This window comes from Cavia porcellus, unplaced genomic scaffold (assembly GCF_034190915.1).
Source record: "Cavia porcellus strain 051 isolate PalLab524CR breed Dunkin Hartley unplaced genomic scaffold, mCavPor4.1 scaffold_12, whole genome shotgun sequence".
Taxonomy (NCBI): Eukaryota; Metazoa; Chordata; class Mammalia; order Rodentia; family Caviidae; genus Cavia; species Cavia porcellus.
This window is the reverse complement of record NW_026947495.1, coordinates 14,757,689-14,829,777: the sequence shown is the minus strand read 5'-3', so window position 1 is coordinate 14,829,777 and position 72,089 is coordinate 14,757,689. Positions and strand designations below refer to the sequence as shown.

The 72,089-nt window shown below is 39.2% G+C and overlaps 1 protein-coding gene across 1 annotated transcript; it reads right to left on the bottom strand.

Annotated features, from left to right (window-relative positions):
• Positions 1–29,227: 29,227 nt before the first annotated feature.
• LOC134478189 (uncharacterized) lies at positions 29,228–34,012 on the bottom strand. The gene is given in 5 exon segments (XM_063258720.1): positions 29,228–29,318; positions 29,374–29,570; positions 29,669–30,157; positions 30,893–33,074; positions 33,183–34,012. Coding segments are annotated over 5 exon segments (3,336 nt in total). The 5' UTR covers positions 33,560–34,012.
• Positions 34,013–72,089: the final 38,077 nt, after the last annotated feature.

The window sequence follows — 72,089 nt, the reverse complement described above, 5'->3', positions numbered from 1 at the left end:
AGCTTTAAAGGAATTGAAATTAGAAATAATCTCCCAGGTAAAAGAAGGAATGATAAAAGTAATGAAAGAGGTGCTGAACACATCTAAAGAAGACACAGGTAAAAAATTAGAGGAACAAAACAAAAAGATAGAATCCCTGGATGAACAATATAAGAAACAAACAGAATACATGAAGCAGATTCAAAGAGTTATACAGGAAATAAAAAATTCCATTGAAAGTTGTCAAAACTACCTCAATGAAAGTGAAAATGGAATTTCAGACCTCGAAGATAAGATTGCAGCTAGTGAACAGGAAAGGAAAGATCTTTTAAAAATAACAAGGAATCTGGAAATAACAATTCAACAGCAACAAGATGATTAAAAGAGAAACAACATAAGACTGATAGGTATAAATAAAGAAGAAGGGGATGACACAAATGATATCAAGAGGCTATTTACAGAAGTAATAGCTGAAAATTTCCCAAACATGAGAATGGAAACTGACATTCAGATTAGTGAAGCATACAGAACTCCAAATAGCCATAACCAAAGTAAAACTACACCCAGACATATAATAATCAACATCCCAGAAAGAAAACATAAGAATAGAATATTAAAAGCTGTTAGAGAAAAAGACAGATCACCAATAAAGGAAGACCTATCAGAATCACAGCAGACTTCTCAACACAAACAATGAAGTCAAGAAGAGCATGGAGCAAAGTATTTCAGATCCTAAAGGAAAACAACTTCCAGCCTAGACTGTAAAACTGTACCCTGCAAAACTGTCCTTCAAAATGGATGAAGAAACAAATACATCCATGACAAAGAACAGCTGAAGAACTTCATGATCACCAAGCCAACCCTGCAAAGAATACGGGAAGACAGTCTAAATAGACATAGGAAAAAAACCACTAAGCAAGGCAGAAAATTAAACAGAATAAAAAGATAAAGATGCAACAGCAGAAAGATAATTTGTCAACAATAAGCCAATATATAACAGTTATAACCATTAATGTAAATGGTCTCAATTCACCAATTAAAAGAAACAGACAGGCAGAATGGATCAAGAAACAAAATCTAATCATCTGCTGTCTACAAAAACCCATCTAACCCAGAAGGAAACTCATAGACTGAAAGTCAAAGGGTGGAAAACAATACTTCATGCAATAGAAACCCCCCAAAAAGTGGGAGTAGCTAGTTTATTTGCAGAAAATATGAACTAAAAACCAAGAATGATCCAAAGAGATAAAGAAGGGCACTATATACTAGTTAGGGGAAAACTTCCAGAGGAAGAGATAACTATCTTAATTATATATGCACCAATTCCAGAACATCCAGTTCTATAAAACAAGTATTAACAGAAATGAAAAACCAAATTATCAGTAACACAATTATAACAGGAGACCTTAACACACACTTGACACCAAGGGACAGATCAACCAGACATAAAATCAGGAAAGAAATAACAGAACTGAATCACACCTGTGACCAAATGGACTTGATAGACATATACAGAGTGTTTCATCCAACAACACCAGAACATACATTCTTAGCAGTACATGGGGCATTCTCTAAAATAGACCATTTACTAGCCCACAGAACATATTTAAGTAAATGCAAAAGAGTTGAAATTATCACATGCATGTTATTGGATCATAATACCATGGAACTAGAAATTAATGATAAAACAAGCTACAAATCCCCACAAACACTTGGACATTGAATAATACACATCTGAGCAATAAGTGAGTCACTGGGGAAATTAAAGAAGAAACCAAACAATACCTACAAGCAAACAAAATTACGAATAGAACTTACCAGAATCTGTGGAATGCAATGGAAGCTGTCCTCAGAGAAAAATTTATTGCACTGAGTTCCCATATCAGGAAAACAGAATGAACACAAACAATCTCATGCTGTACCTCAAATATCTAGAAAAGAAGAGCAAGTCAAGTCCAAAGCCAAAAGAAGAGGGGAAATTATAAAAATCAAAGCAGAAATTAATGCAATAGACACTAAGAAAACAATTAAAAAAATCAATGAATCAAAGGTTGGTTCTTTGAAAGAGTAAATAAAATTGATAAGCCCCTGGCCAATCTTATTTTAAAAGGAAAGAAAAACTCAGATTCATGCAATAAGGAATGAAAGAAATAGGTGAAATCACTACAGACTCTGTGGAGTGGAAATACAGAAAGATCAATACCTATTTCAAAAACCTCTACTCTCATAGGTTCAACAACACAGAAGAAATGAACAGATTCCTAGGAACATATGAAGTATCAAAGCTGGGTCAAGAAGTTGTAAAACTGCTGAATGACCCAATTTCTATTAATGAAATTGAAAACGTTAAGTAAGTCCTTATCTACAAAGAAGAGCCCAGGCCCAGACAGATTCACTGTGGAACTGTACAAGAAATATAAAGAACACTTAATGCTGACATTCCTCAAACTCTTCAATCACATTGAAAAGGAAGGAATTCTTCCTAAGAGTTATTCCTGGAAGCAGATATTACTCTAATACCAAACCTGAGGAAGACCCAACTAAAAAAGAGAACTACAGGCCAATCTCCTAATCAACATAGATGCAAAAATCTAAATAAAATATTGGCAAACAGGATACAGCAAATCATCAAGAAGATTAAACACCATGACCAAGTAGGATTCTCCCAGGAATGCAGAGATGGTTCAACATATGTAAATCAATAAGTGTAATTCACCATATCAATAAAGCCAAAAGTAACAATCACATGATCATTTCTATAGATGCAGAAAAGGATTTTGATAAGGTCTAACACTCCTTCATGATAAGAACCTGACAGAAAATTGGAAGACATGTTCTTTATCTCAATATGATGAAGGCCATCTGTGACAAATCAATAGCCAGCATCATATTAAATGGACAAAAATGGAAGGTCTTTACCTTAAAATCAGCACAAGACAAAGATGTCCCTTATCACTGCTCATATTCAACATAGTACTGGAAATACTAGCCAAAGCAATTAGACAAGAGAAAGAAATAAAAGGGGTAAAGATAGGAAAAGAGGAAGTTTAATTATCATTATTTGCAGATGGCATAATATTCTACATAGAAGACACCCAAAACTCCACTGAAAGACTTTAGATATAATAAATAAATTCAGCAATGTAGCTGGTTACAAAGTCAATATTAAAAAATTAATAGCATTCCCCACTAACAACAAAATCACTGAGAGAGAAATAAGAGAAGCCACACCCTTCACACTACCATCCAAAATATGAAACACTTAGGAATTAATATCATGTAAGGGGCTGAGGATTTAGCTCAGCAACATAAATGGCTTCCTTGTAAGCACACAGTTGTGAGATCGATCCCTGGTACTGGTTAAAAAAAAAAAGATCTATATAGGGAAAATTATAATACCCTGAAAAAAGAAATCAAAGAGGATCTCAGAAAATGGAAAGTCATCTCTTGTTCATGGATAGGAAGAATAAATATTGTGAAAATGCCCATTCTCACAAAACCGTTATACAGATTCAATGCAATTCCAATGAAAATACATCAACATACCTCATAGATGTAGAGAAATCACTCCTAAAATTCATCTGGAACCAGAAGAGACTAGAATAGCAAAGGCAGTTCTAAGTAGCAAAGGCAAGGCAGGAGGCATCACAATCCTTGACTTGAAGTTATACTACAAAGCTACTATAATAAAATCAACATGGTACTGGAATAAAAACAGAGCCAAAGATCAATGGAATAGATTAGAAGATACAACCACAACTACAAACACACTCAACCACCTTATCTTTGATAAAAGGGGGCAAACATGTTCACTGGAAGAATGACAGTCTCTTTAATAAATGTGCTGGAAAAATAGCTCTCCATATGCTGAAACCTAAAACTAGACCCATGCCTATCATCATGTACTAAACTAAAATCTAAATGGATCAAATACCTGAATATTAAAAAAGAAACACTAAATCTGTTGGAAGACAAATTAGGTAAAAATCTTGAAGACATAAGGGTAGGCAGAGAATGAACAGGACTCAAACCGCATGGGAAATACTTCCCAGAATCAATAACTGGGATCATGTCTCATTAAAAAGTTTCTGAATGCAAAATAAATCTCCAGAATAGTGAGAAGTTGTCCTACAAACTTGGAAAAAATCTTAGTGAACTGTCCCTCAGACAAAAGACCTCTGTCTAGAACATACAAAGAATTTTAAAATATCAGACACCCCTGAAATTCAAAGACTCAATCCAAAAATGAGCATCTGAGATGAATACACACTTCTCAGATGAAGAAAAACAAATGGCAAATAAATACATGAAAAAATGTTCATCATCATTAGTCATTAGAGAAATGCAAATTAATATAACACTGAGCTCCCATCTCACTCCTGAAAGAATGGCCAGGATCAAGTAAACAACAAATTCTAGAGAGGCTGTGGGGAATGAGGAATGCTCCTGCACTGTTGCTGGGAGTGTTGACTGGTACAACCACTGTGGAGGTCAGTCTGGAAATTTCTCAAAAAGTTGGGACTGGATGTTCCATTCGACCCAACTATTCCGCTTCTAGACATATTCTCAGGACAACTGAAAACATCATACCTTGGAGATATATGTGTACCCATATTAGCAGCACAATTTATAATAGCTGGATCTTGGAAACAATCTAAGTGTCCATCAATTGAGGAATGTGTAAAAAAGTTGTAATATTTTTATACAATGGAGTACTACTCAGCTATGAAGAGTGATCACATTGAGATATTTATAAATAAATGGACACAACTTGAGGCCATACTCATACGTGAAAGAAATCAAACTGAAATGTATGAATACCATATAGTCTCCCTAGTGTAAGAATTGGTAAGGGCACATAAAATTTTATAGTAATTATGATTCCCCATTACATTGCTTTGAAGCCTTATAATGTTTTCATTCATTAGTTGGAATGGTTTTATTCTGTTTTGTTTGATTTTATTATCTGTGATGGTATGAACAACTCTTTTGAAGAAAACAAGACATTATGATAGCCATTGCTGATTTAATATCATCTTGCTTTGAAGTCCTACCATGCTTTTGTTCTTCTGTTTCCATTGGTTCTAGCATGTTGTATGTTATTAGATTTTATTATGTGTAATAGTATAAATAGATTTTTTATGGAAAAATAGCAGCCATTGTTCATTTTTGGTTATTTGGTTCTGAATGCCCTGTAATACTTTCATTCTCTTGAAAGGTTTCATACTATTTTGTTATGTATGATATTATTGTGTGTGAAGGTATGCTCAACTATTTCAAAGAAAGAGACTTTATGGTAGCTACTGTTAATATCAAATTCTCTTGTGGTGAAGTACTATGCTGCTTACATTGTTCTAATCTACTTTATTCTCTCTTCTTTTGTCTTAATCTCTTTAAAATAAAAAAATTAAAAAGAGAAAAAATCAATAGTTGATAAATTTCATATTGGTAATTTAGAAATAGTTGTTCAAGTTATAAAATTAAAGCTTACAAAGTAGATATTCAAATAGTGAGACTGCAAACAGTTGTGTTCAATGATCCAATAAAAACTTAGTAATATGGTTATCCATCTTACACACTTAAACATGTAAAACAGAAGAAACCTAGAATAGCAAAGGCAATTCTGAGTAACAAAGGCAAGGCTGGAGGCATCTCACTTCCTGACTTGAAACTATACTACAAAGCCACAAGGATAAAAATCTGAATGGTACTGGCAAAGAAATAGACCTGAGGATCAATGGAACAGATATTTGACAAAGAGGCTAAACATGTTCACTGGAAGGATAGCCTCTTTAATAAATGGTGTTGGAAAAATTGGCTCTCCACATGCTGAAGACAGAAACTAGACCCATGCCTTTCACCATGCACAAAACTAAAGTCTAAATGGATCAAAGACCTAAATATTAGAAGAGAAACATTCAATCTAGTATAAGACAAGATAGGTAGAAGTCTTGGAGACATAGGTGTAGGCAGAGAATTCATGAACAAAATGCAAACTGCATGGGAAACACTTCAAAGAATCAACAACTGGTATCTCATATTATTGAAAAAATTTTGCACTTTAAAAGAAATCACCAACAGAGTGAAAATAAAATCCACCAAATGGGAAAGAATTATAGGCCAGCAACCCCTCAGACAAAGAACTTATATACTTGTTAGTCTTTTGAGCCAACCATATTCTTTAAGTATGAGTCTGTTAACCAGTGATGATATAATTGTAACATAGTGTGAAGGTGGATTAACAACAGGCCTGTCATATATTCCTTGCTTTTGGATAAGAGCTCTGGAATACCTGAATAGGAAAAAAGAAGGCAATCTTCTTAAATCTCATGTGTGTCTGCTAATAATAGACTTCCTGAAAAACCACTAAAGGTAACTGATAGTAATTCATGAGAGCTAACAGAAGATGCCTTATTCATGGAAAGCCTTTTAGCAGGATGCGCCTGGACACTGTAGGATTGCTTCATAGTAAATCTTTTAGTCTGTTCAAGCTGCTACCATAGAAATTACCATACATGGGGTGGCTTAAAAGAGGAAGATCAGGAGAAGGAAAAAGAAGAAAGGGAGGAGAAGAAAGGAGAACAGAGTGAGATTAGTATTCTTTTAAAGACAGATATGAGAAATTGCTTCCTCTCACCTTTATTCCAGGTGAAGATGCTACCAAAATTAAACTTTTTTCAATCCAGAAAACAGGTTTTACCAAAGACCAAAGCTGTTTGCACCTTGATCTTGCATTTCCCAACCTCCAGAACTGTGAGAAATTCAACCGTTTCTGGACTCTCTGTCTCTCTCTCTCTGTGTCTCTCTTTCTCTCTCCCTCCTTCTTTCTTCAGAAGCACATACAAATAGAAAGGCAACATGAAGACACACAGATAGGTAGCCATCTACAATACAGAAATGAGGGCACTCACCAGGAAATGTGTTGGTTAGAATCTTAATCTTTTGGATTTCAAGGCTCCCGAAGTATGAAAAATAAATTTATATTATTTTAGCCTCTGCCTATTGTATTTCATTATAAGAGTCTGAGTTGATAAGACACATCTTAAAAATCAGAATACTTCCACTTAACCCAGTAAAATCTATGGGAGCTGAACTTGGTTCCACTGTTACATGTGTGTGCTAATCTTATCATCAAACCGGAAGCAGACATCTTAAGTTGTCAGGTTGTAGATTTTTCTAGTATCTCCTTCCCCCAACTCTCCACCCATTTGGGCACGTCCCAAGCACTTAGGTTGTAAGAACTTACTGCCTAAGGAATGTATTAGATATGGGGAAAATCTGTGGGCTGTCTCTGTGGGTAGCTGCTTCAAAAAGCTTTGCTGGAGAAAGACTTGTTTTGAGTGGATAATTACTATTATCATCCTCCTTCCCAGTCTTTCCTTTATAGCCTGTGCAACGGGAAAGGGATAGGGAAAATAAAACCAATGATGAACACGCCTTATTTCCTTAAGATGTTGGGAATTTAATTGGAAAGACTTTCCTGGGCCTACAATCCACACAGTATGTTGGAAGCAGCCTGGTGGTGTTTCACAAAATAGCCTTTCTGACTTGCAGAGAGAAGAGGAGGTGAAGAGTTATTTTGTACTTTTAAAGCTCCAAAGAGCAAAGATTGGGGAGTTTTGGCAAATGATATCCCCAACCTCTCTCTCATAGCCAGTGGTCTCAGAATTCTCTCCTGGGACTCTGAAGTTATAAACGACTTGCTTTTGAATGTCTTTTGTCAGTTGACATCAGCTCTTGTTTCTATCAATCATAAAGTTGCATATAATCTATTCTCCAAATGTGGACCCTTTTTATTGTGAAATAGGGCATCATTATGTTGAATAACAGCAAAACAGAGGGCTATCAAGAGCAAGGTGGGGTATCTGGGTGCTCTGTCAGTGATCTCTTACATTCAGTACCTATCTGTCCACTTCCAATAAGTGAATCTGGAGAGAAGAAAATCTTTCATGCAGGTCTCCCAGGGACTCCATCTGTCCACACAGATGTTTATTGAAGACCAAATGAGGATACCATGATGAACAAGATACTTGTGTCTGATCTAATGGGGGTGGGGGATTGGAAGGATAAGCAGTGACCATGCAAGGTGTTAAGTACTTTCACAAATTTAGTGCAGCTGAAAAGATTAGGTTCATCCCTAGAAAGCAGGTGCCATCAGTTCTATTTTGTAGTCAAGATTCAGCTGGTTTATCAATTTGCCAGTTATACTGAAAGTCATAAGATTTGTATTTGATTTATTTTTATTTTTTTGCTATTCCAGTGGTTCTCAAAATGTAAGCCAGAACCATGACTTCATTCATTTTCTATTTCTTTTTTTTTTTTTTTTTTTAGTACCAGGGATTGAATTCACGACTGCACACTTGCAAGACAGGTGCTTATGCTGCTGAGCTAAATCCCCAGCCCCCATTTTCTATTTATTTAAGAGAATTCCTAAGGCTGGGTCATTTATGAACAGCCAGCATCCAGTAGGGGTCTTGTTGCTGCTCAGACAAGATGTAAGGTATTGTAGAAGTGGAGCAAGCAAGCTCAGGTCATTCTTTCTCTTCTTACAAAACCCTCATAAGGGCTCCACCATCACAAACTCATCCCGCTCTATGACTTTCCAAAAGTCCTACCTCTGAATACTGTCAACATATGAACTTGGAGATTCAGTTTCTAACAAATGAAGATTCAGGTGACACGTTCTAACCATAGCAGACCAACAATATGAACCTCCTCTGGGAAACTGTTGGAAATGCAAATTCCCAGTACCACCTGAACCCTAAGAACTACTGAATCAAAAACTCTGGTGTGGGCCAACGAGCTATGTTTTAATGAGACCCAAGTGATTCTTGTATAGTGCGAATATTTTACCAGAATCATGGCACTAGACCAACAGCCAGTTTCTTGCCTGTAAATGGGGGCCATCGTCTCACATGAGACTGTGGTTAGGGATACACCAGTGGAAAGCAGCTAGATCAGTGCCTGGCTTATAGGAGGAGAAAGGAATGGTGTTATTTTCTTCTTTTGAGGCTCCTTGACAATATGGAATGCTGTATTCTTTAGCTAGCACAGTGAGTGAAGGTGAAAGAGTTAGGAGAGCTCTTGTACAGGACAAGGGTGAAACTTCCAGATGATAGAGCACCACACAGCCATGAGCTGTTCCAGGCTCTGAGCTGTCCTTTTATTGTCTCCGGCTTCCTCCTTGTCTGTGGGGGATTAAAAGGATCACTGTTACTGATGAGACAATTGTTTGGCATAATGAGCCTGAAGTTTGCTGCACTCAGCAATGAGCTGCTCCTTGTAATTGGCTCATAAGAATGACAAGCTGTAGAAAACAGTAGTTAAGGCTGTTCCAATTCACATGTGCCATTAGCCGGTGTTCATTAAAGATACAAATGAAGATAAAGTGTAAATAAAGATTTCTGCTCTCTGTAATTAGAACTGTACATCTCACTGTCTGCTCTTAGAGTTCAACTGAAAAACCTCCATGTTCTCAAGGTTTCCTCCTCTGCCTATGTTCTGCACCTTTAGCAATGGACTTTCTCAGGGTTTGTTGCGTCCACTAAGTTTTTTTACTTTATTTATTTATTTATTTTTGTCTTTTTTGTTTTTATCGGTACCAGGGATCAAACTCACGACTGCCTGCTTGCAAGGCAGGCGCTTATGCCATTGAGCTAAACCCCCAGCCCCGCTTCCACGAAGTTACACTCCGGTTGAGGATATGACTTGCAGGAAGTCTGTGGTGGGCAGTCCTGCCTGCAGGCCTGTGAGGTGGGCCTTCAGCACAGGGCTGGGCATGGCTGCTGTAGCAAGTCCTCATTTATGATGGCTCTTGGGCACTGTTGTAGTCAGAGTTTGCAAGGAGAACAAGATAATACTGGACACATAATTTATAGTATTACTTATAATGGTTACCCAAAGAGTCAAATACAAAGAAAGCACAGAAAATCTGTCCACACACTAAAGCTCTAGAGAATCTAGATGAGTACCTAGATTCCATAGCAATGTGCTGCATGAATTCGGCTGAAGACCTAGAGCCCATGACAATGCCTCCTACTAGTCCAACTGGAGGCCTAGAGCTCACAACAATGACTCATGAAAGTCTTCCCTTCTGTGCTGGCAAAGCCCCAAGGTCAGTGGTAGAAGCTGGGAAGTCTGTGCCAGAAGGATGAAGGATCTGTGCCAGCAGCTTTCTGCATTGAAGGGTTCTGCATTGAAGTCAGGAAACAAAGCTCAAAATAAGAACCAGGCTCCCCTGAAAAGTACCACAACCATCTTCAGTGACAATGAGGTCCTGAGATCCTCTAACAGAATAACTGAGTTCGTAACAGGAAGGTAGCATGACAAGCGTCCCCAGGAGATTGAATAGCACACTATCTTTCCCTCTGGAGCCAGGAAGCAATGCTCAAAGTAAATAGCAGAGCTCCCCAAAGGGAACCGCAGTCAGCAACATGGTCCTGAGAGCTTCTGATGATTAGAAAAGCTCATTGTCAGAGGAAAGAAGCTCAACAAGCTCCTCCAGGAGAATCATGGCAATAGGAGAACCTGTGGTAACAGGAGAACCAACAACATCAAGAAGAACCAACAACACTACTCTTGCTCTCCAGTTATCCTGTTTATGTTAGCAACAATCCTCAGGTGGGCCATCCACACTCAGCACCTCAGTGATTCAGTTCAGCTGGTGGTACAAGTTGATCACCAGTTATCAGTTCACCACAGGCACACACTTGGAGCCTGAGTGCAGGCTGAGACTCAAGCAGCTCACATGACAGGGTTCTTTCAACTTCTGCCCCCCACGCCGCCATCTCAGAGAGGTAAAGGTAAATGCCTCAGAGAACTGAAGCTTTTTAAAAATTGTGGCTCACATAAAATCAACAAACATCTGTCCAGTGAGTGCTTCATGCCAATTTTGACTAGGGGTATTATTATTTTATTTTAGCAGTTTTCCAGCCAAGTGGTGTCACTGAGGCCAGCCCTATACATAGGCAACTCAGCACCCTAGCTATGTGGCAGATTTTTTTATTTTAAAAAGGGAAAAATTAAACATAACAAAACAGAACAAAATATATCATAAGAAAACAATTTAAGAAATACAGATTTCAAAGCAAGACTATCAGAGATCTTCATTGTCTATCATATTGTCTTTTGTTTTCTCCCAAATAGTTGTCTGTATCTTCAAACACAGTGAATTCATACCAAATGAAATAGTATTAAACTGATCAGAACAGGATGATGAAGGCATTTTAGGTCTTCAAGACCAGATAATAGGGAAGTCAACAAGGGCTGCCATAATATCTCTCATTCTCTTCAAAATAGCTGTCCATACCTTTACATATGTTGAAATTAAACAAAAGAGAACAGACTAATATCACTCTGGACAGATAATAATAGTATTGCTAGATTTTATGTCATGATGCTACAGAATTAGCACTGGATATCTTAGTGTTTCTTTTTCTTCAAAGTATCTGTTCATTACATCATGCATTATATAATCAATTCTTGTAAACCGTTTAGAAGTTCTATGCATGCATGAGTCTCTACATGTATACCTATCCTTTTTGTATAAGAGGGAAAAACAAATCAAAACAAGACAATAAAAAAATTCATAGAAAAGCATGAAATGAAAAAGACATATAAAACCACAATGCTAGGTGATCTACAGTGGTTACTATGATGTCTCTTGTCATTTTCAACAGAATTGTCTATATCATCAGACATAGCATAATTGAACATAGCAGTACATTGCACTATTAAAGATTATTAAACATTGGAGACATTATAGGACTTAAAAAGCAGTTAATAAACTGGAATGGGTATCCTATTAAATCTTGTCATCTTCAAAGTAGTTGCCTCTACTCTCAGACCTGTTACTATTAAGCGTACCAGATTCAAATAAAATCAGTCAAGACAAAACAGTGATCTAACAAACAAGATTCAAATAAGATCAGTCATAGTAAGACAGTGTAAGTAATACAGGGCTTCAGTTTAAGTTAATAGGAAATTAAGGATGGTTACTATTTTGGGGACAGCTGTCTGTGCCCTCAAATATAGTACAAGTAGACAGACTGGAGCAGAATAAAATTAAACTAAACAGTGATAAAAATAATGTGGATTTTAAATCCTGATACACTACTAACAATATCCTCTGCCTTCTTTTTTTTAGATAATTCCTCCCCTTTCACTTTCACAGGGTGCTTTGTACATTTTAGGTCCCACTAACTCCTTTAGCTTTTAGATTAGAAGGAAAACCTGCTATCTACTTAAGTGGTTCTGAACCTTTTTACTCCTAAGCTTGATCTTGAGCTGTATTCCTTTATCTACTAAAGCCTCAAAGTTTTCCTTTCTTATAGCTGAGTAGTTCTCCACTGCACAAAAGTGTCCTGACTTTTCAACCTATTTAAAGCTGCTGGATGAGCTACCCCTATTTCTCTCTGATTCCTTGTCACATAGAGCATTGTTTTTTTCATCTTTGACTTTTGGTTCATTAACCCTCTTTCAGGTAGATTATATTTCCCACTCAGAGCATCTCAATCTACTCTCTGATTTACTCTTCCTGTGTTTCTTTTTGTTAGTGTATCAAGGCCATCTGTGTTAGAGATTATAGCCAATCTTCTCTGCCTCATCTCTGCTATGCTATTTTTCTGCCATTGGTTGTCTACTTTTCTCCTTCATTCCACTGTCTGTCCCATTCACTGAGGCCTCTCTGCCACTGTTGCTGGAATCCTGGTATTTTTTTCTCTCTCTAGAATGTCTTTCAGTACTTTTGGTAGGGTTGGGTTGGTAGTAATGAACTCCCCCAGTTCCTGTTTGTCATGGAAACATCTTATTTCTCCATTAATTTTGAGAGACAGTTTTTCAGGGTGCATCAATCTGGGTTGGAGGGTATTTTCTTTCAGGGCTTGGAATACTTTGCTCCAAGCTCTTCTTGATTTGATGGTTTGTGTTGAGAAGTCTGTCATGATTTTGATGGACTTTCCTTTTTAGGTGATCTGTTTCTTTTCTCTGACTGCTTTTAATATTCTGTTCTTGTGGTGAATTTCTGGGATCTTGATTATTATATGTCTGGATGTAGATCTGTTTTGGTTGTAGCTGGCTGGAATTCTGTTTGCTTCACATATCTGAATATCATTTCTTTTCCTATGGTTGGGAAGTTTTCCTTAGTTATTTCTGTGAATAGCATTTGTATTTTATTTGTGTTTATCCCTGTTCCTTGCTCACATTTTTTATTCTTAAGTTATAGATCCTCTTGTCATCGTCTAGCCTTTGTTTTGTTACTTCCTGGTTTCTTGTTATTTTTAATAGGTCTTTCCTTTCATGATCACACATTGAAGTCTATTTTCAAGTTTTGAAAGTCTAACTTTAGTTTCTGTCAAGCATTTTTGCCAGCTTTCAATGGAGTTTCAAATTTCCTGGTAATCTCTTTGAATCTGTCTCATGTATTCTAGATTTTGTTTATATTTTTCATTACAGTTTTTGCTCCTTTTTCTGGGTTCCCCCATTGTTCCATCTGTGTCTTCTTGAGAGGTGCATTTCTTTTATTAATCTTCTTATATCTTGCTTCACTTGAATTTGAATTTCAGTTTTAAGTTCGTCTATGATATCACGAAGGTATTTCTTTATGTTGGCTGATGCCATGTCCTATATTACATGTTTGCTGCCCTCAATTTCTTCAGTATCTACCTCTCCTGGACATATTTTCCCTGGGTCAGCAGCTGGAGGCTTTTTATTGTTTCTTTCTCTTGTTATGTTTTTGATTTCTTTCAGACAGATGTATGGTGGATGTCTCAGGTCCTTTTGGTACTGCTTATAGTTTTTCTGAAGCATGCTGGCTAGAGGATTGCTGCTCTCTCCAGTTTGCTGTTCATCTGTGAGGTGCACACAAGGGCAATGTGGACTAGCCCCTCTCCTCCATGCCAGTTAACCAGCGAGTGCCTTTACCACATTAGTCTGTGCTGTGCAGGCATCACAGGTTTGGGACAGTTTTGTCCCTTGCTATTGGGTCCTGACCAGGGCTGTGACCCAGCCCAAACAGATCCTGCCAGTTCACTTTGGGCCAGGAGCAGCACACTGATGTAACTGTGGGTTCCAGGTTCAAGCCCATCCTGCCCAATTCCAATATGTCATCCAGCTGGTCAACTCCCCCCTGCAGGCCCAAATTCCAAGCACTCACCATGGGTCAGTGCAGCTCTCCATGTAAGTTCTGCTCTCCATTGTGGTGCATCCTCCTGCCAAGGGCCTTAGGTTCACCAACCCCAATTTTGATGTGACCGCAACTTCAGAGTGGCCACAAGTTGTCCAACTCCAAGATGTCCAGCACAGCATGGACCAGCTCTGGTGAGAGTGCATCTATCTCCAGCCTTCCATTCACTTTCTTTCTTTTTTTTCTTTTTCTTTTTCTTTTGCAGTTTCTTCCTGGATCATGAGAATCTCTCTCCTTTTGTCTGAGCTTCTCCATGGTGTTAAATTCTAGCATCTGAGTTGTTTCTCTCAGAGAGGCTCTCTACCCTGCTACTTATCAATCTGCCATCTTGGAACTGTCTCTTATGTGGTACGATTTAAAGTCCTAAGAAAGTCATCTCTCTTATCAGGAAATTGACTCCAAATGATAAAACTAAAAAAATAATGAAGCCTGCAATAAAATTCCATTATTGGCACAGTAAATGTCTGATATCCTAGTTTTGTTCTCTACCTAAAGATGTAGGTTTTATCTTCTATTCAAATTTGGGGGTGCAGAATCATTGAGCCAGTATCATTTGGATATATGTTTCAAATTTTGTATATGACTAGTAACTGCAGCCTAGTTGATCCCCAGGTGAGGACTTCTAAGGAATCACTAGAGGGTGAAGTGAGTTTCTTTCTGGGCTGTGTTCTTGCTGTGGGCACAGTACTTGGGGCTGGGTATTCTAAGAATAAGCAGGTCAGCTTTTGGATCCTTTCTTTCTTTCTTCTAATGTGATGTTAGGAGTGGCACTCAGGGTGCTGCTTATGCTAGGGGAGTGATTTTCCACAAGATCACACTCCAATCCCTATCCGTACCTCCTCCATGAATTTTTAACAATATGAGTATTCTACATACATGCTTATGAACTACCAGTCTGTTAATTCTTTGCATGTAAAATAAGATTTTTACCCCTTCCCCACTAATTCCTATTGAAATACATGCACAGCACTCTAGAAGAAGAAACAGATTTGTAGATGGGAAATTGATAAAGGTGATGGTAAAGATTCACAGAAAGTATGAGGAAGTGCTAATCGGTGTGCTGTGCAGCACATGCTTTGCTCTGGATACTGTCCCAACTTCTTTACATGTATTAATCCTCATAGCACAGTGGAGGTACTTTATTAATCTGTTTTCTGTTGCTCTTGCAAATATCTGAGCCTGTACTTGGAAAGAGGCTTATTTAGCTCAAAGTTTTAGAGGATGAAATTCCAAGATAGAAGCTCCGTAAAGGACAGGGTTTATGGTTTTTCTGAACATGCAGAAATTCCCATACAGTGGTACCCACAAGATATGGAAGCTTGTACCTGTTATCAGATGGATGGTATTGCCTCGTGGGCATTCTCTTTTAGGTTCTTGGTGTCCTGAACAAAGAATTAGACAAGACACACAGAAAAGGCAGCAAAAGTTACATTCACTGAAGGTAGAAAAGATGTATGCTCTACTGTGTGGGATTGGGCTGGTGAACAGTCTTTTACCAGCCCTGAGGAGAAGAGAAAGGGGTCTTTTGTGTCTGGAATCCATGAAAGTAAGGCATTGTGGTAATTGTCTTACCCGAAACTCACTGGGCCTGGCACCAGATTTAAATTGCCCTATTGAAAGACTCACTTGATTTCCTGCCAGATGTAAATGAAAGAATGAAAATAGCACTTTTCTAATTGGTTCTGCAAACAGCACCAAATTCAAGTGAAGAATTGAAAATATAGTTTTCTGATTGCTTCCATATAGAGTGCTCAGGAGCAATGGAATCATTTTGGATTCTATGTTCTGTGCATATTCTGTGGCAATTTATGACACTTGACATATTTTCTTCAGTTAGTTATCTGGTTTGCCCAGCCCTAATGTACTACCTCACACCCTTCCCCAACCCTTCCTACATAAGTCTTAGGTGTTCATTGGTATCCTTTGTAAACTGAAGTGCTTCCCTTAGTTCTGAGAGCTACTTTAGGAAATTAATCGAATTCAGGGATCTGGTCATGGCAATCCCAGTTTTACAGCCAGGGCAAAAGGTCTGGTGATGTGGACTCAAAAGTGGCATCTGAAGGTGGGTGAGCAGTTTGGGGCCCTGATTCTTTGGTCTGTACATTGAAGAATTTAAGAGAAGGCTTAGGTGTGAAACCTAGGTTATCCAACTGCTGGAAGTTGGAAGAAGAGGGAAAATTGTTTCTAGATCCATGTCTACTTACATTCTGTTTGAAAGTGTGCAGATCACCAGGATGGTTCTCCCTGAAAGAAGACCACTTGTCTCCATTTTGGCTAACCCTTCCCCTGCTTCCATGTATTGATACATACAGAGATGGCTAGGAAAATTCTCTACTCCCTCAATTGGCTTTAAGCAATGTAAATGGGTCTGGGCAAGGCACTAAAGTTTATTTAGCCTTTGAAACAATGTGATAGGTCAGTGATGCCCCACCTTTGGCTCCCTATTACTAAGTATGAACTAGGCCTAGAGAGAGATGGCATGCTATTGGCAGGGTCTGAGCCTCAAGAAAGAGACTTTGACATCCCTGCACACAAAGGCCAGCTATCAAAGCTGAAGTAAATGACCACAAACATAAGATACTTCCTCAAACTATGTTATGCAGATACTTTCAAACTTAGAGGCTACCTACTACTAGAATCTGATACTCTGTCTGCCTACCTCTCTGCATTTTGCAAAGGTGCCATTGGGCCTCCTCAGCCCAGCTTGCAGTACTCATGTACTTCTGGTCATCCTCAGTTGCTCAATCCAGAGCCATTCCCCTCTGCACAAATTAATAAAACACAGGTTTGACCCTGAGTTGTGCAGCCTTTGTTTTGGTTAGTCATTGTTCTGACTGGACTTAGGTCCCCTTGGCTCCCCATAATTGCAGATATGTCTTAGTCTCTTTATTTTCATTATGGGTTGCACTGGAAGTCATAGATTGGAATTTATTTACTAGAATTCCAATAACTTTTCCTTAGGATTACAAACATAAACTCCTCCAGACTGTGATGAGGTCTGGAAACATTTTCTATAGAAAAGCCAATCATCAGGAGATAAGGGTTGGTCAAAAAAAAAATCAGTATTATTCAAAGGCTAACACTTTGGAAGGGCTGGGCATTATACAAAGCTATGGACTCTTCTAAAACTTATCTTAGGGAACTCAGGTGTGACAGGGCTATTATAGGGAGGAAAAGGAGGTGCATGAGACAGTCGGCAGGAAGGCTCTGTGCTGATGGGATCTTTGTCTTTCAGGAGGTGTTTCCCTTTTTTTCCCATTCTAGCTAGGAAAACTTGATTGACCTTGACATTTTGGGACTAGATGCAAATATTGCTTCACTTTTCTACAAGTCAAGCATGGCAACTGACATTTTTATTTTTTTGGACCAAGGTTGTTCAGGATGGCTTCAAACTCAGAATCCACCAGCCTCAGCCTACTGAGTGACTGGGAATACAAATATGTGCCTAGCTCTCAGTTATATGCATTGTATTGGTTGCACAGAACTAAAGAATAAAGAAAGACAGACATTACAAATTCTAATGTTATATGAAGATCACCAGGTATTCTGTTTTGTATATTTAAACAAGACTGTTTAGCAGTTAACATCTTAATCATTTTAGTGTAACTTTCCTTCAGAATTTAGAGTGTCAGGTAAAGGGAGAGAAAACAGAGTAAGTGCCATGGACAACTCCCAAAGGAAGACTGCTTGTTACAGAAGCACAAAGAAGGTTGACAGGACCAAGGAGATGGGTGATGGAATTGAAGAAAGTGTTTCCAAGAGGCAGGAGTGGGAAGCTAAGGCAAATGCTATGGACAGGGTCATTCAAAACAAGACTGAGAATCTGTCCTCAGGTTAAGAAACATGGATGTCATGAGCAATCTTGACAGGAGCCATTGTGGCAGGAGGTAGTGGTAGAAGCTTGATTGGAGTAAGCCAAGAAAGAACAGAAATCAAGGAATTAAAGACAATATTATAATAGTTTTTGAGAAATTTTTGTATAAAGGGAAGTAGAGAAATGAAGTGAAAGAATTAAGATTAGGTCATTTATCAAAATTTTAACAATTGTATCCCGGGGATTATGAATGTTCTTTTCTTAAAAATTTGTTATGACTTAAAAAATGGTCTCTTAGAGTAGAGGCATTAATGTGAAATCAAAGCATTACAAAATCAGCAGTGAAGTTAGCATAATTTCTTGATAGCCAAAACCATTTGACCAGCTTAGGTTTTGAACAGGGAATCAACTATAGCAGAAGCTTCCCCATGGATGCTTTCAGATTTTCCTTCATGTCTGTTTATCTGGGGTGAGATACAATATTGTATTTCTCCTCTGGTTGCTAAGATCCATTTTCTGCTGGTCTGTCTCTGCAATAGACTTGAACAGATTGATCTGTCACCCTTCAGTGCAAGACTTTTAGAGAGTTGTCTTACTCTTTAGTTTTTTTTTTTTTTTTTTTTTTTTTAGCATGAAAGTCAAGGAGAAGTTGATCATGTCAGGATTATTCCCACATGACCTGCATTTAGAAAGGTATTTGATACATCAACTGTTTTTATTTGAGTGATTATTAGTAACAGTAAAAGGGGTATTAAGTCCAATTCACCAGATGCCAAATTCAATACTAAGGGCTTTACATGCATTTGTTCAGCAAGATTAATACATTAACCCTATGAATGAGACTATAGCTCAGAGAAAGATGTCAAACCAGGGACTCTAGTCAGGCTTGATCAAACCCAAAATTCCAGTCTACTCTCAGGATCATATGCCATGGGTGAAAGCCCCCTTTCCCTCTCCAGTTCTGCAGATTGCTTTTGGAGGTTGGGTTGGAGTAAAGTATCAGTGTGGGGTTGGGGCTGCAATGGAGATGCCTCCTGGAAGGTTTTCATCAAGACTCTAGAGTTAACTAAGAGGAATTTTCTTATTGAAAGATAACTGAAAGTCTAGACTATGAGCCTACAGGGATGGGGGATTTAGCTGAGTGTCACAAACATCTGCCTGCCATGCACAAGGTTGTGAGTTGGATCTCTGGTTTAAAAAAAAATAGCATACCATCAGTGACCTTGGTTGATGGTAGAGTTCTGGAAGAATCAGAGTCTGGTATCACTTTTGATGGGTCAAGAACCCATCTTTCTCTACACCAGAGGTAATCACATTTCACTCTTGAGAGAATGGTCTTGTAGTCTTTCAAGTTGTTTATCCAAAAATTGCTACTATGGTCATTTTTATTCCCCAAATCATGGACCATCATACTTTTGGATCTATTATGTGCTTTTTGTGATTACATGGGTTTGTAAGGTTTGCTAGGCAGTAACAGCTCTATAAATGACAAGCAGTCTGTGCATTAAGTTTAATGAATATATATTTCCTCTAGTTTTGATCCTTTGTTATGAAGGGAGACAACTGCCTCCCTGACAGGCTCAGAACTACTGTCAGTGCTCAGCACACTGACTAGCACTTAATAAAGGTTCAGTGAATGTTAGTTGACATTAACAAATTTATATTAGGAGACTGATATAATTAGCATAGCAAACACTAGCCTGAATATCACATCCATCTTTCTAGCCAAAATTACATTCTTTGTGAGAAAATTGTGCTCTAAGATGTTTAATCATTTTATTCTTGCAAGTAGATAAATATTTTCCCTATAGTTTGAATTATTCTATGAGATAAGCACAGTAAGTTTTATATTTGGATAGAAGCATTGATTTTGTATACCCAAATTCATGTGATTCTAAATAAGTAAAGAAAATCTTAATTGAGCAAAACCCTTGCATGTTGCATATATATATATATATATATATATATATATATATATATAATATAAAATACAAAATATATAATATATAACATATATAGTGTATGTTGTCAATCAATAATGGTTTCCTCAAAATTAATTTTTAAATCTTTCAGGATTGAAGACTGTCCGACTTGATTAATAAGTAATATATTAGAATGCTATAGAAAAAATTCCCAGGCATTTTTATTCCCACGGTATCCCCTTCACTTCTCTCCAACATGATCTGTGATATCTTTGGGTGAAGGAAAGAGGAGGCCTTTTGGAAGGATATTTGAAGTGGCTCCTTTCAAGAGTTTATCCTTGAATGGAAGGCGAGGCCCTTAATTTAACACACTCTCCCTATTCATACCATCATTTCCCATAATTTCCAGGGTATAAAGGGTAGGGATTTCTCTTTCTTTCTATGTTGACTTCATGCCTTTCCAGAAAAGTGCTTAGACTGGTTTCCTGATCTTGGTTCTCAAAATACCAAATAGATATCAAAGGAGCTTAGCTAATTGTTTCTCTGCCTTGCAATGCCTGACTTTTCAGCCTATTCTTTAGCCATGTTTTTGCTGTCTTCTCCCATGGAGCAATAAGCCACGGCCCAGAAAATGGGTGATGGAAAATGGAAAATGAGGAAGCGGGGTTAAATACCTCAATTTTTAATATCAACAAAATGTTACCATGCAACTGTATTTTGGAATGAGTGAAATCCTGACTGTCTACATGGACACATTAACTTTGTAACTGCCATATGTAAACACTGCCAAAGCAGAAGTATGTGCCAGATGGTTAACAACTGACATGGCAGAAGAGTATATGAGGAATCAGTGGTGAATAACGACAGAAATGCTAACTGATAGTGCTTTTAGCACCAGGAGCAACAGTGAACTAACTCGGTAATAATTAGAAAAGGAAGAACAACAAAAGGGTAGGGTATTACGCAGTTTACGTTAACTCAAGTTCCCATATGGAGCCAAAATTGCTGCTGTGATTAGTTTTGCTACACAAAGCAGCTTCAGGTAACATTCAAAGGGCAGGGCTACAGTTTTACATTCTGAGAAAACGCGTAGCTAGGGACGTTTTGAACTTAATAATTATTTTCCTTTTTCCATGTTTTAGACATAGATTCATGTATGTGCTTCAGCTTTCCTACTTGTTTTTGTCTGTCCAACTTTGGTGACTTTTCCCTTTCATCCTTTCCCCTCTTCTGCCTTGCTTCCTTTTTCCCTCTTTCTTCTGTCATTCAGTTACAAATGGTTTTATGAAATTTAAAATTATTTTTTGCACTTTATTGTCGTCTTCTCAATAGGAGTAGGTATCCCTATGAAAGAGAACCTAGAGTTTTGATTTTGTTTTATGTCCACACTCTTTCAGCAGTAAATGCAAGATGAATATATGAGTAACAATTATAAGAAAACCAATACTAGCTATATCATTAATGTTGTCTAAAGAGTTACCAGGGTAGAGATTTTCTTTTGTTTCTCTTTTATGCCTTCTTTAACTACTTCATGGTGAACTAGGATGTGTTATTCTGTGCATGGAGTTGTTACTCTCATCATTGTCTGTTAAAACAATACTGTTCCCAGTTCATTATTAAACCTATACTATGTTTCAGACAACTTATTTTGTTTAATTTTCAAAATAGCCCTCCCACCTCTCTTTGAGGTACTGGGGACTGAACTCAGAGCCTTTACGCTGAGTCATAATATCAGTCTTTTCTAAATTTTTGAGACAGAGTAAAAATAGAGTCTTAATGATAGAGTCTGATGGGAAAACCATTTTTTTTGTTCTACTTTTATCTACTGTTCATCTCTGGTCATCAAAATATGTGTGGAAATTTCCACAACAACCATCTCTTATTGGATACCAACTAGGTATCCTATTAATTCAGTTACATTCTGAAACCACTTACTTGGAGATAGCCCTCAGGTTGATGGTTCAGTCTCACAAAGATGCCACCAGGTGACATTTGTCAGGTGACATTTGTAAGTGCTAGGTTGTGACCTGCTATGGTGGACACTCAAGATGCACTGACAACATATGAACAACTTGTGTTATGACCAGAATTTTAGATTTAATTTATGATCAAAATCTTGAGTTATAGCCCTAATGGCTGCTTGTGCAATTGTAAGTAGACTCAAAGTGCCAGAAAAGTGTATGTAAGCATACATAAGTGTCAGTCCAAGCCCAGATGTGCATGTCTGTGGATATGATTTCACTTAGTACTTTATGTAATTGCTATGATTACTGCTATCAAAATGGCCTGCAGAAAGCTAGAAAAGAAACTCTGATGTATTATATTTATTGATTTGTATATGTTGAACCAATCTTGCATCCATGGGTGAAGGTCACGTAGGCATGCTGCATAATCTTTTTAACACATTGATGCATTCTATTTGTCAGTATCTTGTTGAGGAATTTTGCTTCTGTGTTCATTAAAGAGGTCGACCTATAGTTCTCTTTTTAGTTGGATCCCTGTCTGGTTTGGAATCAGAGTAATGCTAGCTTCCAGGAATGACTTTGGGAGTACTCTATCTCTTTCAATTTTATTTAAGCATTTGAGGAATAATGGTGTCAGAACTTCCTTGAAGTTCTTGTAGAATTCAGTGATGAATATACTGGATTCTTGGTTTTTCTCATTTGGGAAGTTTTTTTTAAAAATTTTTTTTTTAAATTTTTAAGCAAAGAACAAGCAAACAGTGAAAACAATATTTGACTTCAAAGACAAGGTAGAAGGAAATTCCTCATATTTGCTGCATTACATAGTGTCATCTTCCCAAGAGATGCTCAGACCACCAGCCCCAAGCCTGTATAATCAATCAAATAAGGCAAGCATTTAGTTGCTTTATGTACCTTAGTTGCTATCAGCTCAGCCTGTCCTCTGAATCATCTGGTTGCTGGGCTTTGGGGGGAGACACGGGATGGTGGCGTGGGTGGGTGGGGGAGGGATGGCGAGACACATGGATGATGTTTGATTCTCAGCCTGAATGCTGGTAGGCTCATAGGCTGCACTATCTGACTTTTCTCTCCCTGGAATCCATGTGACTTGTGTGGTTTACCAGAAAGGCTGGCAGGTTGATTTCTTCATTGGTTCCCCCAACTCTCTAAGAGTTTTTAAGATTCTATCCTTGTGTTTGATTTTGGGATTTTGACTATGATGTGTCTTGAGGAAGGTCTTTCTCAGTCATGGCTATTTGGGTTTCCACATACTTTGCTTATCTATATATTAAATTCTCTCTTCGTATTTGGAGAGTTTTCTAGTATTATTTGTGTAGACATCACATAATAATTTATGCCACTCATGCAATCTTCTGATCGTTTGCCAATTTATATTAGTCTTAGCCTTCATTATATCATGTTGTATCCATTTTCCACAACCTCTCATTGTTTTCAAAGTATTTCTGAGTATATGGCCACCTACATCAAGTCTGTCTTCCAGTGCTGACACTCCATTCTCTCATTGGTCTCTTCTGCTGCCTCTCCTTTCAATATGAATTTTTTATCTTCTGGATTTCTATTCCTTTTCATAAGCTTTAATTTTTTAATTAATATTGTCATTCAGGTTTTGTATTAATCTGCTTAACTTACATAGCTTTTTATTAAGTACTTTGGGCTCACTTATTTTGTTTATTAAGTCCATTTTCTGTTACTTTATATCACTTTGAGTTCATTGAGCATCTTATTGGTTTGGTTTTTTTGTATCCTCTTTTGTTATTTTGTATGATTGAGGTGTTTGGTTTTTTATTCCATCCCCTTCTATGTCCCATGAATCAGTTTTGAAGGAAATGCTAGCCTTTGGAGACATTTTGTTATCTTGTTTTCTCATGCTTCTATTCCTTTAAATTTTTTTGTGCTGGATATAGTGAGGCAATTATAGTGGAAAGACTTTGTTGCTAGTTTGGAGATGTCTCCTATTTGTTTCTGCTTTCCAGTGATGTGCTCTGGGCATACCTAACTAAAGCCTTTGCTTCTGTCTTGAATTCTGGCTACCGCTTAAGAGAGGGGAGGAGAGTGCAGTGTGGAAGATCAGTACCAGATTCTCTGGAAATAAATCTTAGTACTGTTGATGACACAAAGACAAACCAGATATTGGCATATAGTAAAAACTCATTGATAGCAACAGCAATGACCTAGCAATAGCAACAAAATAAGAAACAATAATAGAGTGAAAGACAAACTGGATATCATCATATCATAAGAACCAATAACAATTGCCACTGTCCCACACTTAACAATAGACAATTGGCCTACAGTTGTAATATAGACACAAAGACTAATATTGACATAGTCTACCAAATGCAATGAGTATCTACCATTAATAATAGAAAGGAATTTACTAACAATGGCATAGAGCCAACTAAATATCTAAAGCTTAATAAAGCTTAATAGTAATACGAGTAATGATGGAGGGGTTGGGAAAAAGGAAAATGAAAAAAGCAGATTTTGAGAAATAAAAAAAGAAAGAGGAGAGCCATCTTTGCTGCTGCAACCCAGGTGAACAACATGGAGCATGGCCATTCTCATCACTGTCTCTGCCACCATGACCAAGGTGAACTTTGAGAGGACCAGAGAATGGCCCCTCCCCTCACTGCTGCCCAAACTGTGGTGAACAACTTGGGAAGGCCCAGAGACCATGGAGAACACCAGTGACGCAGTAGGGTCCCACTAGGTTGTACAGAATGGACAGGAGGGGCATGAAGACACTAAGCAACAACAACAACATGATCCAGTAAGTGGTAAGGTAGGGGAACCAGCATTGACCTTGGGACAAAGACACACAGAAGTGAAGCAGGCAGGTGAGGCCTCTCCTGTTCACTCCTTGTTTGTTGTTGTCTTTACTTGCTTGTTTGTTTGTTTGTTTCACTTTTTCTTTTTATCTTTTCATTTTTTTAAATGGCTGGGGAGAACTCCAGTCAAGAAAACTAACTCCATCCCCAAACCTAGAGACTTATTTCAGATAATCCCTTTCTAATTCCCTCATTCTTTTTCTTCTGCCCTCTCCTCTAGCTTCCCAAAGTTTGCATGGTCATCCTTTGTCTTCTAGCCTGGCTTCTACTTTCCTTTCAGTTATCTTTATTTTATCCACTGTTCTTCTTAAATCTCACCACCACAGGGTAAAACCACTCTACCAGTGGTAAGCATGTGGCATAAAAGCTCTCAATTTACAGTTGGTTCTGTTACATATTTGTAGACTTGCTTCTGTTGTCCAAGGTAAAAAATTAATAGCTATAACAGTTTATTAGTTTCTATACTGTGCCTGATGCTATTGTTATTGCTAATTATATTACTTTAGTTAGAATGCTGTATCTCTTGTAATCAGTTGTTTTCCCTTCTGTAACAATACTGGGAAGCTCTGGAATAATAACCTCACCACAGCCCAGCACCAAGAACTGGAGACTGAGCCAAAAAGATACCAAAATCTCACTCCTAATTAATTGGGAAAGTAGGATCTTGAAACAGCCAGAAGCCAAGAAACTCCTACACACAAGCATCCATGAGGAACAGACTTTTACTAGAGAAGAGTTGATACTAATGATATGGCTACCTACTACAAACCTTACAAGGACTTCTGCATTGACAGAAAACAAAACAAAAAATTTTGAAACAGAAAATAGGAAGACACAGAGGCAAGATGCAATCTCAGACCTCCAGCCCACCCAGAACTAGTCCAGGAGACAAGGAGATAGAGGAAAATGTAAGACACATGCTTGAAATTTCTGAAATGATAGCAAATGAAGTAAAAATTGAATTCATGAGGCTATAGAGGATATCAGATCATATGTAATTTCTCAGTTAAAATGAGAAATTTCAACATTCATAAAGCAATTTATCAGCAAATATACAAAAGAGATAGACAAAAAATAGGTGATGATATGAAAAGAATGGAAACTATGAAAGATCAATGTAGAAAAGAAATAGCATGAAATTGATTTAAACAAATATCCAGGAAATTAGATATTCCACTGAAAGCTGGCAAAACTGCTTGAAAAAAATTGAAGATAGACTTTCAGACCTTGAAGATAAGGTTGCAACTAGTGATCATAAAAGGAAAGATCTCTTAAAAATGATAAGGGAATTAAGAAATAACAATTTAACAGTTCCCAAAAGATACAAAGAAAAATGATATAAAACTGAGAGTGTTAGGGCCGCCGCTGCAGGGAAAGAGACCCCAAGGACTCAACTCTTGGTGAGGGAAAAAAAAGTTTGTTTCCATGTGCATGGGGTCCTCCAGGCAAACGAGTGCGGAGGGTCCCGAGGGGAATTTGTGCAGGGTTTTTAAGGGCACAAGTGGGAAGCAAGCAGGTTTACAGAAGCAGATCGCATTGGTTAATTTTGAACGGTGCAGGACTTTGGCAGATGCTGATTCAAGGGGTCTGGGGCTGAGTAACCATGGAGACTGAGGGTCCTGGTCTGATCTCAGAGTGCCAGGTACAACTCGGTCTCGTTTGAACAGCACATTCCTTTACTTATCTTTTCCTTTACAGAGGACAGAACATCTTGTGGTTAATGACTAGCAAAAGCATTCCTTCCTGTCCTGCTCCGATATCTCAAGGAAGAATTAGGGAGTGAGACATTCCTTACAGTTCTGTTCTATAGCTCGGGGCGGGGGGGTTACATCACAAACAGGGAGTCGATTCTCTCATTCCCCCCCTTTTTTTTTTTTGCAAATGACTTTTAATCTTAAAGGTCCTGTATGGGTAAGGGATCATATTGTTGACGTAGCACCATAACTTTTACTTGAGAAATCTGGGCCCTCACAAACCGGGTTACTCGGTTAATGAGGCAAGGGGCTATAGCTATGACTATAATGAATCCGGCCAGGGGTCCCAATAAAGGGAGAATATAGGGCAGGATTGATTCCCAGAAAGAGAACACTTTGGCTTCACTTGAAGGGGGCTCTCGAGATCTGATTCTCTCTCTCAACTTTTCCATTGCATCTTTTACAATCCCAGTATGATCAATGTAAAAACAACATTCTTCTCTAAGTGCGGCGCAGAGACCCCCTTCTTTTAAAAACAAAAGATCTAAGCCTCTTCTGTTTTGTAACACTACTTCAGATAGAGATGAGAGAGATTGTTGTAATGCAGTTATAGATGTCTCTAGGGCCTGTAGATCCTGGTTCACAACTGCAAGGAGCTGCTGGCGGGACTGTAGCCCAGTAATGAGGGCTGCTGTACCAGTTCCTATCCCCCCTGCCACACCTATCCCTAATAAGACTGCCAGGGTCAGGGAGACAGGTTCCCATTTATATCGACCTTTCATGAGGGGGAGCATGTCAGGAGGGAGATACTTAATGCGTGGCATAAGGTCTATGAGGATGCAGGAGCTGTCCCCTGCAAGGAGTACATTTGTGGAAACACAAGGGGTGAGCCCCGTAGTACATAACCAGAATGCCCCGGTGGGAGGGATGAGGTACTGGTTTCTGGGGAAGGAGCAGGTATGTGTGAGGCAGCGATGGCGTAGGTCTGCAGGCCAATTATCAAGTGTCCCTATACAGGTTCCTCGGCTAGCGAGGCCAGGTAAAGGAAGGGTGTGGAACACGTGATCCCAATCGCACTGGTCAGAATCAGGGGTCAGCGTATAGGAATCATTTAGAGCAGTCCCCTCATAATATGGAGGGTTAGCACTTAGACATAACCAACAAGCTTGGGCTAGGTCTGGATAGGTAAGATTAAGGGCTTTATGAGCCCCAAGTATAAGGCTGAGAAGAGAGCTCACGGTTGGAGGGACGAGTCCCGACTCAGGAGGATTAGTTAAATCCCCGGAGGGGGTGCGAGGTGAGGTCATGTGTTCTCGATTTTGGGTAGCCTTAGGCCCCGGGGATAAAAGTCTTTTAGCAATTGTTGAGGCCAGTGGCGGTGGGGACGGCTTTGTTTCTGGTTTTAATTCCTTTTTGATAAACAAATATCCCCCTGAGTCTTTTCCACTTTGATAATATCTAAACCCCCAAGTTTTTCCTGTGACCCATGAAGGCTCTTGGGGGGTGAGGACCGTGAGTTGCAGGTATAGGCAGGGTCCAGGTCCCTGGCTCGACTCGGCATCCCAAGCCCCACCATAACAAGTGGGGGGCTTTGGGCGAGCTCCAGTCAACCTTGAAAGACTAATGTGTTGGTCCCTTATGGTGGGTGTCCATGCAGTGGCCACCGTCTCACATCCCCAGTAAGCACAGTAATACTCTCCTGGGGAGTTACAATAGGTTCTCCCCTCCACTGAAGTTGGGCATAGGTAAACACCCTGAGATGGATCCATACAGGGGGCTTGAGGGACAATATCGCAGGAAAAGAAGGCAAAAGTGGGATTACCTGATCCTTCCCACTTGCCGACCACCTCTTGGTTGTCCCACTTAATCAAAGACCAGATCCAAGGGCGGTGGGGGTTAGCTATTGTAGGGGTGACTAACACTAACATGAGTAATTTCATTATAGCCCAGGGGGTTACAATCTGGGGTTTTTGCTGGGTCATCTTGCAATAATACACAAGGGGAGTGTACAGAAACAGCATCAAAGAGTCTTTCGGCTCAGTTTAAGTTTCAAGGGGTTATCAGACCGTTTGAGTTCCCAGGAGCCGTCCTCTGGCGCTGAAGCAGGCTTTAGATGTGACGCGTGTACCCAAGAGGCGATTCCGTCAACCTTTACCGCTGTAGGAGTAGTCAATAGGACCTGGTATGGTCCTTTCCAGCGAGGCTGCAGAGTCTCTTGTTGGTGGCGCTGGACGAACACAAAGTCTCCCACTTGGTACGGATGTGGTGCAGGGAACTCACTGGGGGCGTAGGCCGAGGCTAGTTGCGTCCACACGTCCCTCTGTAGATTGTCGAGGGCGATGAGCCTGTCAGACAGGGAGGTTGGCAACAAGGCAGCATGTTCAGCTAAGGGAGTGAGATCCCGAATGGGGGGTGGAGTGCCAAAGAGGATCTCAAAGGGAGTAAGGTTAGGGGGTTTGGCTGACGGGGTGTTTCGCGCGCGAAAAAGGGCATAAGGCAGGAGCATCGTCCAATCTTTTAAGCCAGTCTCATGAGCCAATTTAGTGAGGGTCTCCTTAATAGTTCTATTCATTCTTTCTACCTGTCCTGAACTTTGGGGTCTATAAGCACAATGTAACTTCCAATCAATCCCCAATATGTTGGCCAGTCCCTGACTTACCTTAGCCATAAACGCCGGCCCATTATCGGACCCTATTACCTTTGGCAATCCAAACCGGGGAAAAATTTCTTCCATCAACTTTTTTGTTACCATGGCAGCAGTTTCCTTTTTGGTAGGAAAAGCCTCAGTCCATCCAGAAAAGGTGTCCACAAAAACTAGCAGATATTTTAGTCCACATCGGGCAGGTTTAACTTCTGTAAGGTCCACTTCCCAGTATTGTCCAGGCCTAGTACCACGTAGCCTTTTGCCGGGGGCCAGCTTGGCAGGGTAGGCATTGGTCAATTGACATGCCTCACAATTAGTCACAACCCACGTGGCGACCTGGCATATGGCAGTGGGGGATGCCCCCGGGAAGTCTTGGCGTTGGGCCAGTAGGCACAGCTTTTTAACTCCCAAATGGGTGAGCCGGTGGGCCTGTCGTATGTAAGTAGTCAGGTCAGATGCCTCAGGGGTTTGGTTAATCTGAGCTTTCTCTTTGGGAGGAGAATCTTTGATATCAGTCACCAACATCTGTGAGCCTCCCATGGCTGCAGATTTTGCTGCCTGATCGGCCAGGTTGTTTCCCTTCGTGACAGGAATTGGTGGCTATTACAGTGTCTTATCGCCACCTTCTGAGGTAACATAACTGCAGCTAGCAATTGAAGGATTTCCTGTTTGTGTTTTATTTCTTTGCCTGCGGAGGTCAGAAGTCCCCGCTGGCGGTAGATGGCCCCATGGATGTGGGCCGTTGCAAAAGCATATCGGCTATCCGTGTAAATGTTTGCCCGCTTCCCTTTGGCGAGCTCCAGAGCCTTAGTCAAAGCGATCAGTTCGGCCTTTTGGGCCGAGGACCCGTCCTCTAGCCTGGCTGTCCAGATAATATTGGAATGATCAGTCACAGCCGCCCCCGCATACCGCTTACCTTGTATCAAAAAGCTACTTCCGTCAGTGAAGTAGGTCACCTCTGCATCGAGTAGGGGGTAATCCAATAAGTCCGGTTGTACTCTGGCCTCTTCTGCCAAGATGTCCTGGCAGGTATGGAGGATGGGTTCCGGAGCTTCTTCCGGCAGCAGGGTCTCCGGGTTGAGAGTCACCGGGGGTCCAAAAGTTATCTTGTCCTTGTTGAGCAAGAGACTCTGATAATGAGTAACTCTGGCATTTGAGAACCACCTGTCTGGAGGTTGGCGGATGATGCTTTCTAGCGTATGCGGGGCAATGATTGTTATTTTTTGTCCCAAAGTCAATTTATCAGCATCCTTGATGAGCAAGGCAGCCGCTGCGATGGCCTTTAAGCAGGGCGGCCACCTGCTCGCCACAGTGTCCAGTCTTTTCGAGAGGTAGGCCACCGGACGCCTCCATGGCCCAAAGCCCTGGGTTAGTACTCCTCTCGCTATTCCTTTCTTCTCTTCAATGAAGAGAGTAAAGGGTTTATCCACATTAGGAAGGGCCAGGGCTGGAGCGGATAGGAGGGCCCACTTGATGGCATCAAAGGCCTGCTGGTGGTCTTTTTCCCAAACAAAGGGAGATCCCCCCTTCAGTAACGGGTATAGGGGAGCTGCTAAGGTTGCGAACCCAGGGATCCACAACCGGCAAAACCCCGCGGTACCCAGGAATTCTCGTAATTGTTTTTGGCTCTTTGGAGGGGGAATCTGGACCACAGTCTGTTTTCTAGCCTCAGTGAGCCATCTTTTCCCCCCTTTTAAGGAGTAGCCCAGGAAAATTACCTCTCGTTTACAAATTTGAGCCTTTTTTGCCGATACCCTATATCCCAGGATAGCCAACTCACGTAAAAGGTCCTGAGTTCCACTGGTGCAGTCACCCTCAGAGTCCGCAGCCAGCAGCAAGTCATCTACATATTGAAGGAGGGTGAGGTTCGGGTGTTGAGCCCGAAAGGGGGCTAAATCCTTGTGTAGAGCCTCATCAAAGATGGTTGGGCTGTTTTTGAAGCCCTGTGGGAGGCGCGTCCAGGTCAATTGTCCGGTGGACCCAGTCTCGGGGTCCGTCCATTCAAACGCAAACAAGGGCTGGCTATCTTTGTGCAAAGGCAAACAGAAAAAGGCATCCTTTAAATCCAGAACAGTGTACCAAGTCCTTGACGGATTCAAACCGCTGAGGAGATTATAAGGATTGGGTACGGTGGGGTGAATGTCCTCCACCCTGCTGTTGACTTCCCTCAAGTCCTGTACCGGTCTGTAGTCATTTGCCCCGGGCTTTTTGACCGGGAGCAGCGGAGTATTCCATGCAGACCGACAAGGAGTCAATACCCCTTGGTCTAAAAGTCTCTGTATGTGTACCTTGACCCCTAGGTGAGCTTCTCTATTAATGGGATATTGTTTAACTCGAATAGGGGAGGCGGTGGCTTTTAGAGTAACCACCACAGGTGGTTGCTGGCTTGCCAGCCCGAGCCCAGCTGTCTCAGCCCAGGAGTCTTTAAAATCAGTTAGCCAGGCAGGGGCGATGGGCTGGGGGTCTCGGTGGTTGTAGAGCCTATACTCATCTTCCAATTTTAGAGATAACACTGTAACCATGGGTTGCCCAACCTTTGGGTTACGGAATGTCACCTGAGGTCCTTGGGGCTCAAAGGAGATTTTCGCCCCCAGTTTGGTTAATAAGTCTCGTCCCAGGAGGGGAGCAGGGCATTCAGGAATAACCAGGAAGGAGTGTTTTACTTTTCCTTTGCCTAGGTCAACTGTGCGCTCAGTGGTCCACGAGCGATATTTGCTCCCGTTAGCCCCTTGAACTAGAGATTTCTTAGTTGAAAGGGCCCCTAAGGGGGCCTGAAGGGCCGAGTAAACAGCTCCCATATCGACCTCGAATTCTATGGGAGTCCCCTCCACTTTAAACATTACCCTGAGCTCGGGGAGGGAGTCCGAGCCCCGAAGTCCCTAGTCCTCTTCATCTAAGGCGAGCATGGGGGCTTGGGGCCGCTGCGAGGACTGTTTTTCTCGTTCCTCTCTGGCTCGTTTCTTTCTCAATTTCTCACAGTCTTTGATCAGGTGTCCTTTTTCCTTACAATATGCACATTGGTCAGGGTCTAATGGGGGGCGAGTGGGCTTTCCCTTTCCTGTCTCAGGTTTTCCCTGAATAACTGTGGCCAACATTTTAGCTAGTTCCTTGCTTCATCTTTTGTCCCTAGCTAACTCTTTTTCCTCTTCTGTCTCCCGTTTATAGTAGACTTTTTCAGCTTCCTTAACAAGATCCCTCAGAGTTAGGTCTTGCAGACCATCCAGCCTTTGGAGCTTACGTCTTATATCAGGAGCCAATTGTCCTATGAAGGCCATGGCTATTGAGCCTTGTCGGCCTTCCTCTTCAGGGTTAAAAGGCGTGTACCGCCGGTAAGCTTCCATCAGGCATTCCAGAAAAACTGAGGGGGTCTCAGTGGGCCCTTGGGTAACTTCCCTTACCTTGGCCAAATTAGTGGGGCACCTTGCGGCCGCCTGGAGACCTGCCATTAGAGTCTGGCGATAGATAGAAAGATGCTGCCTACCGGTAGGTGAGTTGGGGTCCCAGTTGGGGCGTTTTAAGGGGAAGAAATCATCAATCAGGTCTGGTCTCTGGGTGGGTCTGCCGTTTTCTCCAGGAACAGCTTTCCGGGCTTCCAGAAGGATGCGGTCTCTCTCCTCGGTGGTGAACAGGACCCCTAGAAGCTGCTGGCAGTCATCCCATGTGGGTTGGTGGGAGAACATGATAGAATCCATTAAACCTGCTAACTTAGACGGATCATCAGAGAAAGGAGGGTTATTGTTTTTCCAGTTATAGAGATCTGAGGTAGAAAAAGGCCAGTACTGTAAAGCGGGCATCTGCCCTCCATCCGACCCGTCATCTATCATGGGCCCGTAGGGGCGAAGGGGAAGGGTAACAACTGGGTCCTCAGGCCGTAGCTTGCTTCGAGTGTTCTGGGCTGGGCCTGTGGGCCCTGGAGGTGTAGACCCAGAGCAAGCCATCATAGGGAGTGGGGGATACAGAGGGGACATGGGTATTGGAGGAAAAGAGGGGTTCGGTTCAGGTGAAGAGGGTGCTGAAGGAGAAGGAGTGCTCGATCCAGACGAGGAGGCTGGAGAAGAGAGTGGATATGGGGGAGGTTGAGCTGGCTGGGAAGGAAGAGGCCGGTCATAGTGGAGCAGAGGTAGATCAGGCTGAGACTCGGGCAGGACTGGAGCCGGAGCGGGAGGTCCTTTCAGAGCTAAGAGCTTTGGTATAGAGGAGTCAGAAGGGGGAAGAAAGGGTTTCACCCACGGTGGGGGTTCCTCCCTGAGGTCCTGCCATACCAAGATGTAAGTGACCTGATCAGGGTGGCCTCCTTGTCCTGGGTGGAAGATGATGTTCTTAACTGCTAGGATGAGGGGCAGATGGAAAGTCCCCTCCGGCGGCCATCCCACTGAAAAAGTGGGCCACTCAGTTGAGCAGAAATTCTGCCATTTACTCTTCTTGACCTGCAAGGAGAGATTGTGAGCCCTCTTCTGCACCTCCGACCAATGGTCGAGGGTGAGGGACAATGGGGATGAGGTCGACTGTCCCATGATGTTCTATGGTCACAGGGCGGTTAACGCAAGCGCGATACAACAAATAACTAAACACGACACCCACAACACACAGGACAAACAGGCCGGCCACCTCACTCTCACGCATCAGTTTCACTCCAAACGAGCCACCTTACAGGGTGTCTCCAGATTGGCCCAGATGAGTCACCTCAGAGGGTGTCTCCGAATTGGCCCGGACGGACCACAGATTGGGAATGAAATTCCCCAGACCGATAGGAAAATCCTATCGCAGACGGTGAGTCACGGAAAACCGTGTGGGGCGTCCCCCGGTCACCAGAGAACAGAGAACAGATAACAAAAACAGGTAACAAAAATTGCCCCTAGATCGGAGCCGTTTGGCTCGGGGCGTAAAATACCGGTAGATTGATCCTCAGAGTAAAAATAAGAAGCGACCGGTCGTACTCACCCACCGCAGAGCCGTTGAGGTCACCTCCCGTGAGGCGTGCTATCTCGCTGGCCCCAGAATGTTAGGGCCGCCGCCGCAGGGAAAGAGACCCCCAAGGACTCAACTCTTGGTGAGGAAAAAAAAAGTTTATTTCCATGCGCATGGGGTCCTCCAGGCAAACGAGTGCGGAGGGCCCCGAGGGGAATTTGTGCAGGGTTTTTAAGGGCACAAGCGGGAAGCAAGCAGGTTTACAGAAGCAGATCGCATTGGTTAATTTTGAACGGTGCAGGACTTTGGCAGATGCTGATTCAAGGGGTCTGGGGCTGAGTAACCATGGAGACTGAGGGTCCTGGTCTGATCTCAGAGTGCCAGGTACAACTCGGTCTCATTTGAACAGCACATTCCTTTACTTATCTTTTCCTTTACAGAGGACAGAACATCTTGTGGTTAATGACTAGCAAATGCATTCCTTCCTGTCCTGCTCCGATATCTCAAGGAAGAATTAGGGAGTGAGACATTCCTTACAGCTCTGTTCTATAGCTCGGGGGGGGGGGTTACATCACAAACGGGGAGTCGATTCTCTCAAGAGGTGGCAATGAAAAAGCAGAAGTCAACACAAATCACATAAAAAGACTATTTGCAAAAATAATAGAAGAAAAATTTCCAAACATAGAAACAGAATTTGACATACAGATAAGTGAGGCAAATAAAACTCCATTTAGCCCTAACAAAAATCAATCTACATGAAGACACATAATACTCAAGATTCCAGAAATTCAGCACAATATTCTTATTGATGACTGTTAGAGAAAAGAAAAACTATCATATCTAGCAAGGCTATTACTAGAAGGCACAGACTGGAAAACCACATAAGGAGAAGAAAGCCATGTGCATCTGTACCACTCATTCTGAGAAAAGTGACCACACTGTCACTGCCCCCAAATTTCTCAAGGCAGTAACTCCTCCCCTCTCTTTTCAAGCCTTTGTCCTCTCCTTGCTCCTTGTTGCCGCTCTTTTGGACCCAGCCTGCTTCTACCAGAGTGAATTAAAATAGCCTTTTGCACACACACAAACCTGTCTGAGTAGTCCCTCAGTGCCTGGGGTATATTGCTCTAGGGTTATATTCACTCCACCCCCTCCCAGTTTCTATTTCTTTCTGTATTCTCCAAGTCATAACTTTCTCTGCCTAGATTTATAGCCCATGGATTTGTGAGCATCCCACCCAACACTCAAGGCACCTTTGCACATACATCCCTGGCTCTGGTAACTGTCTAAACCTCAAAGTCATGGTATGTTTATGATCATAGCAGATGGGTGGGGGGGGTAACAAACCCTGAGCTCTGTGCTGGGTGTCAGCTGAGGGAAATGAGGTCAAGCATCACCCCTATCTTCTAGCTGTAGACTAACTGTTCCCTGGACTTAATGCAAGCACTTTAAGATCTAGTGCCTTCTGAAAGTCACTCATGACTGATGTGGCATCTCACCATGGAAGAGGGGGCTCCCTATGTCTTTTCTGCCATGAATTTAAACTTCTCAGGGGTCTAAGTCTAGCCCATGGCTTCTCTGGGGCTGTTTCTTGTGGCTGTCTCATACTCAGTCACTGTTGGTGATACCAGAAACTCAGAAGGGTAGTCATTTTATAGTTATTCTATAGCTCAGCCTTAGTCAATCCTTTCTCAGAATGGTTCGTGGTAGACACTTTCTAATAGTATCAGTGCTGCAGTGGGTTTCTTATCTACCTTTGGAAAGAGTGCCTTTCAGAGTAAAACTGCATGCTCTTTTTACAGTTTATAACAACTGTGGCCTTTTCTTGGGACTTGTACTGCTGTCACCAGTTGTTTCTTTCTGCAGCTGCCCACATTCCCCAGGCTTACCTAATGTTAGTGGAGACAGGTCCCCTTCTCCTCCTGGGAATCATGGTCAGCTTTCCAGGCTGCTTTATCCTTTTTTTTGTACTTTGCTTCATTTCTCCATCTTCTCTGTATTTTCCTGATTTCCTGTCAGCTATCTCCTGATCCCTGAGGAACTACTTCTGTATTTTTCTTGTTTTTTTCCAAGTTGTCAATTCAGATATCTTGATTTCAGGTTCTGGAAAGATCATATTTTCCTGACAGTCTTATTTTGCTGTCTTTAATCCTCTATATTTCTTATAGCAAAACATGCTCACTGTGTTAGTCATCCATTTTGTGAACAAAAAACAAACCTCCAGAGAACCTCCTAACCTCACTTATTATAATTCATTAATCTATTATTACTAGAGGAGCAGTTACATATCAGGGAATATTCTGAGGTTCTACAAATATTATCTTGTTTAATTATCAAAACAGTCCTAATGAGGTAAGTTTTCATTGTCCTTATTTTGATATAGAGGAAAGAAGACCTCAACCTACTAGATGTCTGGTATGAGTTTATGTTCTCTAAAATCAAAGAATGAATTTTAGGAATACCAGAGGTTAGGAGCAGAATATATTTATTGAAAGAAAGCAAGCTTCTGTCTGAGAGAGAGACAGAAGGGGTCCCGAGTGAGTTGCCAGACTCTGTCTTTTCTAGGGATTTTTATAGAGCAAAACCACAAAGTGAGGCAGGTCCAAGGGGGAGAAACATGGGAGCATGCAAGGTGGGGATGAGATGGGACAGAACTATGGCCAACCAGTAAGATTAACTGCTCAGGTAAAATTGATTAAATTGGGACAAATGGGGAAGCAAGCCAGGTAGCAAGTGGGCACGCATAAAGAGCAGTATTTTTCCTATAGGCTATTTGGATAGTGATTCTTGGCTTCTTCAGGGCACTAGTGACCTATTTAGAATATAAATTCCTGATGCTTATCCTTAGAAAGTGTATGGTATATTTGTTTTTTAGAGAGATTTGGTCCACAGCAGTAGGTGTCTGTCTTCTCCACAGTTGCAAGGTATCTCATCTTCTGCACTGGGTCTTTCAAGGGCCTAGTCCTATCTAACTGCTTTACAATATTTCTATCTGGCTCAGCTTTCTGAAACAACTTCACAAATGAGAAAACAGCACACAAAAAAAATCTCAGTAACTTATCACTACTTCATCCATGTGCACATACCTAAAGAGTGGAATTCCAGCTTGTTTGGGACCCTTATGGCTTCCAGGTGCACTGGAACAGCTCAGCAGGTCTGGGGCACCTGCATCCGCCTCCTGTTACTGTCTGTGCTTGGAGGACTGTGGAGTTCTAAGCAAGCAGGCAGGTGCTTGAGCCAGCCTGCTCCACCCCCAGTGACCCTCTATCAATCCAGGGAACTAGGTGCTAGAGTCCCAGGAGGTGTGGGCATAGAAGAGGATTTCCAACGGACCCTGAGGCAGCCTTAGAATAACACTTGAAACACTTCAAACACAGAAATATACGAAAATGACAAAATGAAAGACCAAATTACAATCTCAAACCTTCAGCCCATCCAAAGGAACCTTAGGAGCGATGTATATAGAAGAAAATATATGCCATACAGCTCAAATATCGGACATAATAGCTACTGAAATAAACAAGCAACTCCGGAAAGCTTTAAAGGAGTTCAAATGAGAAATAATCTTCCAGGTAAAAGAAGAAATGATAAAAGAAATGAAAGAGATGCTGAATATATCTAAAGAAAACACAGTTAAAAAATTGGAGGAACTAAACAAAAAGATAGAATCTCTAGATGAGCAATATAAGAAACAAACAGAATACATAAAACAGATGCACAGAGATATATAGGAAATCAGAAATTCCACTAAAAGCTGTAAAAACCACCTCAATGAAAGTGAAGATAGAATTTCAGACCTTGAAGACAGGATTGCAGCTAGTGAACAGGAAATGAAATATCTTTTAAAAATAACAAGGAATCAGGAAATAACAACTCAACAGCTGCAAGATGATGCAAAGAAAAACAACATAAGATTAATTGGGATAAATGAAAAAGAAGGGGATGACATAAAGGATGTCAAGAGGATATTTAGAGAAGTAATAGCTGAAAATTCCCAAACATGAGATCAGAAACCCAACATCAGGATCAGTGAAGCATACAGAACTCCAAAAAGTCATAACCAAAATAAAACTACATGCAGACATGTAATAATCACCATCCCAGAAATCCAACATAAGAATAGAATATTAAAAGCTGTCAGAGAGAAAAGACAGATCACTTATAAAGGAAAACCTATCAGAATCACAGCAGACTTCTCAGCACAAACAATAAAGTCAAGAAGCGCATGGAGTGAAGTATTTTAAATCCTACAGGAAAATGATTTCCAACCTAGACTGATGTACCCTGAAAAACTGTCCTTCAAAATCAATGGATAAATAAGATACTTCCATGACAAACAACAGCTAAAGAACTTCATATCACCAAGACAACCCTGCAAAAAATATTGAAAAACAGTTTAGACACACTTGGGAAAAACAACTAAGCAAAGCAGACAATTAAATAGAACAGAAATATAAGATAAAGATGCAACAGCAGAAAGACAACATGTCAACAATAAACCAACATATAACAGTTACAACCATTAATGTAAATGGACTCAATGCACCAATTAAAAGAAACAGACTGGCAGAATGGATCAAGAAACAAAATCCAACCATATGCTCTCTACAAGAAACCCATCTAACCCAAAAGGATACTCACAGACTGAAAGTCAAAGGATGGAAAACAATACTTCACTCAACAGGAAGCCAAAAAAAAAAAAAAAAAAAAAAAAAAACCAATGCAGGAGGAGCCATTCTGTTTGCAGACAATGTGAACTTTAAACCAATAATGATCCAAAGAGACAAAGAAGGTCACTACATACTTGTTAGGGGAAAACTTTAAGAGGAAGAGATAACTATCTTAAATATATATGCACCAAATTCCAGAGCACCCCATTATATAAAATGAGCATTAACAGAAATGAAAAATCAAATTATCAGTAACACAATTGTAACAGAAGACCTTAACACACCATTGGCAACAAGGGACAGATCAACCAGACAGAAAACCACCAAAGAAATAACAGAACTGAATCACACCTGTGAACAAATGGACTTGATAGACATATACAGAGTGTTCCATCCAACACGGTCAGAATACACATTCTTCTGAGCAGTACATGGGTCATTTTCTAAAATAGACCATATATTAGCTCATATAACATATTTATATAAATGCAAAAGGGTTGAAATTAGCCCTTGCATGTTATCGGATCATAGCGCTTTGAAATTTGAAATTAATGATAACAGATACTGCAAAAATCCCACAAACACATGGAAACTGAATAATACACTCTTGAGTAATCAGTGGGTCACAGGGGAAATTAAAGAAGAAATTAAACAATACCTACAAGAAAATGAAAACAGGGGCTGGGGGCTTAGCTCAGCGGCATAAGCACCTGCCTTGAAAGCAGGCAGTCATGAGTTCAGTCCCCGGTACTGATAAAAAGGAAAAAAAAGACAAAAAAAAAAAAAAATGAAAACATAAATACAACTTACTGGATTCTCTGGGATGCAATGAAAGTCATCCTCTGAGGAAAATTTGTTGCACTGAATTCCCACATCAGGAAAACAGAACGAATACAAATAAATAACCTGATGCCACACCTCAAACATCTAGACAAAGAAGAGCAAGTCAAGCCCAAAGCCTAAACAAGAGAGGAAATTATAAAAATCAGAGCAGAAATCAATGCAATAGAGACTAAGAAAACAATCCAAGGCATCAATGAATCAAAGAGTTGGTTTTTTTTAAAGAATAAATAAAATTGATAAGCCCCTACCCAACCTTATTAAAAAAGGGAAGAAAAAGCTCAAATTCATGCAATAAGAAATGAAAAAGACAAAATCACTACAGACTCTATAGAAATACAGAAAATTATCAACACCTATTTTGAAAAACTCTACTCTCAAAGATTTGATAACACAGAAGAAATAGACAGATTCCTAGAAACATAAGAAGTACCAAAGCTAGGTCAAGAGGATGTAAAACTGCAGAATAACCCAATTTCTATTAATTAAATTGAAAATGTAATTAAGTCCTTACCTACAAAGAAGAGCCCAGGCCCAGACGGATTCACTGCAGAATTCTACAAGAAATACAAAGAAGACCTAATGCCGACACTCCTCAAACTATTCAATGAAATTGAAAGGGAAGCAATCTTTCCTAAGTCATTCCTGGAAGCAAATATTACTCTAGTACCAAAACCTGAAAACGACCCAACTAAATAAGAGAACTATAGACCAATCTTCGTAATGAACACAGATGCAAAAATTCTCAATAAATATTGGCAAATACAATGCAGCAAAACATCAAGAAGATTATACACCATGACCAAGTGGGATTCATCCCAGGCATGTAGGGATGGTTCAACATACATAAATCAATAAATGTAACCCACCATATCAATAAAGCCAAAAGTAAGAATCACATGATCATATCTATGCATGCAGAAAAAGCTTTTGATAAGGTCCAACTTTCATTCATGATAAGAACTTCAAAGAAAATTGGAATAGATGGTGTTTACCTCAATATAATAAAGAATGTCTACAACAAACCAACAGCCGGTATCATACCAAATGGCCAAAAATTAGAGGCCTTTACTTTAAAATCAGGCACAAAGACAAGGATGTCATTTATCACCACTCCTATTTAATATATTGGAAATACTAGCCAGAGCAATTAGACAACAGAGAGAAATAAAAGGTTAAAGATAGGAAAAGAAGAAGTTAAATTATCATTGTTTGCAGATGACATGATACTCTACATAGAAGATCCTCTAAACTCCATTGCAACTCTTAGATATAATAAATAAATTCGTAATTTAGCTGGATATAAAGTCAATATTCAAAAACCAATAGCATTCCTATACACTAACAACAAAATCACAGAGAGAGAAATAAGAGAAGCCACATCCTTCACACTAGCAACCAAAAAAATGAAATATTTAGGAATTACTCTTATGAAAGAAGTGAAAGACCTATACAGGGAAAATTATAATACACTGAAAAATGGATCTGAAGATGATCTCATTAAATGAAAGATATCTCTTGCTCATGGATAGGAAGAATACGTATTGTGAAAATGGCCATTCTCACAAAACTTTTATACAGATTCAATGCGATTCCAATAAAAATACCATCAATATACCTCATAGATTTAGAGAAATCACTCCTAAAATTCATCTGGAGTGAGAAGAGACGTAGAATAACAAAGACAGTTCTAAGTAGGAAAGGCAAGGCGGGAGGCATCACAATCCCTGACTTGAAGTTATATTACAAAGCAACCGTAGTAAAATCAACATGGTACTGGAATCAAAACAGAGCCAAAGAACAATGAAATAGATTGGAAGATACAAACACAACTACCAACACACTCAACCACCTTATCTTTGATAAAAGAGCCCAACAGTTTCACTGGAAGAACAACAGTCTCTTTAATAAATTGTGTTGGAAAAACTGGCTCTCCATATGCTGAAAATAAAACTAGACCCATGCCTATGACCATGTACTAAATTAAAATCTAGATGGATCAAAGATCTGAATATTAAAACAGAAACACTAAATCTATTGAAAGACAAATTGGGTAGAAACCTTGAAGACATAGGGGTAGGTAGAGAATTCATGAACAGGACTCAAACCACATGAGAAATACTTCCTAGAATCAATAACTGGGACCACCCCTTATTAAAAACTTTCTGTAAGTCAAAAAAAAAATCTCCAGCACAGTGAAAAGAAAACCCAAAAACTGGGAAAAAAATCTTAGTGAACTCTCCTTCAGACAAAGGACTTCTGTCTAAAACATATAAAGAATTTTAAAAAATCAGACCCCCAAAATTCAAAGATCCAATCCAAAAATGGGCATCTGAGATGAATACACACTTCTCAGATCAAGAAATACAAATGGCAAATAAACACATGAAAAAATGTTCATCATCATTAGTCATTTGAGAAATGCAAATTAAAAGCACCCAGAGATTCCATCTCACTCCTGAAAGAATGGCCAGGATCAAGAAAACCACCAACAACAGATGCTGGAGAGGCTGTGGGGGAAAAAGGAACTCTCCTACTGTTGGTGGGAGTGTAGGCTGGTGCAACCATTGTGGAGGTCAGTCTGGAGATTTCTCAAAAAGCTGGGATTTGTAAGTCCCATGTGTTTCAGCTATTCCACTTCTAGGCATATTCCCAGAAGAACTGAAAGCATCATACCACAGTAATATATGTGCACCCATGTTTATAGCAGCACAATTTGTAATTGCCAGATCTTGGAAACAACTTAAGTGTCCATCACCTATGGAACTGATTAAAAAGTTGCAGTATTTTTATATTGTGGAGTACTGCTCAGCTATAAAGAAGGATCACATTGAGATATTTATAAATAAATGGATGCAGCTTGATTCAATACTCATAAGTGAAATAAATCAAACTCACATGTATAAATACTGAATAGTTTCCCTATTTTAGGAAATGATTCAAATATATAAAAGTATGTGATAATCATGATCCCCAATTATGTGGCTTTGAAGCCTTATAAAGTTTTTACTCATTAATTGGAATGGCTTTATTCTGGGCTGTTTAATATTATTGCTTGTGATGATATGACCAGCTATTTTGAATAAAAACAAGACATCATAATAGCTAGTGGTGATTTAATATCATCTTGTTTTGAAGCCGCACCAAACTATGGTTCTTCTGTCTCCATTGGTTTTATCATGTTATATGTTACTGGATTTTATTATATGTGATAGTATAAACAAAAATTCTTATAGGCAAAGATATAATATAGAAACCATTGTTCATTTTCCATTAGCTGGTTCTAAATACCCTGTAGTGCTTTTATCTTCTTGAATGGTTTCACACTGCCTTAATATGTTTGAAACCATAGTATATGAAGTTATACACAAATATTTCAAGGAAAGAGACACTATGGTAACTACTATTAAGTTGGGTTATCTTGTGGTGAAGTACTAGGTTGCTGAAATTGTTATGCTTTGACCTGTAATGTTATGGTGTTAAGTCCTCTTTTATCTCAATCTCTTCCTTTTTTAAAAAAATGTATTGATTTATTTTATTATTATTATTATTTTAATTAAGGGAAAAATAAAAAAAATTAATAGGATATATTGCAGTAACTGTTTTGATTTCCTATTAACTTGATTTGAAGCCCTGTATTGCTCCCACCATCTTGTTTTGACTGACTTTATTCTGTTCTGTTTCATAGTATCAAGTTTGAGGTTATAGGCAACTACTTTGAAGGCAATAAGATTCACTATGACACCCATTCTAGTTTGACTATTATCTTCTTTTGAAGTCCTGTATGTCTCCAATGTTTAGGTTTTATTTGTCTTGTTCTGTACTGTTTTGTTCAATTTTATTATACCTAATGATATCGGCAATTCTTTTTAAGGTAGCAAGAGGCATTATAGTAACAATTGTTGATCAACTTGTATTCTGTTTTTACATCACGTGCTATGTCCATCCTTTGTTTGGACTGACTGCTTTATTTTGTTATATTTGGTTTTATTCTCTTCCAAGAAAAGTAATAAGAACTATGGGAGTAATAAAACCCAAAATGTGCAAATGTTGTTTTAAAAACGAGAGGAAAATAAGTGCTCTAAAGAATAAAACTGCAAGTGTGTTTGGATGTGTTAAGATAGATGTCCATATTACTAAGTTTTTGTTGGATCATTGAACACAACTGTTTGCAGTCTCACTGTTTGAGTGTTCACTTTGTATGTTTTAATCCTGTAACTTGAAAAACTATTTCTAAGATGACAGTATGTAATCTATTAACTAGTGATTTCTTACTGTTTTTTTGAAATTCTGTTTTACTTGTACCCTTATACTGTTTTGTTTTTTTTTCCTTTAAATAAATAAATAAAAGATTGGAATTCAACAACTGAACACTGTGCTGATTGGATTTGAGTCCTGATTATTGCCATGAGACACTAGAACAAAAGAAAATCTTGCTCTCAGCCCCAAGCTTTACAGGGTCTGCCCATCATAAAACAAGTTTATTTGGGAACACATTGGCACCTGCCTTTTGGAGCTTAGCTCTTGTCTAAAGATATGTTCTCTTGACAAACACTGTTTAGGCCCCAGGAAACCATTTCTTCATATCTTGTCCTACGTCCCCAGAGTTAAAAAGCGACTGTTAGAAGGTTATGAAAGTGTGTAGCTGTGCTACTGCTAATATTAAGAGATCAATCCTGCTTTGGAGACTGTGCAAAAGATTTGAGTTTCAGAAGTATCCAGGTAAAGAAAAAGATGAGCCAATTAAATTATCAAATTTCTCTTGAAGAGTTAAGTTCTCTCAGAATACACAAATATCATAACCTTGCAATACAAAGTATCATTTTTTGGATAATATTAAGGATGAATACAGGGCCCTGGCACTGAGCTACATCTCTCACTTGTTTTTGTCTTTATTTTGGGGCAAGGTCTCACTAAATTGCTGGCTTGGGCTCAACTTGTAGTCAGCCTCAGCCTCCTGGAGTGCTAGGGTTACAGGTGTTGTCACAATGCCCAGCTGAAACACATCTTCTGATAGTGCTTCTGTAGCAGGCAGCTGAGTTAGTTAAAGATATTATAGGCAGTGAGACAGGGCTCAATGGAGCCAGTGCAGATACCTGGCAACCACGGGGCTGGTAGTGGGGGGGCACCTCCTGCTGTGGGCCAAGCCGCAAGACAAAAGACCATACAAATGCATCCATATCCTGAGGACTGATACCCTCAATAGTTCCCATCCCCCTAGGAAAGAGTCACAGCTCTGTAAGAATGCCCGCTTTATGCGTGACTTGCTTCCTCATTTGTCCCTAATGTAATCAATTTTACCTTAACTATTGATCTTACTGGCTAACTATAGTTATGTCTCACCTCATGCCCACCAGCCTTGTGAGCTCTCAGTCTTTTCCCAGCTTGAACCTATAGTTTTACTCTATAAAAGTGTCTGGAAAAGACAGAGTCTTTGGCAACAGGGGTAGGTCAGCATGAGCACAAGTAGATTTACTAGTTAAAATTAGAAAGTAAGGGAAAATATAAAAGTAACTTGTGCTTGAATACCTGGAAGGGCTCACTCTTGTACTCTAGTGATTGAGACTGTTCAGCCAAGAACCAGACCAGATGTTATAGATTTTTCTTTTACTGGTTTAGAATTTGGTTGATCACTATTTCCATTCTGTGTCTGCAAGATGGCTACAGGAGAAGTTCTTATTACTCAAGCAGGGCAATTCTGTCTTCAGGAGGGTGCTTCTGCTGGGGGCAGCCTAAGTCTTGTAAAGCTCTGTTGTAATCAAAGATTCTTTTTTTGCAACCTCTCAAACTGTAAGCTAAATAAAGCTCTTTTCTTTATAAATACCAAATATTTTGTTATAGCAACAAAAACCAGTAGTCCTTTCCACTGCTGTAATAAAGTACCTAATACTGGCAATTTTATAAAGAAAATGGGTAGCTAGGCATGGTGATGCAAGCCTATAATTTTAGCACACTGGGAAAATGAGGCAGGGCTTTTGGAGGTTGAATGTCCAAATTTGGATGACTGTCTCCATGTGGCCTTTGATATTGGCTCCTTTGATCATGTTACAGTGTGGAAGAAAAATGGCAAAGGAGATGGCCATAAGCTGGAAGGCAAGTGCATGAGGTGGCCTTGTTCTTGTGAGAATTAACCTACCCTATGAAACCAGCATTAACCCCTTCCAAGGATGGTGCCCTGATGACTAACCATTTTCACCTAGGTCTCTACCTTAAAATCTTCCCTTCTCTGGACATCACTGCACTAAGGACCAAGTCTCCAACATGTGGGCCTTGGGGTATACTCAAACCATCCCCAAACCATTGCAGCTGTGTAAGTGCTATTCTACAGGGATACCTATGACAAGGACAGTGCTCAGTGGACAGGAGGCTTGGGGGCCAATCCAGGAAGTAGGGGTTAGACCTGAAGTCTGATGGAGAAAAATATTAGAGTGAAGCATGAGGGTAGTGGCTCAAAGGTCAACAGTCAAGTTCCAGCCAGGATATACATGATTCTCCAAACTCTAGTATGATTCAGCTTTTCAAAATATTCAAAAGACTAGACAGTTTTCAGCCACTCTTCAGAGGCATATTTAGAACTTTAGAAAGATTGAGATGTTACACTGGTTCATGGCTCAGCTGGGATGGACAGATCACACCAGTCAGTCCTGAAATAGCCCTTTGTATTATAATGGAGAAGTGGAAACCACAAAGTAGCAAGCAAAATATGGTGACATGGTACAGCAGAGTGCTGTCCCTAATGGGAGATACAGAGCCAAGTGGAAGCAGAAGCCTGGGTCTGTTCTATTTTTCCATTCTAGTTCCATCACAGAGGCTTTATAGTCAGTGGTGTGTGTCTTGGATGCTTTTCTTTTGTTGCTGAGACAAAACACCCAACACGAAAAATTAAAGGGGGAAATGTTTATTTAGTTCACAGTTTGTAGAGATTTTATTCCATAATTGGCTGTTTCTGAAGCAAAGTGGCACATGGTACAGGGCAACAGAATTTCATGGCCAGAGAGGACAGCAAAAGTAACAAGAGGGGAACTTCCCTTTATATTGTATGCAGGCTACCCATCCCTAGGGTGGGTGTAGCACTCACACTATTAATCCTAGCCAGAACTATGCCAAACCAATCAGTGAATTAGTTTAGCAACCACACAACCTTAATTCCAGCATCATCTACTTTAGATTTAGCCACCTCTAAGAAACCCACTCCCTCCCACCCATGACTGCATGAAGTTTTGGGGGACATCTAAATACAAGCTGTAACAGTGTGGAAACTTAGAACATGCTCATCCTTTCTTCTCCAAAAAGTACCCTTCTTCCCACTCCCTGTGTGGTTCAGGGGTGAGCATTGGGCAGTGTGGCCTGCACTTGGTGGAATCCCTTGTGGAAAAAAAGGCTCTCAAGTCTTGAGTGTAGCCCTGGGCCATTTGGGCCGTAAGTTCTAGGTTTTTGGGTCCTGCAATAGGCTTTGTGTAGACACATTTCCTTAGATTCGTGGATTTCTCACTCATTGTGCTGGAGGTAGCCAAGACAGAGAGGGGCTGAGGTTTGGGGGTAAGGGATTCCTGTTCAGTCTTGTCTTGCAGGGCTAGCCCACAGTTTCCCAGACATGTGATTTATGTTGTAGAACAGAGTTCAAAGCAGATGTGGGAAGAAATCCTTAACAGAGAACAGATAGGCAGCACAACAGATATCTATCACACAGCTCTAGGCAAGATGCTTATCCTTGGGAAGCAGACTTACAAAAGAAAGATGTGATACCACATCAAAGAGATTAGAAGGCCACAGGACAAAAGAAAAAAGGTCTTCCTAGAGTAATCCAGTGATCAGTGTTTGGACACAAGATCTAAACAGTCTGAGTATGGAGAATATTAAGGTATTAGCCAAGCCAGATCATAGATCTTGCAACCTAGATTTGTCAGGTTTGGGCTGAGCCTAAGGGGATAAATGAGAGAGATGCAGAAGACTAAATGGACTCAGAGGGAGTTAAGTACAGAAGTTGGGCCCAGCAAGACCTGGTAGCCAATGCCTATGTCTATCAATCTATGAATCACAGAGAAAGGGCATTGAGGCAACTAAAACCAGCTATGGGCATGACTAGATCTCCCCTTTCACTTAGGTCTTTGTTCAAATATCTATTCACAGAGGCCTTTCCCTGTACTTTGGTTAAAACCATCACTTCTCCTTTCTGATTTTATCTGTTTACCCTAATAATACATAATACCTTACTGTATCTAATGTGGTTTGAATGAGTGTTCCACAAAGGCTCATGAGTTAAATACCTGTTCCTCAGGGTGGTGCTCCTGAGAGCTTCATAAAGTGGTCTACCAGAAGGTTTTTAGGTCACTGAAGGCATGCCTTCAAAGAGGGATATGGGACCCTGGTCTCTTTCTTTTTCTCTTTGCTTTATGACAAATGAATGAGTGGCTTTTCTCCCTCTGTTCTCTTGCCATGATGTGCTGCCGTGACAGAAGCCAAATCTAGGGGTCACAAATCTCCAAAACCATTAGCCTAAATAACCTTTTTCACTTCATAAGTTAATTACATCAGGCATTTTGTTATAGTGCTGTAAAACTGACAAATATATTGTCTATCTAATCTAATCTAATCTATCTATCCCTATATCTTATTTCTTGCCCTCCTTTCTGGACCGATATTTTATCTGACTCTCCCTACCATCTGCTATCTCTAGCAAAGTGAGTAACACACCATAGTTATTCAATAAATATTAAGGAAATTAACAGCATTAAGCTATCATTCTGTGAGCTGCACAATAGTTGGACAGTGGCTATTTGGCTCCAGATGGTGTTTCTGGACAGGCCATCTACAGCTTCACATGAAAGCTTTTTCTTGTCTTTCTTGGAGGGGAGTCCAGCAGATCTTCTGATCTTCACGTGGAGAACAGGACCTGGCCAAAAGGACCCTTTGTGGCTCTGCAGTATTAAAGTCTGATGGGGGGGGGGTTATCTTTTACTTCTTAAGGATCAGAGGATGGACTTTGGATTCTAGAATTCTGAGCTCCTGGCACGTCTCCTTTCTATTTTGTTCTCTGACTCAGTTTATTGGCACAGGGATCTCTGCTATAGGAAAATGGATTGCAGTAGGGATGAGGAAGGGAAGTTGAGACTATCAGTGGCTCCTTGGCTATGAAGGGAAGAAGACAGAATGGGCCTTAGTGGTTTCTTGATTTTTGGGTAAGAAACACTTTGGAGTCACAAATGGGAATCATGAAGAGGATGAATTGGGGTTTAGCTTAGTGGATGTGCATGTCTGTGTCTCTGCACATGGACATGAGCTAGTGCTTTCCTTTAGCTGACATACTACACAGTTGCTTTGTCAGTCTCTGTCCAAGAGTTTGGCACCAGCACCCTTGGAAAACTTTGATTTGTTTTGGGAAAAAAAGACTTGAATTTGAGTCCTTGTGAATAGGGCGGGTGGGTGCAGCCTGCCAAGCTTCTGTTTTTTATCTGTAAAGTGGCCATTAGTATGAGCAGGAGACACTGTGAAGACTGATCACTTGTGAGTACAAAGGTGAATGCATGTTGTGGCATGAAAGGTGCCTGCCGTGAATGTTCATCAACCTGCATCTTCATCTGCATCTTTCTCCTTCTTGTGCACCATCCTGATCTCTCTTGGGATTTGCTCCAGTGGTATCCATGTTATCTAGCCTTTCCAAACAAAGTCTCAGAATATGGTTCAGGTCGGCCTGTGACCCAGTCTTGGCCAACTAGAACTCATTTCTGAGACTTTTACTGAATGCTAAGATGGAGGAGACTGGCTTGGAGTTACTAGTGGAAATTTCAGACTCACTGGGGAGGCAAAAATTGATGTGCATAAGGGAGGAATTGGGTTAGGTGAGTATCAATCTACCCGAGGAGGATACAGAGCCTCTGGGCCCAGGGTCAAGTCATGTTGCATTCAGATGCATCTCTGCCTTGGCAGGTTATGTTCAACAACAGCCCCACTTTTCTAGGTCTCCCTCTTGCAGTGGAAAGTATATAGATCCATTCAGTGTTCAGGGCAAACTACTGGAAGAGGAAATGTTCTGATGTGCTCTCAAATATTACTAATTATTTTTTTCTTATTTAAGGAAAGAAAGAAACGCAATATAAAAAGTAGAATAATATACAATTCAAAAAAATTAACACTAAGAAATCACTAGTAGAAATATTACATATTGTCATCTTAGAAATAGTTGTTCAAAGCATGAAAAGTAGATAGTCACTCAAACATTGACAGTGCAAACCATTGTGTTCAATGATTCAACAAAAATTTAGTAATATGGTCACCTATCTTACATATTTATACATACAGTTATATCCTTTAGAGCACTTCCCTTTCATTTTGAAAATATCTATTATATTTTGGATCTTATTACTTTTTCAGTGTTTATTATTTTTTATACTAGAGAGATGTGATATTTACAAATGTGAGTCTTGTTTATTTCATTTATGAGGATAGTCTCAAATTGGCTCCATTTACCTATAAGGCCTCAAGATCATCCTTTTAATAGCTGAGTAATATTCCATTATACAAAAATACCACATCTTTTTCATCCAGTCTGTGCTTGATGAGCATTTTGATTGTTTCCAAGATTTAGCTATTAAAAATTGTGTTGCTATAAACATAGGTGCACATATATCACTGTGACATGATCTTTTCAATTTTTTGGGAAAATATCCAGGAGGGAATAGCTGGACTGAATGGAACTTACAATCCTAGTTTGTTGAGGAATCTCCATACTGATTTCCACAGTGGCTGCACCAGTCTACACTCCCCCCAACATGGAGGCGTTTTCCTTTTCCCCCACAGCATCACCAACATTTGTTATCAGTTGATTTCTTGATGGCAGCCATTGTTTCTGGGGTTAGATGATATCTCAGTGTTGTTTTTATTTGTATTTCTTGAATGACCTGTGATGGCAAGTATTTCTTCATGTATTTATTTGCCATTTGTATATCTTCATCTGAGGACTGTGTGTTCATCTCCAATGCCGATGCCCATTTTTGGAGAGGGTCTTTGAATTTGGGGGGCTTGATGTTTTTCAATTTTTTATATGTTCTGAATATAAGTCCTTTGTCTGAGGGATTGTCAGCTAAAATTCTTTCCCATTTTGTGGGTTTTCTTTTCACTTTGTTGGTGATTTATTTTGAAGTACAAAAGCTTTTCAGTAATATGAGATCCTAGTTGTTGATTCTTTGCAGTATTTCCTGTGTAGTTTGCGTTTTGTTCATGAATTCTCTGCTTACCCTTATGTCTCCAAGATTTCTACCTACTTTGTCTTCCAGTAGATTTAGTGTTTCTGTTTTAATATTTAGGTCTTTTATCCATTTTGACTTTAGTTTAGTACATGGTGATAGACATGGGTATGGTTTTAGTCTTTGGCATATGGAAAACCAATTTTTCCCAACACCATTTATTAAAGAGGCTATCTTTTTTCCAGTGAACATGTTTGGCCCCTATGTCAAATATAAAGCAACTGAGTGTCTTTGTAGTAGTGTTTGCATCTTTTAATCTGTTCCATTGATTCTCAGGTCTTTTTCTTTGACAATATTATGCTGATTTATCACCGTGGCTTTGTAGTTTCAAGTCAGGAATTGAGATGCCTCCTGTCTTGCCTTTGTTGCCCAGAACTGCTTTTGCTATTCTAGGTTTCTTCTGTTTCCAAATGAATTTTAGGAATATTTTCTCTATATCTGTAAGGTATGTTAATGGAATTTTGATTAGGATTGCATTAGATCTGTATGACAGTTTTGGGAGTATGGCCATTTTTACAAGGTTGGTTCTTTCTAACCAAGAGCAAAGAATATTCTTCCATTTTCTAATATCCTCTTCAATCTCCTTTTTTAGAGTAGTATAATTTTCAGCACATAGGTCTTTTATATTCGTGCTTAGGTTGATTCCTATGTATTTCATTTTTTAAGATGTTATTGTGAAAGGTGATATTTCCATAATTTCTTTCTCAGTGAGTTTTTTGTTTGTGTACAGGAATGCTATTGATTTTTGAGTGTTGACTTGTATCCTGCTATGCTGCTGAATTTGTTTGTTACCTCTAGTAGTATTTTAATGGAGCTTTTTGGGTCTTCTATGTAAAGTATCATGTCATCTGCAAATAATTGCACCTTCTTTTTCTATATTTATTCCTTTTATTTCTTTCTTTTGTGTGATTGCTGTGGCTAATATTTCCAGAACTATACTGAATGGGAGTGGTGATAGTGTCTCATTCTGTAGAGTGAAGACTTTCAGTTTTTGTCCATTGATATAATGTTGACTGTTGATTTGTCACAATGGCCTTTATGAGATTGAGGTAGATACCATCTATTCCAAGTTTCTGTAGGTTTTTTTTTTTTTAAATCATGAACAGGTGTTGAACTTTATAAAGCTTTTTTCTACATCTATTGAGATGATCACATGATTTTTATTTTTTGCTCTGTTGATGTGTTGTAGAACGTTTATTGATGTGCATATGTTAAACCATCTATGCATTCCTGGGATAAATCCCATTTGGTCATGATGTATAAACTTTTTGATGATTTGCTGCATTCTATTTGCTTATATTTTATTGAAAATCTTTGCATCAATGTTCATTAGGGAGATTGGCATATACTTCTCTTTTTTGGTTGGGTCTTTCTTTGGTTTTGGTAATACTTGCCTCCTAGAATGAGTTAGGGAGTATTGCTTGTCTTTCATTCAATTTCATTGAAGAGTTTAAGGAGTATTGGCATCAAATTTTCTTTAAATTTCTTATAGAATTCAGCTGTGAATCTATCACGACCTAGGATTTTCTTTCTTGGTAAGTTTTAATCGTGTTTTCAATTTTGGTAGCTGATATTGGGTTATTCAAAATTGTTATATCTTCTTGATTGAGTTTTGGTAGTTCATATGTTTCTAGAAATCTGTCCATTTCTTCAGTTTATTCCATCCTATATGAGTAGAGATTTGCAAAGTAAGTGTTCATGATATTTTGAATTTCCATGGGATCTGTAGTAATTTCTCTCTTTTCAGTCCTTATTGCATGAATTTGAGATTTTTCTTTCTCTTTCTTGATAAGGTTGGCTATAGGTTTATCAGTTTTGTTTATTCTCTCAAAAAACCATCTTTTTAGCTCAGCAGTATAAGGGCCTGCCTTGCAAGTAGGCAGTCGTGAGTTCGATCCCCAGTACTGATAAAAAGGAAAAAGACAAACAAAACAAAACAAAACAAAACCCTAAAAACAAACAAACAAAACCAAAACAACAAACCAGCTTTTTGATTTGTTATCTCTTTGTATTGTTTTTTTAAGTTTCAATTGCCTTAATTTCTGCTCTAATCTTTACAATTGTTCTTTTTTTTTACAAGAAATACAAAATTTAAAAAATAAGCAGCAAGAAATCACTAGTTAATAAATTACATATTCTCATATTAGAAATAGTTGTTCGAGTTACAAAATTGAAGCATATAAAGTGGACTTTCAAACAGTGAGAGTGCAAACAGTTTTGTTCAATGATCCAAAAAAACTCAGTAATATGGTTATCTATCTTATACATTTAAACATATATGCAATTATAACCTTTAGAGCACTTTCTTTTCTTTTCTTTTGTACAATGACAATTACACATTTTGGGTTTTATTACTCCCACAGTTCTTATTACTTTTTTTGAAGAGAGTAAAACCAAATGCGACATATCAGAACAGAGTCAGTCACATCAAAAGGATGGACATAATAGATAATGTAAAAACAAAATACAAGGTGATCAACAGTGGTTACCATACTGCCTCTTGCTATTTTAAAAAGAATTTCCAGTTATAAAAAAATTGAACAAAACAGTAAAGAATAAAACCAAAGCATTGGAGACATTACAGGACTTTAAAACAAGATAATAGTCAACCGGAATGGGCGTCATAATGAATCTTATTGTCTTCATAGTTTTGCTTATACTTTCGAACTTGGTACTATCAAGCAAAGCAGGATAGAGAAAAATCAGTCAAAACAAGATGGTGAGGGCAATAAAGGATTTCAAATCAAGTTAATAGGAAATCAAAGTAGGTTACTATAATGAGCTTTGGGCTTGACTTGCACTTTCTTTTTCTAGAAGCTTGAGATGTAGCATTAGGTTGTTTATTTGTGCTTGTTCCATTTTCTTGATGTGGAAGTTTATTGCTATATATTTCTCTCTTAAGACTGCTTTCTTAGGAATCCCACAGGTTGTGGTATGTTGTATCTACATTTTCACTGAATTGTAGGTATTGTTTTATTTCTTCTTTAATCTCATCTGTAACCCACTGGTTTCTCAGAAGGTTGTTATTTATTTTCCATGTATTTATGCAGGTTTTGTAATTTTTTTGCCATTGATTTCCAGTTTCAGTGTGCTGTGGTCAGATATGCATGGGATAATTTCAATGTCTTTGCATTTGCTTAAGAGTGTTTTATGGATTAATATATGGTCTATTTTGGAGAGCTGAGAAGAATGTATATTTTGATGTAGTTGGGTGGAACACTTTGTAAACATCCACTAAGTCCATTTGCTCATAGTATGATCAGTTCTGTCATATCTTTGTTGACTTTTTGTCTAATTGATATATCTCTCTGTGACAATGGGATGCTAAGGTCCCCTAGTACAGTTGTTTTCTTGTCTTTTTGGCTTTTCATGTCCATTAGTATTTGTCATATATAGTTGGATGCTCCTGTATTTGGTGCATGTATGTTTATAATTGTTAATTCTTCCTCTTGAAGTTTTCCACTAACAAGTATGTAGTGGTCTTCCTAATCTCTTTTAATCATTTTAGGTCTGAAGTTCACTTTGTCTCCAAACAGAATAGCTACCCCTGCATTTTCTGGGTTCCTGTTGCATGGAATACTGTTTTCCATCTTTTGACTTTTGATCTATGAGTTTCCTTTTGAGTCAGACGTGTTTCTTGTATACAGAATATTGTGGCATCATGTTTCTTGATCCATTCTGTCAACCTATTTCTTTTGACAGGTGAATTGAGCCATTTAAATTATGGATATTACTGATATGTATTGGCTCAACTTTGTCATGGTATGTTCTTCTCGTTTGTTTTCTGCTTTTTGCCCTTGTTAATTTCTTGCCCTACCTGGTGGTTTCTTTCTCTTGTTGTTCTGGGAATTGTGATCATTTTTATCTCTACCTAGTATGTCTTTCAATATTCTTTCTAGGGTTGGTTTGGTGGACATGAATTTCTTCAGTTGTTCTTTGTCATGGAAGTATCTTGCTTCTCCATTAAATGTGAAAGAATTTTTTTCTGGGTACATCAGTCTGGGACCAAAGCTGTTTTCTTTTAGGGTCTGAAATACTTCACTCCAAATTCATCTTAACTTGAACGTGTGTGCTGAAAAGTCTGCTATAGTTCTAATGAGCTTTCCTTGATTGAGTTGTGTCTTTTCTCTAACAGCTTTTAGTATTCTGTTTTTATGCTGTATTTCTGGGATCTTAATTATTATATGACTGTTTGGCATTTTAAATGTCTCAGTTATCTGTATATCAGATTCCCTCGCCCCCCCATGTTTGGGAAATTTTCTGTTGTTACTTCTGTGAATAGTTTGCCTATGTCATTTGCATTGACTCTGCACCTTCATTGATGCCTATTAGCCTTATATTGTTTGTCTTGGCATCATCTTGAAGCTGCTGGATTGTCATTTCATGATACTTTGTTGTTTTTAAAGTTCTACCCTTTCTGCATTGCGATCTGCAATCCTGTCCTCAAGGTCTGAAATTTTATCCTCAGCTTCATTTAAATGCTTCTGCCAGCTTTCAGTAGAATTTTTTTATTTCTTGGCTATCTCTTTGAATTTGTTTCATGGATTCTGCTTGTTTTCTATATTGTTCATTCAAGGTTTCAATCAACTTCCCATGCTCCTGTAATTTTTTTAAAATCTATTTCTTCTCTCACTATGCTGAGCAACTTGTTACTAAGTACTTGTTACTTAGTACAACTTGTACTAAGATTGTTATTTCTGTCTTTATGTGAGAAATTATTTCTAATTTGATTTCCTCTGTAGCTTCATAGATTTGTTTCTTTATTTCATTTGCAATCTTTTGAGAGATATTCAGTGTCTGACTTTTGAAATCCTGTATTTCATTGTCCCCTGTTCTTGTTCCTGATGGGCTAGATGTTTGAGATTGCAGTTTGCTTTTGCATTTTGTCATTTTCACCTTTTGTGAAACAAGTGTTTTGGTTTTTCAATCCCAGGAGTCACAATTGCCGGTAGTGTGTATCTTAGGGTTCTACTGTGAAGTTGATGTTTGTCTGATTATTGAGTACCACAATGAAGAGGAGGGCCAATCATCTGAATTTCTCCTGTGGGTCCTGTTGTGTGGGTCCTATATTCTTCCTGGGCTGACTAGCCTAGGAACGTTGATGTAAGTCAGCCCTTAGTTCCTGCTGTTGCTATGTCTTCAGGTTGTTACAGGTCACCAGGTCTCCCTGTCTCTGCTGAAACCATGTCGATGGGTGTCTCATAAGCCCTTTTCATTTTCTCCAATTTGGGGGAGCCCTTATTGGCACACTTCTCATGTGGAGGAAGGAGTCACCTACACCTTTGCCAAGCTCTCTAAGGCCTTACAGCTGAAAGGAACTTCACTACAGCTCCTATTTATCTCTGAACACCTCTGTTTTAGGGGTAAGAGCACCTAGCACAAGGAAGGTCTGAGGGTGTGTGGTGCTCTAGCCTGGCACGTGGCAGGCAGGAAAAGCATGCCTGGTGCAAGGAAGGTCTGAGGGCAGTGTGGCCTATTGTTGTTAATAATAATTGATAATTATTAATAGTGTTATTAGTAATGAGTAATATTTGTTAATAACCATAATACTGGCAGTGCTTACTGTTTACTGAGCACTGACAATGTGTTAAGTCCTCTCCCAAGTCCTCTTCACACCTGAAATCTCCTTAGAGGCAGGAACTGCATCCATCCCTGTGTAGCAGGTGAAAAGGTGAAAGAACAGAGAAGCCCACGGCTTGCCTAAAGCCTCTCAGAGAGGAGGTGATGAACAATTTAATGTATAAACAATCTTGAGGCTACATTCAGGGTCACTGGGTTGATGAACTATATAATATAGGATGTATTCAAAAATCATAATAATTAAAAATAATTTTTAACTTATAGATGCAAAAAATCTATTTTTTTCCCTAGAAAACTCCCTTTCAGAAAACTAATAATATTCCAGGACCTACGTAATTAGGTTAAATTAGTTAAAATTCTCTAGAGAACCTATATTCCTCATTAAACCAGAAATTCATATGACTTGCTTCTTTCACTTATGTGGAGGATTCAGCTGATGTGATTGGTGTATTAAGGAAGGTAGGAGGTGGTAGACACAGGGAACAAATCTGCAATCTGTGGAGCATCTTGGAAATTCAGATAAGAGTTAAGGTTACAGTCTTGAGTTTGAATTCCAGAAGGCAGACCAGAAGTTTGGAAATGCATGTAGCACAGAGCTTCTATATTTCAGTTGGAAGTCGAATTCCTTTTTTGGGAAATCTCATACTTGTTACTTAATTCCTTCAACTGATTAGATGAGGCCCATTCAAATGAAGGAAGGTAGTCTGTGTTATTTATAGTTTACTGATTTAATGCTAATCACATCTAAACAATGCCTTCACTGCAGTGTTCTGGGTCATGTTTTAGCAAATAGCTAGGCATTGTGGCCTGGCTGAACTGACAGTGTATCATTGTCTCTTCAGCTCATCATTAACATCTTTGGTGACCCTGCTCAATGGTTTCCTTCTTTAGTCTCAGTTTTCACACATATAAGAGAGGCTTTACTAGGGAGATGTCTGGGACCTCTCAGGTAACCATTCTTGCCTCTGTCAGGGGGCCTGATGACTCCAGTTGTGAATAGTGGAAGTTGCATGGGTAGTTCCCTTTTCCCCCTCTCCTCCTCAGGCTATGCTCTTCATCTCTACTTCTCTTGGTAGCCCTGTGCTTCTGATCTCCTTTGCATACTGCCATGCATGTAGCTCAAGGAGCTACTAGCCTTTCCTGGGTAGACACCACATGCAAGTCTGTGTCCATCCCTGATACACAAGCTGTACCCCTCATTCAGAATCTAAGCAGAGAGAGAGAGAGAGTGCTTGCTTGATGGGCTGCAGGCCATGTGAAGACCCTGGCGGCACAGGTTGACAAACTGACTGACACGTTCATTACAGATCCAGGTTTTTACACTGGGATGACCTGCACCTTGTTTTCAGCTCAGTTCCTGAGTTTCATCTCTGGAGACTGTATGGAGCAAATGACATTATGCCCCCCATCAAAGGTGCTCATGCTGATCATGACATTGATGGAAAACATTGGAAAGAAAAATATTCCAAGGACAAACAAATGGAAAGTGAGAAGACTGCTTTCCCCTGCACTAATAACCTTAAAATTTACTCAATGATCCAGAAACTTCAAAAGTAAAGCCATTAGTCACACAATGTTTTCAGGGTAAGAAAGAAAGGGAAAAAAGGTGTGTGAATTACATTGGAACTGATTCCGCAGAAGTGCCCATTTTGAAGGCCTAAGTGCCTGGACCAAGTAGGTTGGCTTGATTGTTGCTTGCCCCACATGCTATTACTAAGTGACCTGCACACCTGAGTGGTAGGAAGGGTTTGATCCTTGCTGAGTTAGGGCTGGTTCTTTTCCTTTGTGGGTAGTTGCCAGCCTGGCACCACTGTCCCATCAACTCTGAAGGCAGTGGAGTACAGCTATGAGGAGGGATCCGTAAAAGACCCTGGTACTACTTTCAGGACCTCTCTAGTTCAAAAGGGAGACAAAGGAGAAAAATGTTAAAACAGGATGGCAGGCTCAAGTGCACAACCCCAGGATGGGCAGTACTCTGCAGGCCCAGGAATGACTTTGTGATTTCTAGTGACAAGTTATCACCGTGTTTAATAACTATTCATCTCCCCAATTAAACTAGAAATTGAGAATATAAGTCTTTGGCTTTTGACTTTGCTGTGATTAGTAGTTTTTATTGATAAAGAAATATTTTTTGTCAATCATGTTCAGTGCTTTGCATTATATACATAAACTCCTTGGCCTTTCATGGGGCTGTGTCCTGATCAAGTATAAATTGAAAATACTAATCGTTGAAAATTCACCAGACAGTCCTAACCTGTAAGCATCTTCAGCCATACAGCCCATTGTAGTGTGTATGTTGTTTTCCTGCATGAGCATGAAGCTGTCTCTGGGTTTGCTGGCTATTTACATCAACAGCTCAGAAAGAGCCCCACATTCAAAATTTGAATGTATATTGCTTTTGCACTGTGAGAAGTGTGAACATTTCTAAGTTGAACTAGGGTACATCATTCAGAGTCATCTGTATTTATTCCATAAAGTACTGTATCAGTCAGCATTTTGCTAAAAAAATAGATGTACAAATGTGTAAGAAATAACAAGACTGGCTTATGATGGTCACCAACAAAGTTGATGAGGAAGCACACAGAGGGTGTCTGGACACTGGAGAATGAAGGTTACAGTCCAAATTCTGGAGCTCACTGCCAGTGTCCAACACAAGTTAATATCAGGAGACCAATGGGCCTGCAAGAGAAGGCTGACAAGTCTATATTTGAAGGCTGAAGGATTCAAGCAGGAGCAATAGCGTCTGCACTAGAAGCCAGGAGATGATGTCCAACCTGAAGGCAAAGACTGGAGCTCCTCTAAAGAATAAAAGCAAGTCCATTCTTTCTCATTTTCCCTTTTTACTGTCCAGGTGACAAGCTTCCCTAGGATGAGTCCTCTACACTCCAGGGTGTTGAATTGCTAAGCTGATTTAGTTAAGCTTCTAAATTTTTCAAGTTGACAAACTCAATCAACCATTACAAGTATATTACCACTCATTGACAGATAGGGAAACAAAGATCTTACAAGGTTAAGTATGTTGATGAAAGTTAGAAAACTGAGCCCTTCTCTTTCACCTGGAAGACCTCAGCAGCCAATGAGGTCATCAACCACCCTTTCCCTGCACCAAAATGACTTAAGCAGCTGAGGGGAGCCTCAGCTGCCCGCCCCCTTACCTCAGAGACCTTAGCAGCTGACAGGATCATTGGCCACCATTCTCCCACAACTGGATGACAACAGCAGTTAAGAGGAGCCTTGGGTGCCCTTCCCCTGCACCTGAAGGACCTCAGCAGCTAATGGGGCCATCGTTTACCCTTCCCCTGCACCGAGATGATCACAGAAGCTGAGGGGAACCTTGGCAGCTCTTCTTCTGAATCTCAGAAGTCAGTGGGGTTGTTGGCCACATTTCCCCTTCACCCAGACAATCTCAGCAGCCAAGGGGAGTCTTGGATGCCCTTCTCCTGCACTTTAGCAGTGAACAGGATCACTGGCCACATTTCCCCCATACCAAGATGACTTCAGCAGCTAAGGAGAACCTTGGCTGCCCTTTCCCTGCACCCAAAGACCTCAGCAGCCAATGGGATCATTGGCCACCCTTTACCCACATCTGGATGACTTCAGTAACCAAAGGGAGCCTTGACTGCCCTTCCCCCAAGCCTGAAAGATATCAGCAGCCATGGGCTCGTCAAATACCATTCACCCTCACCTCAGCAGCCCATGCACTATCAATGGCCACTCCCAGCACCCACAGTACCTTCATGGACTGGCAGGAAGCTCAGCAACCCCTCCCCCTACACAGAGGGTCTTGGTGGACTGAAGACAGTGTGGTGAGTTTCCTTCTCAAGTAGAGTACCTCAGTGGGTCAACAGGAGGCTCAGCAATCCTTCCCCGCAATTGTATGATCTTGGTGAGCTGGCAAGAGTGTGAATGATGTAAAAGGACTATAGATCCTGTGAAAATTCAAAAGATCATGAATACCTACTTTGAAAATCTCTACTCATATAGGTTGGAAAACACAGAGGAAGTGGACAGATTTTTAGAAACATATGAATTACCAAAGCTGAATCAAGAAGATATAAATTTTGAATAATCTAATATTAATTACTGAAATTGAAGATGTAATTAAAAATCTAGCAACAAAGAAAAACCCAGGTCCTGATGGGTTCACAGCCAAATTCTACATGAAATGTGAGCAGATTTAATGCTGACACTCCTCAAAATCTTCAGAAAAATTGAAAAGGAAGCAATTCTCTTTGTCTCATTCATGGAGGCAAATATTACTCTGATACCAAAATCAAAGAAAGATCCAATCAAAAAGAAGAACTATATGTCAATCTTCTGGTGAACAGTGATGCAGAAACTCTCAATAAAATACTAGCAAATATAATGCAGTAAATCATTGAGAAGATTATACATCATAACTAAGTGGGATTTACCCCAGGAATGCAGGGATGGTTCAACATATGCAAATCAACAAATGTAATAAACCATATCAATGGAGCCAAAGACAAAAATCATGTGATCATCTCAATAGATGCAGAAAAGGCATTGATAAAATACAATACTTGTTCACAATAAAAGCTCTACAAAAATTGGAATAGATTGTCTCTACCTCAATCTGATAAAAATCATCTATGACAAACCAAAAACAGCCAGTATCATACTAAATAAACAAAAACTGAAATCTTTCACTCTAAAATCAAGAAAAAAACCAAGGATGTCCACTATCACTACTCTTATTCAATTTAGTTCTGGAAACTTTAGCCAAAGCAATTAGACAAGAGATAGAAATAAAAGGAATAAAGATAAGACAGGAAGAAGTTAAATTATTGCTTTTGCAGATGATATGATATTCTATGTAGAAGACCCAAAAACTCCATCAAAAGAGTTCTAGAGTTAACAAGCAAGGTCAGCAGTATACCTGGATGCAAAGTCAATGCTCAAAAATCAATAGCATTCCTGTATACAAATTCACTGAGAGAGAAATTATGGAAATAACACCTTTCACAATAGCATCCAAAAAATTGAAATATTTAGGAATCAATCTAACAAAAGATGTAAAAGATCTGTACAGTAAAAATTATAGTATCCTAAAAAAGGAGATTGAAAAAAGAGAAAATGGAAAGATATCCCTTACTGTTGGATAGGAAGAACCAACATAGTGAAAATGATCACTCTCCTAAAATAGTTATACAGATTTAATGCAATCTCAATCAAAATACCAGTAGCACAATTCACAGATCTAGAGAAAATATTTCTATAACTCTTTTTGACACAGAAGAGACATAGAATAGCAAAAGCCATCCTGGGAAATAAACATAAAGCAGGTGGCATCACAATCCCTGACTCAAAATTATACTACAGAGCCACTGTGATAAAATCAGCATGGTAGGGGCTCAAGATTTAGCTCAGTGGCATAAGCGCCTGCCTTGCAAATGTGCAGCCATGAGTTCAATCCCCAGTGCTGATTAAAAAAAAATCAGCATCGTACTGGCAAAAACAAAAACAAAAAAACAAAACAGAAAAAAAGCAGATTTGAGGATGAGTGGAACTGATTAGAAAATGTAGACACAACTACAAAGACATTCATCCATCTTATCTTTGACAAAGGTGCTAAAAATTTTCACTGAAAGAAAGATAAACTCTTTAATAATTGGTGCTGAAAAAATTGGCTTTTCACATGCCAAAGACTGAAACTAGACCCGTGTCTATTACCACACACTAAACTAAAGCCAAAATGGGTCAAATTTCTAAATATTAAAATAGAAACATTAAATTTACTGGAAGAGAAAATATGTAGAAATGTCAAAGACTTAGATGTAAGCAGAGATTTCATGAACAAAATCCAGACAGCAAGGCAAATATTACAAAGAATAAATGGGACATCAACTTATTTAAAAAGACTTTGAACTTCAAATGAAATCACCAACAAAGTGAAAAGGAAAACCACAGAATGGGAAAGAATTTTAACAAGCAGTCCCTCAGACAAAAGACTTATATTCAGATCATATAAAGAATTGAAAAACATCAAGCCCATCAAATTCAAAGACCCTCTCCAAAAATGGGCATCTGAGATGAACACATATTTCTCAGATGAAGATAAACAAATGGAAAATAAATACATGAAAAAATGCTCACCATCACTGATCATTCAATAAATGCAAATAATAACACATTGAGATTCCACCTCACTTCAGAAAGAATGGCTGTCATCAGGAAATCAACCAGTAACAAATGTTGGTCAGGTTTTGGGGAAAAAAGAACACTTCTCCACTGTTGGTGGAAGTGTAGACCCTTAAAACCACTGTGGAAATAAGTGTGATGATTCCTTAAAAACCTAGAATTGGAGGTTCCACTCAATCCAGCTATTCTCTTCTAGGTATTTTCCCAGAAAAATTGAGAACATCAGGCTACAGTGATATATGTGCACACATGCTTATACAAGCACAATTCGTGATAGCTAAATCTTAGAAACAACTCAACCATGGAATGAATAAAAAAGATGTGGTGTTTTTATACAATGGAATATTACTCAGCTTTAAGGAAGGATAATTTTGAGACTTTTCTAAGTAAATGGAGGCTACTGGAGATCATACTCATAAGTGAAAGAAATAAAACTCACATTTTAAAATATCATGTTTTCTCCCCAGTGTAAAAAAACCTGAAAGAATAATGAGATCCAACTTGTACAATAAATATATTAATAATGAAAGGGAAAGAAAGTGCCCAAAAGGAAAGAACAATGGGTAGGGGAAAGGAAAAAAGAAAGAAAGGAAAATCATATATATATATATATTATAATCATATATATATATATATATATATTATAATACTAATCTCTTTTAGTTCATTCAAAAAACATCTGTGCTTCATCGTTTGATCATTTTTTGTGCGTAAATCTTGTAACCTGAACAACACCTTCTAAGATAACAATATGCAATATATTAACTAGTGTTAATTTCCTATTTTTTGAAATTCATATACATTTCCATCCTTTTTTCCTATTTTTTAAAATAGAAAAATAAAGTTAGAAACCTGTATGAAGAGGCATTGATACTGAAGTTCATACATTTTCCCAAGAGCCTGTCACTATCTCGACTCTGATGTCTTACAAAGTGCTAAGTAATTGTGTGTGAACCAATGAGACACTGGTGGTAATTTTCTGTTTTATGGGGACCTGTGTGGCTGAGAAGAAAGAATGATATTTCTGTTTTACTTTGAGAGATAAACTTGGCCATTGACCAACCCTTCCTTTCCTTTCATTGTGTTTTTTCCTCTCTTGTGCTGTCTTGTTCAACTTTGAAGTCGCACAATATAGTAGAAAGAAAAGTTTATTTGAATTTCATCACAGCTGAGCTGGACTCCTGGCCTGACCTAGGGTTTTGCAGAGTTGTCTAACCATTTGAGCTGAAGTTTTTTACCTATCTAGTAGGGACAGCAGCACTCATGGTGAACTGTGGTCAGGGCTTGGTGGCATAATAGATGTAAGTGATGCAGGGGCACAGAATATCCAATAAGTGGAAATACCATTTCTTTCCCTCTGATATCACTGTTTGTGATCTTTGCCTCCCTCTTGGACATATTTTGATGTCTTGGTTCTTAGAAAAATGAAATGCTACAAAAAGTAGACTCTACAAAATCCTACAGAAAACAATAAAATGCAAATCTCTGATTTTCTGCTATTAAAACATTTCACACACAAAACTTAGACTATTTGAATTCAGTTTATGTATATAAACCCTGGACCCTCATTCTTTACCGCTTGCACTGAACTGGTTCAGGAAAATAAGATTCCTGCCTCATCCTGTTCACACTTAGACCCTGGAGAAGGGAAAGCAATTAATTGACTTAGTTAGACTTTTGTTATGGATTGAGTATTTTATCTGAAAATGGTTGGGACCAGATGTATTTTAGGTTTTGGGATTTTTTTTTCAACTTTTGAAATATGTACATATACATAGTGAGATATCTTGGGGATGAGACCCAAGTCTAAATACAAAATTCATTTATGTTACATGTACACATAGCCTGAAGGTAATTTTATTCAATATTTAAATTTTTTTTTCATGAAGTAAAGTTTGATGGTATGGAAATTTCTACTTGTAATGTTGTATTGGTGTTTAAAAATTTTTTATTTTGGAGCATTTGGGATTATAAATATTTGGGCTAAAGATAGTCTTACTTATTTTTCTCATTGATGAGACAAAATATCCAGCATCAAAGTTAAAGAAGGAAAGTTTCATTTTAGCTCCTAGTTTTCAGAGTTTCTGCCAATAGTCTGGTGGCTCAAAGTCAGGGTGGCATGGCAGGGGGGCCTTGCAGAGGAGAAGTAGCCCATAGAGTAGCAGGGTGGACAGAAGGCAGCAAAGCATCAAATAAGTAAAGCAGCAATTACAACCCGCTCCTTTATATTCCCTCCAGGCTACCTGCCTTTCAGGTGATGCCACCCACATTAGAATGAGCCTTCCCTTTATCCACACCCAGAAATATGCTAAATCAATCAGTGAACTACTTTGGTGATCACATACCCATAATGCTAGTATCACACCCTTAATCCTAGCACCACACATCCCAGCCATCCCTGAAAAGCTCCATCCATTTGTGCATGCAGCTTTGGGGGGACATCGGGATACAAGCCATAATATTCCAACACTGGTCCCTACCCCAATGAGCCATGCACGTCTCTCTATGCCAAGGACTAAAAGTCCATCTCTAAGAATTTCCAAAATCCTAACAGTTTAGGCATTGCTGAAAAGTTCAAGTCCAAAGTCTCTTCTGAGATTTAAGGCAAACTCTTAATTTTGAGCCCCTGTACAAATGAAAATAAAGTGAAATGCTTCCAATGTACAATGGCACAAGATAAACATTAACATTCCAAAAAGTACACATAAGGAAATAAAAAGGAACAGATCAAAACAAGTGAAAAATACAGCAGGGCAAGCTTTAAGTCCCATAATTCCATGTCCAGCATCTTAAGGTCTATGACAAAATGTGAACTCCAAAGGGATTGGGTAGCTCTGCTCCTGTGGCACGTCCAGTGATTATCTGTCCCATGGCTTCTCCTTTGGGCCAGCTCTGCTCCCTCTTGCAGCTTTTCTCAGATGATCCACTTCCTAGCTTCTCCAATGTTCTGGGGCCTCCATTGCACTGTTGGCTTCACATTCATACTGCCACAAACTTCTTTCTCAAAAGTACATTGCCTGGCATCCTAAACCTTCTTCTGAAATCTGGATAGAAGCCTTCCTGACCCCACAACTCTTCAATTCTGCATGAACCTAAATTGGTAGCATGTAGATGACACTAGGGTCTGATGCTAGATGAAACAAAGGCCAGGTTTTATTCTCTTTTGGCTGTAGAGGTGGAATGACTGGATTTCTGAACAGTATGAACCTGTCTGGAGAAATAAATTCTCTAGGTTACTGTCATTCTGGGAAATGATGCTCTGGGGCTCTATTCTCAAAGGAGTCATTAATCTTTGCATTTTTGACGATGCAAAAATGAGTCCTGCTTGTTCTTGTGATGTCTTCAAGCCATGTTTTCTGTGATTGTCTTCCTTCTCAACAACCATATTCTTTTCTGCTCTATCTTTGCAGTCCACAACTTTACTGGAGGTTCCTTTTTGGCTATACTTAAAATATTTTAAATTATTCTGTTGGACTCTTTGCTTTTGCTTTTCAAAATAGATCTAGCTAAAAGTCCCCAACAGAATCCATCTGATTTCCTTAACATTAGACTGTCTTGCAATTTCTTCTGCAAGACTAATTATAATCTACATGGTCTGGAGTCCAACAGAAACCTCCTGAGCCTGGTCATTTACTGGCTGTATTTCAATAAGCCTTCTGGTCTCAGTTCTGACAAGAATCTTTCATCAATACAACTTAAATCATTTCAGGAGTGCTTTTCCAGCCAGCATCTCCAAATATTTCTAAACTCTTTCCATAAGTCAGCTCCAAAGACTCCTGAACCACATAGTCAGATATAGTCACAGCAAGGACCCTACTTTTCTAGTACTAAATCTGTCTTAATTACTTTTTCTCACTGCTGAAACAAAATCCCTGACACCCAGAGTTAAAAGAGGAAAGATGTATTTCAGCTCACTTTGTAGAGGTTTCAGTCCATTGGCTGACATAGCAGAGGGACATCAAAAAGGAGAAAGAGTCCATAGTTTGGCAGAGAAGGAAGAAAGTAGCAAAGTAGTGAAGCATCAGCAGCAACAAAACTTTCCTTTTTATTCTTCCCAGGCTGCTCAATTTTGGGTGGTACCACCCATACTTGGGGTGTACCTTCCCATCATCTGCCCTCAGAACTATGTGAAATCAACTGGTGGACTAATTTAGCCTTAATCCTAGGATCATACCCTTAATTCCAGCATTAATCTTTCATCCCAGTATCACACACCCTAGGTCCAGTCACTTCCAAAAATATCATCTATAACTACATAAGGCCTTGGGCAACATCTAGATACAAGCTATGTGGGTGTTAAATTTCTCCCTTTAGATGCAACTCTGTCCCAGGGCCCAAAGTAGCAGTGTGAGTGTGGGATATGAAGAAGGACAAGCAGCCAGGTGAGGCTTCTCACAGGAGCTAATGGCTAAACTGAATTTTTAAGGCTGACTAGGAAGTTACCTGTTAAAATTTCATAGCATTATACAGAGAAACATGGAGAATTCTCCAAACCTTACGTAAGTTTGGGATAATTTGAAACTGTTCTAGGCCAATGTGTGTGGTGGAGGGCTTTCTGAATAATATGGGTCTCTCTTGGTTGAGCAGTTATTTGTTGTACTCTCTTGCCTGCAGATGACACTAAGATAAGGTTTACACATTTTTCTTCCACATTCATTTTTCATATGTAGTATTATCCTTTATTAAAAGAGTACTTTTTTCAGTACTGAAGATGGTACCCAGAGCCTTGTGCATGCTAGGGAAACACTCTATCTACTGTACTATTTCCAAGCCCCAAAGTATTTTTTTTAGCATTGCTTGGAATATGGTAGGCCAGCCTTTTGTGTGTGTGTGTGTGTGTGTGTGTGTGTGTGTGTGTGTGTGTGTGTTGGTTCTACAGAGTTGGAATCTATAAAATTTCTTTTTGGTTCAGTAGACATCTGGTGGTCATGCCTGTGGCAACAGCTAGAGCAGAGGAACCCAGAGCCTACCAAGAGCCTGGCTCCACTGCTACTCACAAGGCAGAGTGGCCTCTTCAGAGTCTTTGGTGGGCAAGTCTTAAGAATTGGGCTTTGAAATATTCGACTTGAAATTGAAATCTTTTCTGGCATATTTACTAGCTGTTTGATCAGCAATTCATTTAATGTCATGGGTCTTCTGCTTTTCTGCAAAATGGGGTTATTGATGTTCACATAACAGTTCTGTTAGGTGAAATTCCCATTATAGGGTAATTGTTTTATCTACTGAAAAAATTGGTTTTTGGAAATAGGAAGCATTAATTTACTTTCCGTTATTAAAACAGCATTCTTGATATTGGGTAATTTATTAAGAAAAGACACTTAGGGCTGGTGATACAGCTCAGTGGCACAGTGCTGCCTGGCAAGTGTGAGGTCCTGAGTTCACTTTCCCATGCAACAAACAAAAACAAAAACAAAAACAAAAATAAGAAAAGGTTCACTTTGGCTTATGGTTCTGGAGGCTGAGAAATCTAAGACTGAGCAATTGCATCTAGTGAGGGTCTCACACTGCTTCCTAGAATGGCAAGAAGGGGAGGGGAAGGGAAGTACATGTGGAAGACAGAAAAGGGCCAGACTGTCCCATAAAATATATTTCTTATATGAAAAAATGTTCAACATTACAGAGCATTTGAGAGATGCAAATTGAAACAACACTGAGATTCCATTTTACCCCAGAAAGAATAGTATTATCAAGAAAGCAAACAATAACAAATGTTGGTAGGACTGTGGGGAAAAAGGAACCCTTTTCCACTATTGGCAGGAGTGTAGACTGGTGCAGCCACTGTGGCAATCAATGTGAAGATTCCTCAAACAACTAGGGTTGGAGGGCCCAGTTGATCCAGATATTCCCCTCTTGCTATCTTCTTGAAAGAATTAAAAGCATCATAACATAGCATTATATTCTCATCCATGCTTATAGAAGCACAGTTTGTAATATTTAAATCTTTTTTTAAAATTAAATAATTTTTTAATGAATAAGGGAGAGGTTGAGATAAAAGGGGGCATAACAATATAACAATACAGGTTAAAGCATGACACTTTTAGCAACCTAGTGCTTCACCACCAAATAACCTGACTTAATAGTAGTTACCATAGTGTCTTTTTCCTTAAAATATTTGAATATAACTTCATATGCTATAGCATCTAACACATCAAGACAGTGTAACACCATTCAAGTGGATGAAAGCATTGTAGAGTATTTAGAACCAGCTAACAGAAAAATGAACAATGGTTTCTATATTGTTTCTTTGCCATAACAATTTTTGTTTATACTACCACATACGATAAAATCCAGCAAGATACAACATGATAAAATCAATGGAGACAGAAGAACCATAGTTTGGTGCGGCTTCAAAATAAGATGGTATTAAATCAGCACTAGCTATTATGATGTCTTGTTTTCTTCAGAATAGCTGTTCATTGCATCATAGGCCATAATATCAAATAGCCCAAAATAAAGCCATTCCAATTAATGAGTGAAAACTTTATAAGGCTTCAAGACCATATAATGGGGAATCATGATTACCACATACTTTTATATATTTGAATCATTTCCTACACTAGGGAAACTATTAGGTGTTCACAGATGCAAGTTTGATTTACTTCACTTATGAGTATGGTTTCAAGCTGCACCCATTTATTGATAAATATCTCAATGTGATCCTTCTTTATAGCTGAGTAGTACTCCATTGTATAGAAATACCACAATTTTTTTATCCTGTCCTGGACACTTGCGTTGTTTGATAGACACTTGCGTTGTTTCCAAGATCTGGTGATTACAAATTGTGCTGCTATAAACATAGGTGTGCATATATCACTGTGGTATGATGCTTTCAGTTCTTCTGGGAATATGCCTAGAAGTGGAATAGCTGGAACAAATGGGACTTCCAATCCCAGCTTTTTGAGAAATCTCCAGACTGACCTCCACAAAGGTTGTACCAGTCTACACCCCCACCAACAGTGTAGGAGAGTTCCTTTTTCCCCACAGCCTCTCCAGCACTTGTTGTTGTTGGTTCTTGATCCTAGCCATTCTTTAAGGAATGAGATAGAATCTCAGTGTGGTTTTAATTTGCATTTCCCTAATAACCAATGATGATGAATATTTTTTCATGTATTTATTTGCCATTTGTATTTCTTCCTCTGAGAAGTGTATATTCATCTCAGATGATCATTTTTGGATTGGGTCTTTGAATTTTGGGGGTCTGAGTTTTTTTTTAATTATTTATATGTTTTAGACAAAAGTCCCTTGTCCGAGGGGGATTTCACTAAGATCTTTTCCCAGTTTGTGGGTTTTCTTTTCACTATGCTGGAGATTTTTTTTTTATTTCAAGAAACTTTTTAATAAGGGGTGGTCCCAGTTATTGAGTCTGGGAAGTATTTCCTGTGCAGTTTGAGTCCTGTTCATGAATTCTCTACCTACCCCTATGTCTTCAAGGTTTTTATCTAATTTGTCTTCCAATAGATTTAGTGTTTCTGTTTTAATATTCAGATCTTTGATCCATTTAGATTTTAACTTAGTACATGGTGATAGGCATGGGTCTAGCTTTAGTTTTGGGCAAATGGAGAGCCAGTTTTTCCAACACCATTTATTAAAAAGACTGTCGTTTTTCCAGTGAACCTGCTTGGCTCCTTTATCAAAGATAAGGTGGTTGAGTGTGTTTTTAGTTGTGGTCATATCTTCTAATCTTTTCCATTGATCCTCTGCTCTGTTTTGATTCCAGTACCATGTTGATTTTACTACTGTTGCTTTGTAGTATAACTTCAAGTCAGGGATTGTGATGCCTCCTGCCTTGTCTTTGCTGCTTAGAATTGCCTTTGATATTCTAGGTCTCTTCTGGTTCCGGATGAATTTTAGGAGTGATTTCTCTAGATCTATAAGGTATGTTGATGGTATTTTTATTGGGATTGCATTGAATCTGTATAACAGTTTTGGGAGAATGGCCATTTTCACAATGTTTATTCTTCCTATCCATGAACATGGGATGTCTTTCCACTTTCTGAGATCATCTTCAATTTCTTTTTTCAGTGTATTATAATTTTCCCTGTTTAGGTCTTTCACTTCTTTCATAAGAGTAATTCCTAAATATTTCATTTTTTTGCTTGCTAGTGTGAAGAGTGTGGCTTGTCTTATTTCTCTCTCTGTGATTTTGTTGTTAGTGTATAGGAATGCTATTGATTTCTGAGTATTGATTTTGGATCCAGCTACATTACTGAATTTATTTATTATATCTAAGAGTCTTTCAATGGAGTTTAGAGGGTCTTCTATGTAGAGTATCATGTCATCTGCAAACAATGATAATTTAACTTCTTCTTTTTCTATCTTTACCCCTTTTATTTTTCTCTCTTGTCTAATTGCTCTGGCTAGTACTTCCAGTACTGTATTAAATAGGAGAGTTGATAAGGGACATCCTTGTTTTGTGCCTGATTTTAAAGTAAAGGCTTTCAATTTTTGGCCATTTAGTATGATACTGGCTGTTGGTTTGTCGTAGACAGCCTTTATTATATTGAGGTAAAGACCATCTATTCCAATTTTCTGTAAAGTTCTTATCATAAATGAATGTTGGACCTTATTGAAGGCTTTTTCTGCATCTATGGAAATGATCATGTGATTCTTACTTTTGGCTTTATTGATATGGTGGAGTACATTTATTGATTTACGTATGTTGAACCATCCCTGCATGCCTGGGATGAATCCCACTTAGTCATGGTGTATAATCTTCTTGATGATTTGCTGCATTGTATTTGCCAATATTTTATTAAGGAACATCTGTGTTCATTAGGGAGATTGGTCTGTAGTTCTCTTGTTCAGTTGGGTGTTTCTCAGGTTTTGGTACTAGAGTAATATTTGCTTCCAGGAATGACTTGGGAAAGATTGCTTCCCTTTCAATTTCATTGAAGAGTTTGAGGAGTGTCGGTATTAGGTCTTGTTTGTATTTCTTGTAGAATTTTGCAATGAATCCGTCTGGGCCTGGGCTCTTCTTTGTATGTAAGGAATTAATTACATGTTCAATTTCATTGATAGAGATCGGGTTATTCAACAGTTTTACATCCTCTTGACCTAGCTTTGGTACTTCATATGTTTCTAAGAATCTGTCTATTTCTTCTGTGTTATCAAACCTTTGAGAGTAGAGGTTTTCAAAATAGGTGTTGATGATCTTCTGTATTTCTATTGAGTCTGTAGTGACTTCACTTTTTTATTTTTTATTGCATGAATTTGAGCTCTTTCTTCCCTTTTTAAAATAAGGATGGCTAGAGGTTTATCGATTTTATTTATTCTTTCAAAGAGCCAACTTTTTGATTCGTTCTTTGGATTGTTTTCTTAGTCTCTATTGCGTTGATTTCTGCTCTGATTTTTATAATTTCCTCTCTTCACTTGGCTTTGGGCTTGACTTGCTCTTCTTTTTCTAGCTGTTTGATGTGTAGCATCATGTTGTTTGTTTGTATTCGTTCAGTTTTCCTGATGTGGGAACTCAGTGCAATAAATTTTCCTCTGAGGACAGCTTTCATTGCATCCCATAGATTTCGGTAAGTTGTATCTGTATTTTCATTTGTTTGTAGGTATTGCTCAATTTATTTTTAAATTTCCTCTGTGACCCACTGATTACTCAATAGTGTGTTATTCAATTTCCATGTGTTTGTGGGATTTTT